Source organism: Nothoprocta perdicaria, unplaced genomic scaffold (genome assembly GCF_003342845.1).
Source record: "Nothoprocta perdicaria isolate Ctin4 unplaced genomic scaffold, notPer1 scaffold_232, whole genome shotgun sequence".
Taxonomy (NCBI): domain Eukaryota; kingdom Metazoa; phylum Chordata; class Aves; order Tinamiformes; family Tinamidae; genus Nothoprocta; species Nothoprocta perdicaria.
Window position 1 is genome coordinate 109973 of NW_020455458.1, and position 72089 is coordinate 182061.

A 72089-nucleotide genomic window follows, 5' to 3' on the forward strand; every position below is an offset into this window, starting at 1 on the left:
TCAAGAACTGTAACCTTATTCATGATTTATGTTCTGTGAATGATTTTAACTACTCACTATGAGTAGTTTAACTACTCACTATGAGTTATGGTTTAATGACTCACTAGGATATGGTGGAGCACAGAAGAAATTCTTTTTCCAGATCTCTTGACTTTTCTCTAAACTAGAATTACCATAAAATATAAAGACTTGCATATAGCAGGAACTGAAGTAGTTAGGGAGCTTTATTCCAGCTTTTGGGTGTGTTTTGTTATGGGCAGCATTGGCAAAATTCCCATTTGACATGTGCTTTTCATGGTTGAACGTTGCTTTTCTTTTGCCAGACATAGATCATTCAGGCTGAAATTTTTCTTCTGCCTAAATCTGAATTAGTTTTTGAACCTTCATCAGCTATGATGCAGCCATGTCCAGAAGTAATTTTGTCTATGAATGACCTGACACAAAACAAGAATGTTGTGGTCTTAAAACCACAGAAAATATGAGCAAATCAAAGATTATCATCTAGTTCCTTCTGCTCCAAGGGAGGGTTAACTCTGCCAAAACAAAACAAAACAACAAAAAAAAGCCTGTTTATTTTACAAAAGGAATTTTTCATTTTTGTATCATTTTTTTGGAGTTAGAAAGTCCTCTGCAAACTTAATATTCTTTATGAGTTTTGTGTAACAAGGAAGACAAAACTGTTAAGCCTTTTTTTTTTTTCCCCTTGGAAGTCAGTCATAGTTTCCTGCGGACTCTAGGACAAATGTATTTTGCAACAAACATTTCAATTGCTGTAGTTCTGTGTGGAAGTTAGATTCACTGAACAATGAATTTGGTAAATAATACTTAAAGTTTTCTTTCAGTGCAAGTAGTATACCTGTTAATACTGTTGCAGCTTTGAGAGTTTTTTATTTCCTGGTTTACTTGTTTCTTATAGCTTAAAATTTTATGTTGAGTGATACTCTTTTATCTGTAACCAACTAAAATGAAACATGAAAGGCTTCTAAAAACATTATTGAGTTAATAGTGTGTTGAGCCATCTATTACTTCAGAGTTTTTCTTTTTCTTAGTGCCATCTGCCGGAGTCTAGCAAATAGCAACTGTGGAGTAAAAAGAAAATCGCCACTTCAAAACTTGCATCTCGTTTCCCGAAGTATACATCATCCCTACTATCCAAGCTCAAAATTTCCAAGACCTCCACTAAGGATACCTGTTCAGCTGTTCTCTTCACTTAATCGTCTTCCCATAAGGAAAACAAAACTTTTGTATGTGAAGTATGGATTCCAGTCGCACAGGAACTTTTGGCTAGCGAGACTAGCTTCGAGGCTTCTCAAACTCCGCTATATTGTGTTAGGATCTGCTGTAGGTGGTGGTTATACAGCTAAGAAGGTATTTATCTGTGGAGACTATGTGCATTTTGGCTTTGTTATGCATTTCAAAACCGTATTCTTGGCAGGTCATTGCTTGGTTAACTAATGAAAGTAAGAGTTTGAGGTGAATGAAAAGGAAAAACACATTGTTCAGAGAACTAGAATAGATTTTAGAGGACCTAAGTAGTATGGGTCATATCTGATGGTGGGATAATATGTTTTATGTTACTGAATGTATTATTTTCAGTAGATGTTCTATATGTTTATACGCTTCCTTTTCATATTAGACATACGATCAGTGGAAGGACATGATGCCTGATCTCGATGAATATAAGTGGATTGTTCCTGACTTCATCTGGGAGCTTGATGAACATATTGACCTCGGTATCACAAAAGCTAAAATGTTACTCTGAACCTACAGACTAGCACATAGGACGTAGGATCTTGATGCTTCTCATTTTCGTAGCCTGGTTTGAGTGCACTAGAGTTATTAAAGGGTTTGTTCTGTTTTGAGAAGGTATTTGTACCAACGTGTCCGCAGAAAAAGAATCCTTATTTAGTGTTGACATTGTGTAATTTATCCTGTAGTTTGAGAATGCATTCGATCCATTGCATGTATGGAGTGAGTATAGTCAATCTCTCCAGCCATTAGCATTCTAACATTATTCAGAAGAGAATTTCAACATGAATGAGAGACTTAGTTTTGGGTGTGTTTTGGTAGAAATATGTACAAATTCTTTCTGTCTGTATGGATGACTCTCATAAGGAAAAAAAAGTAAAAAATAAGTATAGTTAACAGATCTAACTGGAAATGCTAAAGAAGCCACTTATCTACAAAACTATCTTGAAAACAAAGAATAAAGAAAGAGAACCTTGAATCTMTTTTTCCTGAATGTTATGGTTATGGCAGTTTCCTAGCATATGTTCTCTGCTGAAAGATAGAAATGTAAAGAAACAAACATGGAGTCACTTATTATRTATGCAGGGTATTAAGCAGGTGTGAATTCTTTAAAGTGTTTATGAAGGCTTCTGCTATGAGTGTTGTATAGATAAATGAAGAGATTGAGTAACTGAGAATTTTTTTCTTGTTTATATTGTTAGTACTGTTGCTGAGTATTACATTTTTGTAGTGCTATGAAACTAATATGATTTTCTACATGGTTACAAAATGGACTTACATATGAAATTGGAAAAGTAAGCTTTCCCTGAAGCTGGTGTGGAGTGACCATAGTTATGGTGTCCTGTAACTTAGAAACACCATTTCCTAAGTGGATGGAAGTATAACAAATCAGAAATGGTCAAAAGCTGTAACTAAGTTATCAGCAAGTTCAAAGTCTAAAAAAGCAGTTTGTTTTTCAGTCCTGATAGCCTTTCCCAACAGTAGCTGATGGGGAAGGAATAGGAGGAGGTGTAGGCAGAAAAACTTTTTATTTCATGATAATAAAATCGGGAAAAGCCRTATACACCTACTAAGTTTGACTGCTTAAGCTATTCTTGTGAACAAAAAATGTATATGTATTTATTAGTTCTTATCCTGTTTTTCTAGATAAATTTATCAAAGCCCTTCCTGATGCAGATGACCTTGCCAAACTTATGCCTGATTTTGAGAAGATTGGAGAAAGCTTCACGTCACTGAAGGGATTTTTTTCTCCTGGTGAGAACAATTTTTCAGCTTAGTTTTAATTTTGAAAAGATATCTTATTACAAGATAAAGTCACAGATGTGTCTGTAGACCTGAAAGAAAAAAAGATCCTGAAATGCATGCCTTTCATTGAATATCTCATCTGAAAATGTTTTGGACCCAGGTAAGTGTAATRTATTTTTAAAACCAAGAATTCTAGCAGCCAGTTCTGAAATACAAAATATGTAACTGAATGGAAAACCAGAATTCTTGTTCAACTGTAGGCAAGTAGATTGAAAGCTGAATTGTTTCAGAGAGCTGGTAGTGTCCAGCTGGAGTTTGGAGAAGGTGAGGTTAGTACTCAACAATAAAGTACTGTAGTTATTGTTGGATTGTTAAAGAACTGTGTTAATGTTGGAAGCATGCAAATTAAATGATTTGTAACTACAGTAATGTATTCTTGTGGATTGAGTGGTATTTTCCATTTGGAYGCTACTGCAGAAGGACCTACTAGAAATTTTAGCTTAGGTAGGGAATACATTTCTGGTGAAGAAGACTAAAGAAGTATAGGAGTTAAATATCATCCAGAAAAAAAATAATGTGGRATGTATTCCCAGTTTAGTGTGTCCATATACAGTAGGCTTAGTAGGGTGTTGTGTTAATCAAATTTCAGGAGATTTTTTGCAATACATCCCTGGTTAGACTTCTTTTTGAAAACTAGAAATTATAGTCTTGATCTTCATATTACTTGTCCTTTAGTGCTGCTCAATTTCACCTGAATGTTCTTGTCATAGTGATTCTTCCTAGTATATGTAAATATTTGCAAAAACACATAAATTTGTATTCATGAAAGACTGCATATATAAATTTTCATGGTTGTTGCTCTAGGTGTTTTGTTGTGGAACTAATTCTTTTTCACCTTATTCAAAAATCAGAAAACACCTAAATAGGGATCAGTTTAAATAGTGACCAGTAGATGGCAATTGCCTTTATTTTGGCTGCTTAAAATTAGTATATTRTTGATCCCCCAATATTATTGATAACTTTATTACTATATTATTGACTGGGATCGAGAGATGTTTCCTGTTTGTTAGCGGACTCACATGGGCATAATTGCCGTTCTGATTATCTGGTACTCCAAATGAGACAAAGATTCCTTATCTTTGTTTTGCCTTTTGGTTTGTATTTATAATTTTTATTTCCCCTCTTTTGCTGATTTTTCACAGGTTACAATTTGGTTAGTGAAGTCATAGGAGCTTCTGATCTGCTTCTGTTGTTAGGTGTGTAAAAAGCCCTTTTTACTGCCCTTAACACTGCTATGCTAAGAGGGAGTGAGCAAACTTACAGCAATTCCATGTTGAATTACAAATGCCATCCAGTTGTTCTAAAAATGCAGATAGCCCACTGTGAAAATGAATAGTTGATGTTTCTCTGCCAGTCCTTAGCAGATGCCTTTTATTTCAGACTTTTTTCAGAAGCTTGCTTGCAAAAAAATTTTGGGCCTGACAGTAGGATAGAGTATTCTTTTTTCTCCTTGCACAATGGGATTGGTACTATGATCTGATGATGTCTAAAACCGTATATTCACTGGGATGCTTTCAGAACTTGAATAGTCTAGCTGAAGTTGCCTGTTTCCTTATTATTATAACTTAATTGAGTCAAAACCTAGATTGTTTTTTTTTGTTGTTGTTTTTGTTTTCAGATGGGTTTTAAACTGAATTCCTTTTTCTTTACATACAGTAAATCTTTGGGGTTGTTTGCAACTTCAGAGATTGATGTTATAATAATTGGGGGGTGAAACTTTTATTTCGATTAGTTGTATTCTGAGAAAGTTTTGAGTGTATTTTGGATGTTCTAATGAGTTTCTATAATTATGCCCTAGGCTCTTCAGGAGAAACAGCATTCAGAGCTACAGACCAGGGATATGAAAACGACAAACAGTATAAGAAGGTAAATTACTCCTTTTTGAAGATGGAAATGTCTTTACATCACAAAGTTTTGTCTGTGATTAGTTACCAAGTACTTTGGTAACTAGTAACTAGTTGTAGATCTATTTAAAGCAGCTTGAATAGAATTTATTACTGAAAATGGCTTGAGACTACATTACTGGTTTTGATAAATAAGCGGTGTAATGACTATAGGCATGTTTTGAGATACAAGGCAGTCATTAAATCTTTCAAAATTACATTGTCAGGAACTTGGATTATGATGAACCTGTCGTTTTAGGTATCTTTCTAGTTATGTTCCTCGTGGAACCTGAGCTTATAAAATGTTGATTTAGGCTTTTATATTTGTTTTGAAGCTCTTCCTACTGCAACCTCCTTTGGCATTTTCAGGCTTGTGATTCTTGCATCTGGATCTCTGCCTTAATAAAAAGCTTGTGTTTCATAAGGAATCTATCCTTTTAATTTCTGCATTTAGAAATTTTATAAAACTTTTTTWAAAAAATCATTTTCTGGAAACGTTATTACTATATTTTTATAACTGATTCTTAAAATTTTCATTTTGTTAAAATTTTTGACAAAATTTCATTTTGTCAAAAGTTAATTTTTTTGCTTTTATGAATAGCAGATCTTATTAAATTGCTAATCAACAAATTTAGCTTAGAAGACTTTTCATTTTGCCTGTGTACGCTTACAATTTTTCTAAAACAATTGGAAAAGCAGCAATATATTTTTGGGGAATTTATGTTTTATTTTTGCAACTGAAAAGTTCCTAGTTTTTGGTGAACTGTAAATGGGGCTTTTACATGAAAGACTTTCTACATGTTCAGGCATTTGTTCTGTGTTAATTCTGCATGTGTGAATATAGTTTCATATAGTGAAATCTCTACAAAGACTGCTTTTTATAGTCTATTTTTCTCTTTGGAACAGTGGCATATTTCTGTTTTAGAAATAAATATAGTTATTTGCAACCCCTAAAGCTGTGTCAGTAAACTGTTCATGGTTTGTTGTTTCTTGATGGCTGGCTTAGCATAGATARTTTAAAAAATACTGACTTTTGAAGAATGGTGATCATAATTTATTCAGTAGCTTTGGTAGCTAAATTAGTTGAGTTTTGTTCTGAGTACCCATAATGTCACAAATACTTACTATTCTGCTTTTTGAAATACAGTGACCACTGCATTTTAATTTTGCTGACAGAAGTTGGGTGAAAAAAGAAAATATCAGCTTATAATAAACCAATATGATCTATGAAATTTGGTCTGGGTTATTTTATTTTTCCAATTATATTCAGCATGTTAGGCTTGTAAAGGGGTGTTTTGCTAGTCTGAATGTTCTGTTTTTGTGGTCATATTTCAAACACAGCACTTTGTATATAGCTGTCACAGAACAATCAGTTTATTGGCAAGCAAATTATTTTCTAGGCAATTAGATACCTTTCTTCATAGAATGCTTATCAGTTCCAAACAATTCTAGTTTAAGAATTGTGTTTTTTGTGTATGTATAAAATGCTATAGTTGCAGTTTTCAGAGAAAGGGAAAATGGTTATAAAGCCAATAGTAAGCTATTTTGTATTTGCACAATAGGAGTGTTTCAAACTGTTACTGAAATAGCAGTGTTTGCTTCTTAGAAAATAACATAATTTTTCTAATTGAAGATTATCTTCAAGAAAAACTCCCTAGAGAGTTTCAGCTCCCTCTTAAGTCAAGCAAATTTGGAAGTTTAGCCTAGTTTATGAAGTCATTTATAAGTCATTTTAACTGTCATGAAGTGAGTGAAAGTGAAAAATATGACTTAATTATTGATTTGGGACCCAGTAGATAAACAGTTCAGTGTTTGTTAGTCAAAGCTGACAGCACAAACCTTTCCCTAACTTGGATACTGTGATAAAATATCATGATTTGGAGAACCTGATTCACTGCTGAGGATCTGGCAATACTTCATGGAGCAGCAGAGGGTCTTATACTTCTGTGAGGATTAGCAGCAGTTCCTCGAAAGCTAAGTGGTGGAAAAGAAGAAAGGAGCCTTGATAAGGAATATCATGTATCATTTGACTCAGATGACTCCTCTGCTCTTTATTATAGCATTTTAGATAGATATGAAAATAATGCTGTATTAAGACTCTCAGTTCTATGAAGTAGTCTGCCTAGCATCTGTGTTAGCTTTCAGAAAATTCACGACCTATTTGTGCCCTGAATTCTTGTAACTTTCATTTTTATATTGATGAATTGCTGATGATTAAGTTCTTATGGGCAAACTCCTTACTAATTATTTCCCTGCAACTTGGTTGGTTAGTGTCTGAATGGGCAGGAAAAGAAAAGAAACTGTGCAGTCTTTGTTATTCCTTTTAGCCTCAGCCCTAAGTTAGTAATCAGCGCTAAGTCCTTCTCAAGCAGCTTCAGTTCCAGACTGTGGAGTTCTATTTAAAACAGGTATTTTGTCATTCAGATAACGTAAAAGGTCTGCCTGCATTTGATCATACTCATACAAAAAGAAAAGTTAGTTTGAGAGTAGTAATTGAATACTTTACAAGTTGTTCTAAAGTAATGTGCATTGAAAGGAAAAATAAAACCTGCATGTTGAAGTAATTTGTTAAAAAAACAAACAAACAAAAAAAAAAACCCTGAGCTAATTACATAAATGGCTCTCAATCTATTAAGGAAAAAGTTCTACTCCAAGTTAGGACATCTCAGGTATTGACAATAATACTGCTATGTAAGGACGTTACTGGCATCACTTGTATTTGCCTGCTTTTTGATACAATTCTAATGTGTTTTCTAGTCCAGCAGTATAGATATTAGTTAATGCTTAAAGTGCTTCAATAAAATAGAAATGTGAGTATTTTTCTATTCTTGAAGTACTGTACGCATATCATTTTTAAAACAAATATTTACATTTGGTCATTTGATTGTCTCTCCTTCTATCCATTTTCTCCTGTGGTGTTTATCCTTATGTGTACATGCCTGTGTCTGTGTTTTGTATAACAGACATATTCACATCTACAGTCAAATTGTATTTCAGACACAAGTTCTGTTTCAGAATTTTAATTCCTGTGATGCTTGTTTGAAACTTTTTATTGAATGCTTTCTTGGAGGAAAAAATAGTATTATACTRTATAACTGACTTTATGTAAATAGCGTATTCCTACATCTATCTACATTCTCTAGAATAAATTATAGAGAAATCTCCAGTGGAAGTTGACAGAGCATCTCTGAACCAGTGTGGACTTTTTGAAAGGCAACTTACTGTTGTGAGATTATTTGAAAGGAAGGAAAAAATAAGAAAACTAAGCTTCCGAGAAATGCTGAATGAGTGAAGAAATAAGTATTAAGATTCAGGGTTTTTGAGATAATCAGGWAGAACTATGATAACAATTGAAACTGGTCTTTAAATAAAAGGGAGATTGTCTCCTTCAAACTTAGTTTGAAGGTTATGTAGCAGAATAAATAACAATTGATAAACGGTCTCTGTTGCTGACAGCAAGAACAGAATAAGAACTTGCATGCTCCCGGTACAGTTGAGCATATTAACTGTTGTGCACAACTTTCTGTAGCGTATAAAAACATTATTGCTGCTTGTATTGGCATGGTTACATTTTGAAAAGCAGGTGATACTCAATAGGATGCTGAAACGTTTTAGAATATCTTAAAGCCAAGATATCTGAACTTCTTTAGGATTTAAGTGCCAATTTAAAGTTGAATTTTGATTCGTAAGTTAGCTAAATGTTTGTTGTCCCTGGATTTGCAATATGCATGGTTTTGCTAGCTACGTGCAGTCCCAGCTAGCTAGCCAAGAGATCTTGCAAAGGAATTTTCCGTTTTGTTTGAACTGACCCATTCATTCCTGTTTTTCGTCTGTCTTTGTCATGCCCTTTGATTTAACTTTGTGCTCCTTACACCCCAAACTTTTTCCTCTCCTTTTTATTATAAACTCATGGCAGGGCCTGCTTGGCGAACTCATTCTGTTACAACAACAAATCCAGCAACACGAAGAAGAAGCACGCAGAGCTGCTGGCCAATATAACACGGGCTCTTCCCAGCAGAAGCGAAAGGTGATGGCTTAAGGGACACTGTGTACTATATTCACACTAATCAAACACTTCAGCCTCTCGTGCATTTGAGCTAGAAGAATCTAACATTAAATGGTGGGCCAAAAAATAATTGTTGCAGCCAACCTTACTACACGTTTATAGGCCTGCTTCAGTTGAACCTAGTTGCATCTAAAGCATGGTGTTAAAAGCAGGACAAGTTCTTTGTATAACGCTTTTAGACCTTTTATGTTCTCTACCTCTATAAAAAGTATTAATAATTCTTATGTTAAAAAATGGATTTAAGGAAAATATTTGGATAGGCAAAACCAGTCAAATCTGGTTTCTTTATTGGTGTTTGCAGCATTGTGTTGTGAGAATATAGGTTTTCACTGGCAGTATTTCTCTGGAAACATCTTTTTCCTCCTTTATACTGTAAACAATCTGATAATGACCCTGGCTTCTTACAAGCAATATTGCACAGGCATTTAAATATTGCAGTTAACATACTCTACAATATATCGAGATGTTTTAATCTACTTTCTGCTGTGAAGCACAGTTTGTCTTGATATATTTGACTGTTGCACATAATTTTACTTAATTTAAGCTCTATCTTTTTTATCCAGAATGTAGCATCTTAGATGAATTGCATCTGCTCCCAAAATTGGGAAACTTCTGGTAGTCTAATTTGTTGCAACCTGTAATTCTTAACCATGTTTCTTTGTTGGCTATTTCTGTACTTGTTACAGAGGAAATCTATACTTGCAGAGGAAATCTGATTCCTCACATTTTGGAATAGCTTTGGATTCCTACACTGGATGCAGAACATAATCTTTTGTGCATCTGAACGTAGCTGCCCCAGTAAGAGAGATTCATAGTATATGTGAATCAAACTTTTAGAGATAGCGTTACATTCCCATATTTTTTAGCAGAATGTCTGAAGGAAATCATTCCTTGAAACTTAATAGTATTTAAAATTCAAGCCTTTTACTCTCTTGCTGTGATTTAGAATTACAGCTTTTGGTTACTCTAATGTTCTTCCTTTAACAGTGATAATAAACAAGATAATGAAAGGATAATGAAATTCCTTATCTTTTACCTTCCATATTTAGTGAATATCCTTGCTAGATTTAAAATAATATTGATGCTTTCTGATCTTGGAGATATATCTAAATGCTGTATAACAAAATGTAGTGGAAATGCAAACTTCTGAGATTCATTTTTATCTCAAAGTATTGTATAATTCTTATATTCATTCCCTTTCAGTTAAGCATTTTTCTAGAAAAGGATACATGTCTTTAGCGGTCTAAAAGTGTTCCCTCTTTGTTTACTTTTCTTTTTCCGATGAGGATAACTCCTTCAGGAATTTGCAGTTTTTTATGCTGCATACTGAGTAAGCTGGAGTTTGCTATTGTAGAATTCATGAAGGAAAGAAAAGGCGAGGTTGATATTACATTTGTTTCTGTTGGAAATTCTACCTSGTTAGCACTTTCTTTGGACTAATTTCACGGCTTGGGAATTGTAGAATAGGTTTAAGGCTGTCCCTGTAAATGCTCCCCTGTCCTGCARTGTCAGGTCTCTGTATTTTCCATGTTGAAAACCTAACTGACCTTGCATATAGAAATTCTAATTAAACTATGAAGTGTGCTGTTTGGTAAGCGAGTCTAGTGACAAAGAATGTCTTGTGTGTCACACTAATCTTTTTGCTTGAAACAAATTGAAAGATGTGATAAACCGTTTTCTTTAACACCTTAACATGAGGTTTGAACTTCAAGATTCCAATCATTGATCCAAACTGTCATGGAAATAAATCATTTTATGTCCTTCTGCTGAATTCATTTATGCCTCCACAATTAACTTTGTTTATTTTGTAGTTTGACTTGCCTACCTACTAAGGAACATGATCATTTCAATACCATTCCTTAAAGTCCCAGTGCCTGATTTATTTACACATTTTCCATTTTAACTTATTTCTTCAGTATTAAATCTGTTTCAGTTGTAAAACGAATAATATTGAGAGACCAGCAACTCATCTTGCTTATAATCATGTGACAATATTAAAGGCAAATTTTTTTTTTTCCTGTTGTACTTTTTAAAATAAATTTATGGTGGCACTGGGTGAAGGAATACACTGGACATATAAAGCATGCTGAATTGGATCAAGCAAATAAATTGATAAGTGTATACATACATATATTTAATAGCTGATATGTTTTCTAGTGAATAGAAATCATAATTTATGCACGGAGACTCTATTAGTACCTCATAATTTTATGATAGCAATAGAAAAAATTGTAATAAATGTTCATAATATTCAAGTGCTCAGTGGCATCTAAAAGTTCAAAGCACACCAGAACTAAATGCATATACATTATTCTAGGCATGTTCATTATTTCTGACATAACATTACCTAATTGTCCCTGTTGCAATTGTGTATTGCTAGGTAATTGTTTCCTTCAGGTCAGTATTTTACTTGCCGAGTTTTAACATTAGTGTACAGCATGTAAGTCAAGTGAACATGAGGGCAGTTGGAGCTCATCTGTCTAAACCTACTTCAGAAATGTATCAAAGCTCCAGAAATATTTTCAGGAACTTCAGGAATTTGCCTAAGAGCAAAGAGTGGAAAAATATTACCTGCTTTGAGAATCTGCACTGCATGAATACACTTAATTTTCCTTTCCCTCTATGTAGTTTCTCGTTTCTTCCCAATTCCCACACTTCACCATTTTCTTTACTTTTTTAATTTTCCCCATATGTCTGATATGTTTAAAATATATGTATTCATAAATGAATATTTACATATATCATACTGTTGCTACAGGCATCAAATTGTCCATATGCTAATCTCATCCCGTTTCTAATTCTCTCTTGCTATCAGTGAGATAATTAGCAGAAGTGATAAAGAAGTTAATTTGCAGCACCTCTCCTTTGCTGCTGAATGGGATAATTGGAGATAGATAGGAGTGTGAGGTGGGATTGCCTGCTGCAAATTCAGGTTCTGTTGTATTACAGTTTAGTATCTCAGTAATATCAATTGCTGTGAATGTGACCTTTTTATTAATCTGTAATGTGTGCAATTAAAGTAACTAAACTGACCTGTGACTTCTAAATGATCAATGTTCTGTGCATGGTAAATGATGTGCTCTTTCTGATGGGAAGCTAATTTGAGATGCAATGTTACATGATCTTTAGTTTAAAACTTAAATTTTTAACTGTATCATTCTCTTTAGTAATTGTTTTGATTATCTTTTCTTATAAATTTAATATTTTACCAATCAGTCGTTAGGCTTACGTTACTAATAATTATATAAGAATTTGTATTGCACCATTCATGTTTTTGTGCTTATGTTATTGAAATGGGTTGTTTTGAACATTTCTGTTTTCATTGCATCCTCTCAAAGAACCTGTTTTTTAAATATTTCATTAAGAATGTCTCTGCCCAGTCTTTACGTTTCTGCTTTGAACTTCAATATTTTGTACTATATCTCCTATTTTTTCCAGTTTTCAATGTCATATAAATGATTGTGAAATAACCCTTCAAGACTATCCTAAGTACAATTTATTAAGTTAAACATATCCATTTAGATTACAACTTGAAAAACAAATCTGAAATAAGTTTCCATTTCATCTTCCAGTACTACTGAAGAATCATTTGAAAGTAATTTCTGAAGCAAGAGGTGTTTTGGTGATAGAGATTGTTCTTATTCCAAATATGAACATATAAGAAGCTCACAGTTGCACCTTTGCACTGCATGTGAGCCAGTGGCCMTGAAACGTTGGGCACTAAACAAAATATTGTTTCTCTGAAGACCCACTTTCCCATTATGTCTTGAATGGTTAATCTTTGCATTTGCATGTGCTGGAACTTAAAAATTTCTTCATGTGATCCTTCTATTGCAAATGGATTTTTTTCATCAGCATTAAATCTCAAATGCGAATTGGAGGATTTAGTTACTTTAAGATGCATGTAAAGCCAATACTCTTATGTGGAATTAAGCTTTCGGTCTGGGATTTGGTTTCTTGCAGTGGATAAACTAAGGCATGTGGTGGGAATCACGATTCTTGTTTCTTTGTAGGTTTCTGACAAAGAAAAGATCGACCAACTTCAAGAAGAACTTTTGCGCACTCAGGTAATTCGTCTGGATTAATGAGTATCTTAATGATAGAGGCTTGTGTACATCAAGCTGAAGTTTAGTAGGAAAAAAAAATCCTAAAGTGCAAGATATTTGAGGAAAATTAAGAATTTCTTAATTTTGTATCCCTGAATTTGAACATTGTGGTTTTATTAAAGCTTTTGATGTTGAAGTGTAGTATTGCTGAATAAAATATTTCTAGTGGTCTTGATGGCTTATTTTAAAAAATCTTCAGTGATTATGCAGGTTTCTGTAGTTTTGAAAGACTTACCTGAAGAGCAGTGTATTTTCATTGGTAAAACTTTGTTTGCGTGAATGTGTTATTTCCATRTAAAAACAACATACGACTGTTTTGAAGCTCAAATACCAACGAATGCTGGAGCGACTGGAGAAGGAGAACAAAGAATTAAGAAAATTGGTACTGCAAAGAGATGACAAGGGAATTCATCAGAGGAAGTTAAAGGTAATTTTATTTTGCACRTCARCCTAGAAATGTAGTTAATGCTGCAGATTTCATCGTGCTATTTTAAATTTTATTTGGTAATTCATATTTGAACTTTTAACATTGGGTTTAGTATATCSATGTGTTAAATGTCACTTGACTAAAAAATACTAAATCTTTTTGCTTTTGTAAGTTATTTTTTTCAACTTGTGTGATTCTGAAATTTCAGCTGAAGAACACAGAGATTACTAATTCTAACTAAACATATTGTTTCAGTAGGTAAAAAATGTGGATTGGACTTGATGCCACTTCACTGCATTTGATAATAAATATGCTTCCGGCTCTTTATATATACATAGTCCAGTGCCTCCACAAATTGTAGTGGATCTTATTAAAATTGGTGGGAATGTAATTATGAGATTAGGAAAGAGTCTTTTTATGGCCCAGTATAAACCCATAGAGTTTTATAAATCAATGGAGTGTTCATTTTTTGCTTTTCCTTTTTTTTTTAAGAAATCCTTGATTGATATGTATTCTGAAGTGCTTGACATCTTGTCTGATTATGATGCCAGCTATAACACTCAAGATCATCTACCTCGAGTAAGTAAGAATTCAACATATTTGCACTTTTTACTAAAAGTACCAGTGCTTTTGGGGGAGGATACCTTTTGAAAGCAAGTTACTGGTACTGATTTGTGCCTTTGAAATTTTAATAAATGGAACTTGATCATGTTTTTTCTAACTCCAGTAAAATATGTCTTAAAGACACATTTTAAATGTTGCAGCACTAACCTATGTAGGTGCACTGAGTCTGTGCCAAATCACAGATAAAACTTGCCCCAGCATTGCTGCTGTGCTCAGTCTTGGCTTTTAAATCGGAGGAAATAGCACCCAGGCACCTCAGCTTTTTTAGCATGTTAAAATGAGTGATTTTCAGAATATGGACCTGTGAGCTGAGGAGGTAACCTCCCGAAATGTCCCACAATAATGAAAGTTTTTGCATGAAAGTTTTTTTTAAAAGTTCTCCATCAAGGATACCGTATTTAAAGCATTGTGTTTATTATCAAACATAATGCAGCTTATGTTATTATGGATTGTGTTTTTCTAGTCTCTTTTCTCTAAGCTTCTAAAATGTTTTACCTGAAGATAATGCTTGTTTAAACTGTTACTGTAGGTGGTAGTTGTTGGAGATCAAAGTGCAGGAAAAACTAGTGTCTTAGAAATGATCGCCCAAGCTCGCATATTCCCTCGAGGGTCTGGGGAGATGATGACACGTTCCCCTGTTAAGGTAAGAAATATATCCTAATCTCTGTATCAGAGTTCACCATATAGTACTTTCTCTAATGGCACACTTTAATGAAGTCTCTTTGAAAATTTGTTTGTAAAATGACCTCTAATCAAGTGAGTTCTTGCTGTCAATGTCAGAAGTTCTGCAAGCTTCTGTGAGATCCATATATACTGTCAGAGTAGTAGTAGTTTGTTTTGTATGTGGTTTTGTGTGTGTAGCTTAGATATAAATTGCCCTGTGCTAAATAAACATTACATGCAGTTGTAGATTTGTAGTGAGACATAAACATGCCATGGACTTCTGRTGTTTCTGTGTGTTGGATTTATCATGTTTTCTCAATGACTTTCACCATTTAGGTAACCCTTAGTGAAGGTCCCCATCATGTGGCTTTATTCAAAGACAGCTCTCGGGAGTTCGATCTGACCAAGGAAGAAGATGTAAGTATAATGATGTGGCTTAAAATTATTGCATTATTGACTGTCTGAAAAATTAAAAGCCTTTGTAGACTGGTATACCCTGTTTTATTAGAGTAAAACATTGAATGGGGCACTCTTAAATAGTGTTTTATCTCTTGGTATTGTTTTGGGCTGGTATTGAAATATGTAGAATAGAGGAAGAACTCTAGTACCAGGCTGTTTTTGAAGTGTGCAAGGGTGGGCAGGTAACCTGTTGTGTTTAGTGCCCCRTTTACCAAACTAGTTATTCAATATATGTTTGTTTTCCTGGTGTATTTGAGATCTAGTCAGCAGTTACAAGAGAATATCTTGCATAATTTCTGGGTCATGTTTTCTGTTATGTTGGTGTTTACAATTATGAAGCGTTTACACTTGACACTTTGCCTTTGTCAAAACAGCTTGCAGCTTTGAGGAATGAAATAGAAATCAGAATGAGAAATAGTGTGAAAGAAGGATGCACTGTTAGCACTGAGGTAAGTCTTGACAAATATGCAGATATTTGGCACTGTATATGCAGGTCTTTTGTAAGTGTTCCTTCAAACATGAGACTGGCCAATCCAGGTTATATATATCTGTGGTTTTTGTTGTATACAGAGTGTATGTGGAACATTAAAATCAATTTTGTCACAAATGCATGACTATAATGTTTGACTTTCTCAAATTACAGACTATTGCTGGTTTAAAGCTTATGCRCATGTAAATTTTATTGTGTTTTGATCTATCTATAACTTTTTCACATGTATAGTTATAGGAAAGTCTGTGTGTATATATAAAACATATATTACACTATAATATTTTTTATATAGTGCACGAAGGTAAAAGTGAATATGTATGTGTATGTATAAATATTTCAATTTTATTTTACAGACCATCTCCTTAAGTGTCAAAGGTCCTGGTTTGCAGAGAATGGTGTTGGTTGATTTACCCGGTGTCATTAGTGTAAGTACACTGTAAAATAAATCTGTCTCAGATCTGTGAGTGTTAACCTTTTTTTTGACACCTTTGTACTTTTTTTTTTTTTTTTGAAGACTGTGACATCGGGTATGGCTCCAGATACGAAAGAAACTATCTTTAGTATCAGCAAGGCCTATATGCAGAATCCTAATGCCATCATCCTCTGTATTCAAGGTAATTGAAGTCTACGTGGTAATTCAAGTAGCAGGTCTATTAATTTTTTTTAGTTCTGTATTGTGTACTAATTGTGTAATTTCTGTTTATAAGTTAAGGCACTTGTAGCATCAGCAGCAAYAAGAAACTTCAGTAATATATTTAGCAGTTAGATAGAAAATGACAATGGTAAAGTTCAAGATTTCTCAAAAAATGTTTTAGAAGATAACAGACGATAGTTCAATGTTTTGAACAAACTTGTGACRTAGTGTAAACTTTTATTTTTGCTGGAAACTTATCCCACTGCAATCAACCAAAATTGTAATATGCTGGGAAGAAAAAAAATCTATTTCTGTGTACCAAAAACTGAATATAAGCATAATCTTACTGTTTGTTTGGGGGCTTTTTTGTGTTGTTTTGTTTTAATTGCAAGAAGAAACTTTTCCTACCTAGTGTATCTGCATGRTTCAGAATGATAGATTTTGTAGTCCCTAAAACATAGCCATGTATTTGTGTGGTGTGTGTTTTTTTTTTTAACAGATGGATCAGTGGATGCAGAACGCAGTATTGTCACTGACTTGGTCAGTCAAATGGATCCCCAAGGAAAAAGGACAATTTTTGTTTTGACTAAAGTTGATCTTGCTGAGAAAAATGTGACTAGCCCGAGCAGGGTGAGTTGAAAATGGCCACACACACACAAACTGAGATGCAGTCAAAAGTACTGAGCTACCCTAGCTGTTTTGCCTCTTTCTGAATTTTTAGTTCTATATACAAACTGCTTCTTACAGTAATCTATGTGCATATATGATTAGAGTACCTTTAGACTTCAAGAATGAATGTGTGTACAAAGTCACCATTTTTTTTTATCCTTTGTTTTCATAGATCCAGCAAATAATTGAAGGCAAACTCTTCCCAATGAAAGCTTTGGGTTATTTTGCAGTTGTTACAGGAAAAGGTAAAGAGTTATGCCTCTGCTTATTTTCTCCTCCAAAATGTAACATAATTGTCTAAATGGAACTGTTGCAGCACTCTTTTCTTTCTCCAGGAAACAGCAGTGAAAGTATTGACTCTATTAAAGAGTATGAAGAGGAATTTTTTCAAAATTCAAAGCTCTTAAAGTACGTTGCTATTTATTCTTTTTCCAAAATGATCCCATGTTGGTAAATGCTAGTCAGTTTACTTAGCTTTTTTTTTTTTTTTTTTAAACTTTTTTTAACAAGCATTGCAATATGAGGATGCTGTTTAAGATCTCTTCCACTTGCATTTTAAATATCTTACTGTGGTGAACAAGTTAGCCTGGTTTCCTAGTGCATGCTGTAAGGCAATGTAGAGACAGTCAGCTTCAAGCAGCTGTTCATTCTACTGCAGGTCTGAGCTTCTCTGTCCTTTCTTTGGCTCTAGAAGATCTGAATTATGTACCTATATCTAAGGCTTCTGCGACATGAATCCAGCCACTCAGTACATTTCAAGGATCAGTCCTCTTGGATTTTTAGTTTTAAGTGCAAGTTGATGTGTTATTTTCCTGCACAAGAAGTGAAGCTTTATTCTTGTGAAGAGAAAATGGGGACAGGGAAGGATGGGTGTAAACAGGAACATTTTCTATAGCTGTCTGTCTTTCTAGGACGTCTATGCTGAAGGCACACCAGGTAACAACAAAAAACTTAAGTCTTGCTGTGTCAGATTGCTTCTGGAAAATGGTGAGAGAGTCGGTGGAGCAGCAAGCAGATGCTTTTAAAGGTAAATTCCTTTTTGCACAGTGTTTCACAAGACCAAGTGAAAGAGCGACATTCACTTTTAATTTTTAGCTATAAAAGAGAATTAGTAAATTTTTATGTGATAATAATAAATCGGGATATGCTTTAAATATTTGTATGTTGTTTTTAGTGTATRGATTGACAGAAAATAACTTATTGCTTGCAGGTCTTTACCTTTTATAAATATTGTCCTGACTGAAATATTTAGTAGATCTGATTTGRATCTAACTTTATTAATCCACGGGAATATGAAAATTATATATTCTTATAGTTTAAATTTTTAAGATAGCCATGCAGTTTCTCAAATTTTAAGGCCACATTGTTTATTCTTCTTTTGCAGCCACACGTTTTAATCTGGAGACTGAATGGAAGAACAACTACCCTCGATTGCGAGAGCTTGACAGGGTAGGTTACACTTCTGGTTCAAATTGTTTGTTGTAAAGTATTGAAGGCTATCAATTAGAATTCATGCTATTTAATTGAATTGAAGGTTCCTTAAAGTTATGGTAAAGGTTTAACTGAGGGTTCTTTAAAATTATGGTAAAGTAGCAACATTTAAAAGTGTGAGGACAGTGTAAATTATTATAGGGGGAGGAAACATTGAGTTCTTCTTGYTATGAAATACTGTGCTCAAGCTGTGGTTAATTAAACCCTAAACAAAAATAAATGTATAGTAAAAGGATGAGTGAGTTTGGTTTAATTTAYCCACCAGAACCGATGCATTTCTTTTTGATTGTGATGATTAAAACCGGCAAAGATAAGTTACGTTCCCTGTTCTCTCAGGCAGAGAATTRCAAAACAATTATGATCCCATTCTCTAATTCTTTTATAGAGTCCCCTGAATAAGCACATGCCCTGCCTGGCCAGCGGCAGGCAACAGCTGGGTGGGAAGCTGCTTGGTTAACCAGGGTAGCTTGTGGCAAGCACACATATTGTCCAGAACATGACCAGAAGGTATCACCTTGGGCTTTAGGCCATAAGAAAAGGTTTTAGTTACTCTTCCTATGAAAATATTGTCAAACTGTGCTTAAAATTTTTTCATCTTTTCCCTTTTGCATAGAATGAGTTGTTTGAAAAAGCCAAGAATGAGATCCTTGATGAAGTCATAAGTCTGACTCAGGTCACACCAAAGCACTGGTACAGTAACTGTTTTTCAGTTAACAATACATTGTTCTCMAAACAGTTCCTTTGTATGTTGAAGAATTTTGTTTGTTAAAAYTCTTTATAAAGCAATTTTTACTGATAGCCATCCTAGTTTATACTTGTGTTTTTATCTTTTTATTTAAAAGCCTCAATTGTTTTTAATTTTGTATAATTACATTTACTAGCTTAAATATGTCAGAAATTTCTTCCAACAGTAAAGAAACTAAAGGGTTTGACCCTCAGTTATAGTGGCTTGTCAGGTAGAAAGGTTCAAAAATTTTAAASCTCAAATAAGGAGRATGCCTAAACAGGAAAGAAAAAAATGACTTAATCCCTATTTAGAGTAGGGACATTATCAAGGATGAGGCTTGTGTCCTGAATTTTAGCCCATTTGGAAGCAATAGGTTTTCCTGTACAACCAAAAAAAGGCAGTTCTGCTCTTTGCCCTTACTATTTTTGGGCTCTCAACTCCCACCCTTCCACCATCTGACATCTGTGTGAGCCATTGGCAACATGACTTAGCCTACTGAGCCAGCATAAAATAACTAAGGGGAAAAAAAACGTTGTGAGGAAGCAGGTAGTAACGTGACTGTGTGGGCAATGGCTGCAGGCTACAGTGGCTCAGCTCATATGTGTAAGTGCATCTGCAGAATTTCTGCAGTCAGTTTATAATCATTTAAAAAGATTGAACTAATGTTGCCATTATTATGTTTTAAAATGAACCATAAACAGGGAAAGGTTGGAATTCTGCTGCATTGGTGGTGGTGTGGGTTTTTTTCTGGTTTGTTTTGTGTTTTTTTTTTTTTTTTTTTTTTTTTTTTTAAAGCCTGGAAGCAACCACTGAGAATCCCAAGTGGGAAATCGTAGCACATTCCAATAAACAAATCAGAAGGCTCCAGAAGCAAAACTCGCATGTTTTGTTTTGGGAGTGTGGCCTTTTATTTGAATCATCTTCAATGCTAGGCAGCTGCTGCTTTGTTGCTCCACCACTTTCCTTGCCCGTGCACACACAGCTCAGCATGGTTCTGCTGCTGGAATTAAAGGGTGTCAGGACTGTTGTCCCCAAGCAGCACAGAGGTGAACTTAAAAAGCTGGCTTTGCTGCTGCTGAACACAATGTGTAGCTACATCCTTAGTTGCAACTACATATTATTTGAACCTGTGTGCTSATGTTCATTTCCTGTATTCTGTGTGTCTATTCTCTCTGTTTTCAATAATTTTCATACCTATCTGTTAAACGCTTTGTTTTGGAAGCCGTCTTACATATTTCTATCTTTCTATCTTAGGGAAGAAATTCTTCAGAAAACACTATGGGAAAGAGTATCTACTCATGTGATTGAGAATATCTACCTTCCAGCAGCACAGACTATGAATTCGGGGACATTTAACACCACTGTGGACATCAAGCTGAAGCAGTGGACTGACAAGCAACTGCCTAATAAAGCAGTGGAGGTTAGAACTTAAGAAATTTTAGCTCTCTAAAGATGTTTCCTGTTTACCATATTTTAAAAAACAAACAACCAAAAAAAACCCTTCCTGTTAAGAATCTGATAAATGCGGAAATTGCTCCAGGGATATGAAAGGATAACTTGAAGAACGCTTGAATAAGTAAAGAATGCATCAGAAGTTACTTTGCTGTCTTAGTGAATATTTCCTTATTAAAATCAAAACATAAGAAGTGAATTCCTTTGAAAGAATTTTAAAAGAAAAACCTTCAAGCTACATGTTTTTATATTTAAGATGTGTGCAAATTTACTAGAATTCCAATTGCCAGCACTTAATGCAGTAGGTTATTCAGCATTAACTTTGTTACTAATAGATAAGGCAGCAGAGGAAAAATCAGTGACTTTTGCTTGTGCATCATCTTCAGAATGCATTTAATTTTTCCTATTTGCCAGTACTGTAGCAAATCTTTTATCTACTGATACATGGCATCATGCTGCACTGCAGTCCTAACTGTCTCCTGAACTTCTAGGTGGCATGGGAGACTTTGCAAGAAGAATTTTCCCGGTTCATGACAGAACAAAAAGGAAAAGAGCACGATGATATTTTTGATAAACTGAAACAAGCTGTCAAAGAAGAAAGCATTAAACGTCATAGATGGAATGAAAGAGCAGAAGACAGCCTGGTATAATGGAGTCTTTTGTTATTTTTATTTATTTATTTATCTATATGGTGCTGTTGATCATCTTAAGTTTAAACATTTTTTAATTTGCACATTAAGGAAGCATATTTTTCTACTTACAAGGCAGTTTTTCTGTTTTCATTTTTTAATTACTTTAGTTAGTGGAACAGCTAATAAACTTCCAATAAAATTGTGTTTACTTAGTTCAGGAAAGTGAAGTTGTGTTTTATCTATGGGCTGCCAAATGGACAGCATTTTGAGAGTTGTTTAGTATCAGCTCATTCATTCTGCATGGTAAGATAATTAACCTAGAGAAGAGAGGAGTGAGAGGATATCTGATCGACACGTCTAAGTACTTGAGGGGAGAGTGTAGGGAGGATGGGGCCAAACTCTTTGCAGTGGTGGCCAAGGACAAGTTGAAACAGAGGAAGTTCCATCTCCGTGTGAGGARGAACTTCTTTCCTGTGAGGGTGGCAGAGCCCTGGAACAGGCTGCTGCCCAGGGAGGTTGTGGAGTCTCCTTCTCTGCAGATCTTAAAACCCACCTAGATACCACCCTAGATGATCTCTGGAGGTCCCTTCCAACCTTAACCATTCTGTGATTCTGTAATAAGTATAGCCACATCAGATAGCAACATCTTCATCATCTTTATAGGTTTTGCACTCTGAGGAGTTTTCACTTTTTTGTTACTTACACTAGGCTGGAGAAGAGACTTAAGTTAACAGCACAAGAAGATATTTTTGGTGCCCTTGAACACACTTCTTAATTAAATCCAGTGTCCCCACTAAATACTATTTCTATAAATATCAAAAAGTGAAGAAAATGTCAGATTTTCCTTTTTTTTTTTTTTTTTTCTTAATGAATAATTATGGCTAAAGAGTTGTCCTCTATTGCAGCGAGTGATCCAGCACAATGCCTTAGAAGATCGGTCCATATCTGATAAGCAGCAGTGGGATGCAGCTATCCATTTTATGGAAGAGACCCTCCAAAGTCGTCTCAAAGACAGTAAGTTATATGATGTAGTCTACTTGTGTGTTATCTGTACCAATTTCCAGATCTGGTCAACTTCATGGCASTGTGAGGGTTTTTATCAGCACAACGGAGATAGTGGAGGCAATTGAAGTTAGCGTTGTTACTGATGGATGGGTTTGGTCAAAAACAAYTAGAGTAGCCTGGTGTTCTACCTCTTGAAATAAGGCAATTGGAAGATAAATGGAAGAGATCTGTRGAACTGAAAGATACTTTCACATCTGGTGTATATCAAATGCATTCAGGAGCACAGCTAGTCCATTATGGTTTTGAGGTGTAAAAATTCTGATTCGGTTGCAAGACAGTGCAACTCTGTCTCCAGTGGAGGGATGGCAGATATATATTTTTCTTGGCATACGTACCAGCTGTCATTTTTTTTAAAGCAAATGTCTTGCTGCAATTTAGTAAGACATTTGACTTGAGCCTATAGGACGTGTCATGTTCTTGGGCATATAATGTCTATTCATGCTCTTGTACCTGATTTTAATACTATATACATTTCACTACTTGCATGTATTTTGAGTGGTAGTTAACATTCTGTTTTCTTTTTCCAGCTGAGTCTGTTATTGAAGATATGGTGGGTCCGGACTGGAAGAAAAGGTGGCTATACTGGATAGGCCGCACAAAAGAGCAGGTAAAATAAATAAATAAAAAGATAGTTCAGTCTGTTTTGGAAAGCTGATTATTGTTCAGTAAAATTTCAGGAGGAAAAAAAAAASCTCATACTTCCTCCCGCTTGCATGAGTTTGAAAAGTTTTAAATCTGTTAAGTGTTCTTTTTTCACTGTTTTACTGTTAAGTTTTAAATTGCATGTATTTTTAATATAAATATATATGAGCTTGCAAATATGTTTCTGTTCTTTTCCTGAGTTACATCTTTACTCTCATCAAGCTCAATGCATTAAAGTTCTAATGGGGAGAAATTGAGAAAAATGGGTTACTTTGCATATTTCCAAGCATTTCCTCTGAAGCAGAAATCTTGTGCAGTTTCCTATCCATGCTTCATTGAATTTCATTAATGTGAGGCTATTGTTGCTAGCAACTTAGTCACCATTGTAAATTCTACTTGACCATTTCCATCAACCTGTATTCTCACTTYGTTCAGCTTTTAAAATTATCTCCTTTTAAATGTAAATAGCTACTTCCTTTTACTGTCCAGTGATGGGCTTTCTATGTTACTTTCTCTAGATATTTCTAAAACTGAATAATACTTCTAAGAAGTAAGCAGGGTTTAAAAGAATATTTTAAAAAAAAAGTTGTTTCAGAGGAAATACTTGGTCACTTGTGTGCAGCCAGGCATAGCAGAAAGACAGTCAATTGAACCTGTCTTGAATTTAATGAGCAATAACATGGAACTAGAGACCAAACTGACTTCCCGCCTGGTGGAGATGACATTTTCATCAGTGTCACTGTGATACTGAGTGTGTGTTTACCCTTTGTTATATTTTCAGAAAACATAAAGCCTTTCATTTTTTCTGCTGTTTGTATCAAAAGAAAATGACAAAAGTAATTTGCATGAAATTAGTTAGGTCTACTGCAGGAGGGGGGATGCATTTCCAAGCTAAATAGAGCTTTTCAGAGCTGCAAAATCACATCACTTAAGAAAATGAACCATGCCAGCTGATGCTTATGGAGTGAAAGTAAGACCTAAAACCTATGTTTGTTTTTCCTTCCCTTCTTCTTCTACATTTCTGTCCGCAAGAACAGGAAAAAAAAATATGAATAAGTGACACGTAGTTAGCCTTTTAAAATACTGTATTTGAGTTGTCTATGAATAAAATACACTTTTAGTTCAGATTCGATTAATAGCTATTCGTTTCTAAGGGTTTTTCTGTTCTAACTCATTATTTAGAGTCAGTAGTAAGTCTGTCTCATGCCATTGCTGTGAGTAACTTGATGAACAATTCTGCACATTTTTATTCCAGCATATTCGTAACGAAACAAAAAATGAACTTGAGAAATTAATCAAATGCAGCGAAGATCATGCAGCTTATCTGGCGAATGATGAAGTGACGACTGTCAGAAAGAATCTTGAAGCAAGAGGAGTAACAGTGGACCCATGTCTGGTAAGACACATTGTCATAAAACATATGGAAGCTTTCTGTGAACATTTGCATCCTCTTTCTAGAGCATTAAAAAGACTATAGCTAAATACTGAGTTTGTAATCCACATGTTTCCAARTGAATTAAGTTGCTGCTTGCACGCAATTCGCACTCTTCTGTTGGCTGCCAGACAAGTCAGAACAAACCTCTGGAATCTGGCACTTTAGACTGAAGTCAAAATCTGCTCAGCAGATTTTCTCGCCTACAGTGGCAAGACTGCCTTTAAAGTCATTATGTATGTGCTATACAGTGGAAGCAAAGCCCTTGTGAGCATAAATATCTGTCATAAAACATGCTCTGCATTACTAAGCTCTTCTCTGTAGTTGTATGTTCAGTTTGAAGATCATAGCTTCATCTAAAAGAGGGAAATTTTGTAACAGTAGTTGTGAAAAGGCAGTTTACCCCAAGGCATGGTAATGTAGGCTTAAAATGTTCTGGAAAATGATTAATTTTTTGTACCTGTAATTGGACCCTTCATCTAATTAAATGCAAGGCTCTGAATGAGCAAAAAAAAGAACAATTGTTTAGCTAGAAACAAAAAAAAATGGCACTCAGCTTTTTTGAAGAGCCATACATGCATTTAGTTTGAAGAACTGAAACATAAGCCAAAGCAAGGAAAGTTAGAATGTTTATGTAGTTCACTGAAAACCATTAAATATTTCTGTATGCTTTAATCTGGTTTAGTTAGTTAGTAAATTAATGTGTTCTACTCAAATGTATTCCCAGTGTTGAAGTAAAGGACTTTTAAATTGACAGAATCATCTGTAATGTTTGTCAAATTGAGTTCAAATATTGATCATATCCTAATTTATGATCAGTGCCTGAGAAATATTTACGTACTACATTATAGAGCTTACAGAATTCTGAAACTTTATTTTTAAATCAAATGTGATTGTTAAAGTATGCATAGCAGTGAGTTTTTATGTTAACGTAAGCACTGTTTTTGTAGATTAAAGACACTTGGCATCAAATATATAGGAGATATTTCCTGAAGACTGCTTTGAGCCATTGCAATCTATGTCGAAGAGGCTTCTATTACTATCAAAGGCACTTTGTGGACTCAGAGGTAACTTGAGCAACTATGTTTTTGTCTAAATATTTATACATGTTAGTTGAAAACTTCCTCTCCTGCAATTATTTTAAATTAGTCTAACTTTCTTTTATAACCTTTGTCTTGACATAGCTGATGATCTTCAGCATGACTTATGACATAGGTTTGTAACTGATAAAATTCTGTCATGGTGGTAATTGCATAAAGTGACCACTAGATATCAGTCATGAACTAAGCATCTGCTACTTATCTGTACCTTTTCAGTACACATTCATAAAAAACATACTGGACACCTATTGACTGATGTATAAAATTGAGAGAAACTGTAAAAGTGTGTTGGTTTTTTTGTTTGTTTTTGTTTTGTATGATACATTTTTTTTGAGTTAAGACTCGGAACAACAATTGATTCATGAAAAAAAATAAACCACAGAGCTTACAATTGCATCTTTCTGGTTAAATTTCTTGATAGTTTTGTAAAGCCAAGTTTGTAAAAACAAATGTCAGTGTWATCAAAATCACACAAAGGAGATTTTTTTTTTATCACACTTTCATTAAATCAAAGAGAAATTTCTGAAAAGGTGAAAGTCTTCATTTTCCTTGGCATATTACTTTGTTTTTAAATGAGAAACAATGATCACCATGGAGCCAGAAGTCTTTACTAGTATAGAAATGTCTTTGCCTGCAGTCAGGATTCCAAGGGCAAAGAAAAGAATGGGAAAGAATGAGATCATAGCATGGGAAGAGCTGCCACTCTGTGGTATCCAACCTCTTGTTTCCTGCTGTTGTCTTTTTTTAAGTAGTCTCGCTGTGAAGACAGTGCTCATTCCTGCCATCCTCACAAATATAGAAACTTTCTCTTCTGTTGTTAATTAATACAGCCCTTAGTCCAACACTGTCTTCAGAAGCATCTGCCAGACCAGTAGTCACAATGTGGACTTCACCTTTGTGAAGTCTTTTCAAGGTGCTTGTTAGGGACAAGTGTGTTGTGAGCCTTAGGCTGTATGTAGCACCTTGCTTACAGTATGAGCCAATTGCTTTTTAGTTGTGTAGTAAAAGTAATATAATACAAACATTGATTCAGCTCCTTGAAAATTATGGATGTAGAGAAAATACAATGTAATKAAATGTGACTTAGTTCCTGACAAAATTTTGGTATGTTTTGTTGTTAGTTACAAGAGTTATTCTTTGGGTTTGTTGTGCAAGATCAGGATGTGTATACGTAAATTTGTAGTTGTCAATAAAAGAGTATTTCAAGGGGTTCTTGTAAGAGCATGCAATGTTCACTGGACATCAGAGGTCTGATGCTAAAACTCTCCTTCTTTCAGCTTGAATGTAATGATATTGTCCTCTTCTGGCGAATACAGCGAATGCTGGCCATTACAGCAAATACTCTGAGGCAGCAGCTTACTAACACTGAAGGTAAAACTGTTGTGGTGAGCCAGTTGTGGTGTTTGAAGCAACATCAAAAAAAAWTCCAGTATTACTGTGTTGTTATATATAACTTCTTCCAAAACAGTGTTTAAAAAAAAAAAAAAAAAGTTGAGTTTAGATACATTTCTGTCTTCTGAGGAGCGGAAAAATAAAGCCATCACCATCAAATAATAAAATTATTTGGAGAGAAAATGTACATTTAAATTTGAACATATCCCTCCTAAAGAATTTGTCTTCTTGACATGAACAAGAGCTTTATGTGTTCAGAATTATTTTGTTTTTCATTTTTTTCTCCAACTGGATTAATTTGATAACATATATTGTATTACCCACAAACCTTTCCCGAGTTTTGTCTTTAGATCATTTTAATAAATCATTATAGGTGCAAAGTCTTACTGATCCTTTTTTTTTCTTTCTTTCTTCAGTAAGACGCTTAGAGAAGAATGTAAAGGAAGTACTGGAAGACTTTGCTGAAGACAATGAAAAAAAGGTTAAGCTACTAACTGGCAAAAGGGTCCAGCTGGCAGAGGATCTCAGTGAGTACCTGCTCCATTAGTGTTTTAGAACTAATTTSAGATGAAATATGTAAATTCTGACCACTATTCTCATCAGCAGAAAAGCAAAGTTGAGCGCATTTAGTGATWTGTATGTCTCTTGGCCTATTTGAGTGTCACAAATAGAAGTTTTTTTAAATGCAGTGAAATCTCATTGATTTTAGTGCTGGACAAGGGTGGTACAATGTGTAAAACAGCATATCATAAACTAGATGTAAATTCACTGATTAAAAATGTATTACCTCAGTATACTGAAAAATGTAGCCAAAGAGAGTATGGGGTTTTRGGGGTTTTTGTTTGTTCCTCTAGCACAATCCATACCCAAGAGAACTGTCTCTGAGTGATTCAGACTTGATAGTATGAGGCGGTTTTGATCTCACCTTTTTTCTTTCATTGGATAAATTAGTTTTCCCACAGTGCTGACTTTTAACGCGGAATAGCTGGAAATCTCCTTGATTTACCATCCAAGAGATTTTAATCCTTGGGTACAAAGACAAACTTTTTCATTTTATGAATATAACTTATAAGAGTAATCTGCTTATATATAATCATAAGTATCTGTGCATCAGTATTTGTGCTTCATGTGTCTAGCATGCATGTCATAAATCACAGTGTAGTTAGAACACCATCACTGCACTATATTTCTTCAGATCCAGGTCATAAATGACAGGCACATTCTTCTAACAAAATAATCATTATTCAGTGCAAAGCAATATATGCCGAGCTATTCTGTTTAATGTACCTGTGGGARGATTTTAAAACTGTTACTGCTTAGTTCTACAATCAAATCAGCAACATTTTTTTCTTTCTGCATATTTTTATTGCTAGGTGGTTTTAATTTTATGGGGAGGTGTCAAGAAAAAAAAGGGTTTCGTTGCCTTTCCTTCAGTGGAAAGAATGCTCATCTTTATAACAGCATTTTATGCTCCTGAGACAGATCTGTTTTGTTAGCAAAGAGCCACCAGGAAATGCAGTTCTCTACACACTTCCTCTTACAGCATGCAATACAGATCAGGAATCTGCTCAAGAAAATCCTTGCTGCCACAACACATGTTCATAAAGTGTTTGTATTTTAATTAGGAATGTAATGGAAGGGACCTCCTGAGTCATGAAGTTTAGTCTCCCTCTGTTGCAGGCAGCTGCTGTGCTTATATAATCTTATTCATTCATTCTTGAATTCCATCTTTATATCAGTTAACTTGCTGTTGCTCCTCACTATTCATACATATTCATAGAAGAATATTATTCCTCTGATGGTTGCAAACTCAATTTCCAGCCAAAATTTGGAGCCAAGAAGCTTCCTGATTTGAAACTTTGTTTATAAGTATGATTTTTTTAAAATATCTGAGGTTGGGGCACTTCTGTCTTCAATACTGGTAGCATGGCATCACTGTCTCTTATGTTGCAACAGTTTTTTAATGCTGAAGCACTGACTGTGTTTTATTGTTTGTTCAGGAAACTGTTTGATGACAAACTTGTGTTTCCAGCATAGGTGACCTACCTCATGGTGAAAGCCCATGTAAATCTCAGGACTTGGAATACGGATATTCCTGCTCAATAACTCCTCAAAAAGGGGTAGAAGGTGAATAGGCAAACTGGGGGAAAAGTGACTTTAAAAACTTTTTCAGTGCTGCATATCTCTAAGAYTGGCTGTAATGAAGTAGTCCTGTGGTCTATGGATCCAAGTATCCCATTCSTGGCAATGAGCAGGTGTGGATACTTAGGAAACAGTGTAGGAACAGGTTAAGCATGCAGTAATAGTTCCCTGGTATGCTCTCCCAGCATCTAGCAGCCTGTTGTTCCGGGAGCTTTCTAATTGTGAGGTAATATCTTTGTGATTAATAACCCTTCATGGATTTTTTTCTTCTTCCTATGAATTTCTCTAATTGCTTTTTCAAGTCATGTAAACTCTGGCATCTGCAACATCCTGTGGCAATTAGTTCCAGAGTTTAACTACACATTGTGTGAGAAAGTACTTCCTTTTGTTTGTTTTTGAGCCACCTGCCAGTTTCATTGGAGAAAATAAGGTTCTCCTTAGTTCCTGCACTGTGGAAAACATTGAATAATCTTTCTCCATTCATTTCTTGTGCCACTCAGGATTTTATAGATGTTTATGCTGCCCACACTCGCTCTTCTCTTTCCCAAGTTGAACAGTTCTAATCTGTGTATTTGTTCCTTGCACAGACATTATTTCCTAGTTAGTCAGCCTTGCCACTCTTGTCCTCTTGTTAATTCCCCTGAATTCTTGTTGAGAGGAGGAGCAAACCTGCGTGTAGGATTCAAGATGTATCTGCATTTTGGATTTATACAGTGGCATTGTGATGTTTTGGGTTGTTTAATCCAGCCTTCTACAAATATTTACTTGCAATTCATTCCCTTTTTTGATTGCTACTTAACAGTAGATGATTGCACAGGAGTGTTAAAAGTTCCAGTTTCTTCTGTGAGAGTAATACCTAGTGAAAAACCCCTCAGCGTAGTAATCCTCTATACTGTATTTTTAAACTGTAGAGGCAACTCAGAATTTTATTGTTTTGCTCCGGATTTTATTGTTTGCTCCGTGGAAATGAGGAAACTGCCATCTATCACTTGTCTAAATGAGCACTTCAGAAATCTGTAGCAAATGGCAGGACCCAGTTTTGATGCATCTCTTTATGGTCGTCTTCGTAACTCTGCTGTGACTTACAATATTAAGAGGTTCTTCCAATGTCCAATTCAATATTGGACAATATTGAAGGGTTTTTTTCCCTTTGAAAAAACAATGTGAATAGGTGAAATGACTTCAAGATAAAGAATTTCTTCTGCTTGCTATTTTAATATAAATGATGGTAGTAATTTTAATTTTAGTAAATTTTAGTATAACTACCCAAAAATCCTAGAATATAGGTAAGTTTTAACTTTCTGTTGACTTTCTAACATTTTTAAGTTTTTATTTTTGAGTSCCCTGGAGAAAACCTTCCCAGAACTGTGTAGCTGTTTCCAGGATTGCACTCTGCCAGACTTATCCCTCTAATATTAAAGGCCAGAGCAAACTTCCTTAGCAGTGTGAGCTGTTTTGCTGGAGTCAGGCTGCTCTGCAGCCTTCCAGCACAAGGTGGCAATGACTGGCCTTGGTGGGAGGGTGAGGACGAGGCTGCCAGCTGAGCCCGGGCCAAGCCGCTTGTTTGCGGTTATCCTGTCTAACCTTTTAATGCATGAGCATGAAAGGTAGCAAGCATTTGTTTCTTCAATGGCAGGGATTTTTTTTCCACTATGAAGGAGGTGCACTTGCCCAGCCATGCCATTCTTTTCTACTCCCACTTTTCTTATTTTGCAGTTCCATCATCTTTATGATGCTTGTGGTGGTCAGAGGTTTGGGGGGTTTATTTTGTTTGTATGTTTTTCTCGGTTACTGGGTTCTCTGGTTAACTATATGGCAAGGTTTATTTTTACAAACTGTTTTGCTAAATAACTATTGCAGACTGAATACTTTAGCCATTTGGGAAAGGAAATGGGAACTTTGCGTCCTATCTAAAACATAAAGTATGTGTGTGCTTATATGTGTATCTTATATGTCTCCGTGTGTGTGTATATGGATGTGTATGCATGTCTGTGTATTTGTATTGCAGTGCTGTTTTTAAATAGTAGGTGTCTATTTAGCAAATTTGATTTAAATGCAAGTGAGCCTCCGTTTGCTTCTGTTAGGAATTTGTGCAAAGGTGAGAAGAATGTCTCTGGGCAGTTCTTGACAGAAGATAACAACTTTTTCAGTGATTACATTTTTTGTTGTTGCTATGCACTACAGAATAAAAATGCTGCATAAGAATAATCTTATATTGTGGTCATTACACTAGTGCAATTAAATTTCAGTGTCTTGAGATGAATCAACACTATTTTGATTTTGAGCTATATATCCTATGTAATCAACAATATTGATTATGTCTGCTTTTTAAAATCATACTTGCTTGGCTTTCTCCGGCCTTTGCTGTGGTGTTTTTTTTTTTTTTTTTTTTTNTTTTTTTTTTTTTTTTTTTTTTTTTGTGAACTTTATCTTCTAAAGGTCACAGGGTTTTACAAGGGAAAAGTCCCACTGAAGGAGGAAGTTTCTTCTCTCAAATATGCAGATCTGGAAACTAGCTGGCAGATGAAACAGATGAAAAGTCAAGTGGTAAAGGCCCTTATATTGGTGTTTAAAAGGTTTATTTAGAGCCACCATAGAGTTTACTGTTTATAAGACATGAAATATGTATAATTTTGAGTTACCCTCTGGGCTGTATACGAGAGAGAACTATTCTGCACAAGGAGTTCTCCCCAAGACAGCCGTGGAAACRAAGAATACATCCTAGAGAACCGCAAAGGAACTGTGGTTGTTATGGGTTAACACTTCTTCCATGATGCCTTCCATGATTGTTCTTTTAGAAACTGCTTAAAAATCACTTCAGAACAGTGAGATATTCACAAAAATGGCAGCAGCCTCATTTTGCTCGTTTTTTAAGCGATGGTCCTAGCGGAGTTCTGGGAGGAACACAGCAGCTCTAGTTTGATCTCAAGCTGACAAAAGCTTCCACTAAAAGATGCTATGGCCTTCTGTCCAGACAAAGTMAAGTAGCTTTTTCCCCTCTGAGTATCATTCAGCAGATGTGGAAACTCTGAGCAAGCGTGTGCAGGTTGGCTGCTGTGCTCACAGTCCCCCACCGGCAGCTTCCACCAGAGAGCTAATACAGCCAGTGTCTTCTCCTGGTCCTTAGTTAAAGTAGGTGCATCTATGTCCAGATTTCACTCTGCCAGTGTTCCTTGGGCTGTCTGTGTTTAAGGAGCTTTTGCTGGTGGCAGTACAACTCCTTCACTCCCTTTCAACTCCATAAAGATCTTAGTGTACCTTGGGATTGGAAGTTGGGGACTACATTGTTGGAATAGGTGCATTCATGTTGTCCATTACCCCTGTCTCCCCGATATGTTCAAATCAACAACATAAATTCCATCCAGTTATTTTTAGAAGGTTTGCTAACTCACCATTAATCTGTTAGAATACAAATTGATTTTTTTTTTTGACATGGTTTTCTTGGTTTTAATTTCATACAGCCAGTTTATGAAGTGATCTGAATGAGCCTGCTTTGACCTGGGAAAAGCTAGCAGAATTTTTAAGCTCTTTGTTCTTTGAGTTTCGGGGCAGCTGCATGAAGCCAACGAAGCAAATCCAAAAGAATGTGTAGGACTGTTTGTGTCAAAGTGCAGATAAGGTAGTTCCTGCTTTATATCAGGGCAGAAAGTGCTTTAAAAAGCTYCAACTTCTCAGAAAGGGAAGTAATCCTTGAGGGAGCATACACCAGTTGTAAACCTCCTGTGATGGAGTGGTGGTTTACTTAGCTTAAGAATTCCAGATGACCAAAATCTGTCAGCTGTGGTTTTCTTCAAGTTATTGATGAAGAGTTAGCCACTGATGTCCAGTCTCTGAAATGGATCCTTACAAAGTTTAGCACATTTGTCATTGACTAAGCTGAGTCTATCACTTGAAGTTGACATTGAAAATTAATGATAAAATAGTACATGAGTCATGACATATTTAGTGCCTCTTAATCTTACCTGAGACCAAAGCCTCGATACTTGAAGTCCATCCTGGTGTTGTCTGCCCAATTTATTTTTTCTTAAAATTCACCAAGTGATGGAGGTATCAGAACATCTAATGGAGTGATATGGTCTTTGCAGCACTAGTTGTTTATTAGGGTAGCTATTAAACACTTTTAGCATGCACTTATAGTAGATGCTATTGCTGTTTGTGTAAATGCAAACTTCTGAACTATGTGGTTTTGTTTTGGATTAGTATAGAACTACCATACTGTGGATACTGTGCATGTACTACTCAATGTCCAGAAGCTGATGGAAAAACGTCAGCGAAGTTGTACARTTTTAATACTGTAGTGAATTTCTCTTTGCTACTGATGAGGAAATCCATATTAAAGAAAGTAATAGAACAGCCTGTTTTTCTTCAGAGTGTGATGACGTTCTGGCTATCAATAGTGAAGTTTATTCTTAACAAATTTATCTTATCATAATTTCATTATCTAGCATTTAAAGTGAGCTTCACATGTATATTCTACTTGACAATAAATCATTGTGCTATTTACTCAGTGCAGTTTATTTTGGGTGGAGACCAACGTTTATCAGTTATTTATAATGTTAAAGTTTCCTTTAGGTTTTATAGCCTCAAGGATACAGTAGCGTTTACACAARTAAGTTACATTTGTGGCTATGTTCAACCTTTGTGTGTCAGGTAGAAAAGTTAAGCCATTTACACCCCCAGATGAATCACTGAGTAATGTTTCTGCTGCCTTTATTTTCCATTTCTTAATATGTTGCACCCAAGTTACTCAGTATCATCTTGCTTTCATTTATTCTAGCTTAACAAAAGCTGAAACAAAACCTTCATATGTCCATAAGTCTGTTTCAAGATGTTTCTGTTTTATGAGGTTTCCGTGTCATTCTGCCATTGAGCACCTTCTAGCTGTCCAGGAAGCAGCATAGCTAAATTCTGCTGAAGGGTTGAGCTATTTGAGTATTTTTAATTAAAAATCTATTGTAGAGACAGAGGAGTGGAAGGGACCAAAGTCATACTTGCTGTTGCAGACCTCATGACTTTTGTAAGTTTAGGTGTTAATCTATATAAAGCTGCACTTGTCATTAAAGTTAGCTTAATGTACAGTATGGAAATGTGTACTAGTCTGTGAGCTCTCATCCTCCTTCGGTAATATTTAGGTTCTTTTCTGTAGGCAAGCGGGATTGGTATGTGAGAGCCCATAGAAACGTATGTTGTATAAGGTCAGTAGTCTTTGTAGTTGTCATCTTGGCTTGATCCACGTTCCTCAGGTCTGCTCCTGAGCCCCTGCCCTGTCGCAGACAGACAGATCCAGCCGAAAGAGCCCTGGGGATGCCCTCCAAGCAGTACAGGCAGCTTCTGTTCCAGGGCCGAGGCAGGAAAATGTGTTGCTGAAGCTGTTCCATTAGCTACAAAGGTCTCACTTGTGGATCTGGGGCCACTGTAGGTCAAGACGTTGATTGATTAATAACCTACAGTTTCATCAGCACAATGCACAATTCCTGTTTTCCGTGCTCAGAGACATTGCTAGTAATGCTAAAATAACGTGCCAATACTCAATACCTTGTAAAAATAGCTTTGGTGCTTTCAGATAAGCTGCTTTCTAGTGTTGGTTGATTCTCTTAAGTCCAAAATAAAGGTGATATTWTTTTATACTGGCACTTGATAAGTTTGTTCAGGTATGTTATACACAGAGGATATGATGTGAATAGCTAACAACTTCRGTGATGGCAGGTATGATTCTTCTGTGTAAGGGCAACTTAACATTTTGTGTATGTTCTACAGCAAGCTAAATACAGTCAAATAGTGATCTTTTCCTAATTTAAAGAGCTTATCTACAAGAAGGGAAAGAAAACATATATATGTGTGCTATATATATATATATATATATATATATATATACACATATATATGCTTTGCATGCTTGGATACGGGGTAAGTTCCTGTTCCTGCTTTTTTCCTATTCATGCCTTGTTAAAGAAGATAATTAACCAAGTCACCGGGAAGCTCTTGCAGATGAACTGTGATCTGTGAAATTAAAATGTTGAACGACCCCTGGAGTTTTTAGTGGTGATTTTACAGGGTTAAGTCTAGTGCTATCTCTTGTTCTAGGGTCTATAATAATTATTTCTGAGAGGACACTGAAATACTATTTTCATCCATGTAAAAAATGATACTTGCATAATGAAAGCAAGTCCTGTCCTCCTCATAATCTTTCTGTGACTGATAACTGGAATGCACTCATTCTAGATGTTAGTTAGATTAAAATGCAGGATTTTGAGGTACCTGGAAGAGTTTGACATAGTTTGTCTTATTTTATATGTCTGAAAGGAGAAGCCCCATTTTGAGAAGTGTTTAAAACTTTTTTATTGTAACTTTCACATCACAGTGAGTGTATTTTGAGGTTGGAATTTACAGAAAGAATTCAATTAATCTGGCTTTGAATTGACATCTACTGGAGGTTGCAAAGATACAAGAAACATTTTCTAACAGGAAAGGAGAGCTTTGCTATCATGTAGCACCAGTTATCATCTTCAGTCTGTCTGCTCTAGTGACTGAAGAGCTTGCTAGCCTGTTTCTGCAAGCTTGCATTCTACAAAGCTGTATATTTTTAATGATTCACAGATTTACTACGTGGACCATTATAAATTCCATTTAAACCTTGCAGAGTTCTGCCGTGCTTTTATTACACTAATGAGCTAATTGTTTAAGAATCATTGGCATGATTCATCCTCCTGCACTGCCTCTTTTTAAAGAACTTTTAGCTGCTGAAGCGCTTGTGACAAACCAATATTTATAGCAGTTTGACAGCAGGATGAGGAACAGCATTTGTCTTTGTAACAGCTTAAAGAAAGGCCCTTTCCAGCACCCAGCCATGCAGTTACAATCTTGACCTCTTTCTTATGCTGGGAACATACATACAGCAGACAAGCAGCACCTCCCATGTGTTTTCTTGACCCCTTGACTGTCCATTCACTTCCCATCTGTTTTGCAGCCTTAAAGGAACTGAGGGGGCCCTCTACTTATAAATCTGTCTTTGCAGCTGATAGATGATGTTCTGTCTCTTTAAGGGCAGCCTGGGTGGTTTTGCCTTTTTTTCTCTTTTTTTTTTTTTCCTCTTAAAAGTCTAGCTTTCCTGTTGGCCTCATCTAGAGGAAAATATGGTATGTGAACAAGAGGAAACCGGCAAAAAAATGTGATGGGTAGTTTCAAAGGATTTTCTAAAATGCAGTGGGACGTGACCCTGCAACCATCAGTAAATTATAGCAGCTGTTAGACTGTGCGGTGGTGTGAGGCARGACAAGGCTTGTTGATGCAGATCTTGTAAGTGTGGGTGGAAAGTCTGTTTTCGGGAGAGTTATCAGAGTGTCTCTTAGCGTGCAGCCTCACACCGAAAATACAGGAGTGTGGAGAAGCAGTCTGGACTCCAAAGAAACTTTATTCCCTTCTTCACCTGACTGYGCATAGGGGCTTGCTTAGGAGTATGGGGTTTACCTACTGGGCAGCCCTATGCTAAAATCTAGCTTTCAGCTTAAAAATGGAAATAAAAGGCTGAATATAACCAGGAGCACACTTACAGAATCTGATAATGTTGAAATCTGACTATGGACTGGATTTCCCTTTTCCCAAGAGGGAAGATGATGCATTCGCAGCAATAGATTTAGCATTTCTCCCTCTATGGTTAATTAAGCACAGCACAGAARTAGCACAGCAAGCAATGAGAATGTTTATGGGCAAGGAAGTGATTAAAAAGGAAGATTAAAAAGAAATTACTAAGGAAAATGCAAATGCAACCAAAAGATTAGAAATATGAAAAATATGTAAGCACTGTGTGAAGGGAGAAATGCCTTTAATATAGAAAATGAAGGTTATTAATGAAATACTARAATATTTTATCTTTTTGTGTAATATACTACTTCAAATTACAAAATCAGGATAGATCCTTTACCTGAAGAGTTTGTTTTCTTTTGATGCTGCCATTAAAATTTGCTGTCATATTGGCAAACTTTAAAGGGCCAAGGAAGGCTTTTCGAGTTGTGAAAAATACTGTTTTCCCTCTCTTGTGGCATGAGCCTCTTTAGAATTTTGTCCTAAAACTGTTGTTTATTTACCTGCAGGTATATATGATTGGAATGTCTCAAAATTAATCTATCTTAAGCATGTTGAAGACCAGTTTTCTGAAGAGGGAAAGCATCTTTTATTAAACCAATGAATGCATTTGGMATCATTCAGAAAACATTTTCTTGATGCTTAGGACATAGTGTAAAGTTTAAATACCATTGAAATAATTCTGTGGCATACCTTTGCTGTGTAATTCTGCTTATGTTACTTTAATAATATTTGCGTTTAGCTGAGAAGTTTCACTTTGTAAGCAACTTATTTTTAGTTGAGTCTTGCCCTAGCATCGATTCCTTTATTTTGGAACTGTGTTAATTTGCAGACTGTCTCAGTTACCCACCTCCTGGCTTGCAGTCGGTAAGCAAGCAATGCTTGTGAGGCTAAATATTTGAGGGGGTCCCTTCTGACCAGCTTGTGTTRTTAGGAAAGCAAACTTTATCTGTGGCTGTGTCTTCTTGTGTTCATGGTGTATTCAAATCCTAATTACAGATCAATTAGTCTGATTTTGAGCTTTTTAGATTTAGTGTCACTGGATTAATGAAAAGAAAATGTGTGGTCAGCAATATCATTTCATAGGGAGATAAGCAGAGGCGAAGTGTGAATAAGGATCTCAAGACATTTGAATAAAGAATTTCCTCATTCTGTCAGTAAAGTTTTATGGGATACGGATTATGAGAATATTCATCGTTAGATCAAGAAGCATAAGTTGATGTGTGGAAGAGCTTATCTTTTAGGTAAACATGGGATAAATGGAAATTAGAATAGCCATTCATTGCCCCTAGGCCTGTGCATTTCACTACTTTAGAGACAGAGACAAGGGTTTTGTTACAGTTGTCATTCACTTGTTTCATTTGATTTTTTTTTGATCACTGCTTAACAGGTGCTAGAAGAATTGTATGCTCATAACTTTGAGTCTCCATCAAAACTATGAAAGATCATGTTGTCTTTCTCTCATCTGCTGCAAATGATAGTGTAAATATAAGCCTCTGAAATACAATAAAATTATGATTACAATGTGTATAACTATAGTAGTTTAGTGTGTAAAACTATGCTAAAACTATAGTAGTTCAAAAGACTTCTGTGATACTGGAATATCATGCAAACAGTGCTGGGTAGTTACAGAAATCCTTTGGAGCAAGGTTGGCGCTCAGGACCTGAGCGGTGCTTCTACTTAGAGAAACACAGTGTAAAAGAAAGAAGCAAGAACAACATGTCACCCTCATCTGTCCCTTAATGTGATAAGGGTTCTGAATTGAAACCCAAAAGGCATTTGGGGTTTGGATGTTGACACCCTTGTGAACTAATGTATGGTTTGTTTTGAGGAGGGTTTACGTGATGAACACTTGCATCCAGGTCCCCCCCGAACTTCCCAGAGTTATGATTATCCAGTTTGTGTATTTCACACCAGAGGGAGGTCTAAAATCTTCCCCAAACTGAAAGCAAGTAACATCTGGGTCTTAGTTTGCAATAATTATTGTTGGTGCAGATGAAATGTCAGCTGGTATTGAGGGATTTGCTGGCAGTAGTTGCAGACCTTGCCCTTCACAAAAGAAAAATCCTTTCCAAGCATTTACGTTTACTGGCATATCAAGCTATGTTGTATAAATACATAACTCTGCCATTTCCCTATTTTAAAAGTAAACTTAAATGTTTCTGTTGCTTTGTGCTAGAGAATGGGCACCTGGGAGAATGTTACATGGCTGATTCTTACTCCTGCCATAGACTTTACTGCTTTTAGGAATACCAAGTGTAGCAGGAATAATTACAGCTCTTTGGCAGACTTTGTAATTGCTTTCTTTAAGAATAGCTGGCAAGCTTTGTTTTGTTTTATTTCTTTATTTTTTCAAAGTATTAAATTACCTCAAGACCTCATAATTATTGCAGTTAAGCAATCACTTAAATTCTGTCCAAGTGTAAAAACTAATAAAATGCTCATAATATGGAGGCAGTTTTTAGTATGTCTGTTCTYTGAGCAAACGCAGCTAATTTGGTGCGTTCGAGTGGGGTAAATACTTGCTATCCTACTATTTTAATATGTCCTAATCAGAAAATTAGAATAGGTTTTATTGGCACAAAACTTTTCAAGGTGAAATAATTATTAGGGATTTTTGCTGATGCTACTGTTTTTTTCTTCATTAGCTGAGGTTGAGAAGGCAAAAATATTTGCATTTAATACTGCTAAAACTGCCTGTTTTCAATGAGTTTAATGTCTTGATCAATATGAAAGGCTTATTTAGARTGTGAGAGTAAAAAAAGAAAATCTACACCAAAAATAGATTTGTGAGAACGCTACATGGTAAGTCCTTTTGGTGCATGAGATTTATTCTGCCAATTGGTACTCATCTGGGGAGTGAGRTTCAGGATTAATATTTTGCAAAAATACACCAAATCCGAAACAAAGGACATTCTTTCAAGATCTGCTGTCATAAATACACCCAGATGATCAGTATTACTGCTTTAAGTATCTGCCTAGAAAAAAAAAAAAGGAAGAGTACTCATGTGCAAGTGTGCAATGCAAGGAAAACRTACTGATGTGCAAATAATGCCTACTCTTGTTTGATTTACAAACATTGTAATGAAGCAGTTTATGAACTCCGCTAGTAAGAAGTGATTGTGGGAACTCTTTGCAGTGGCAGAATTCAAAGTTTCTCTCTGCTGAATCCAGCCACCCCCATCAAAGTTAATATCAGCTGCTGCACCATTGCTTCCGYAATCTTTCCTGTTTGGAAATACATTTTTCCATATGCACACAGTACTTCGAAAAACTACTGAAGGTAGCTGAAACTAGAGAAGGTTTTGGGGTGTTGTCTTWAGGACCCACTGCTTCACTGCACGTCTGTGTTTATAGATAAATCAGCACTGTCTCTTTTTGGAGAAGAGGGTGCTGCAGTTTTGAGAGTGTAAGTGACTTGTTCTTTGTCCCTTAATTACATGCTAAAAGACAGAGAAGAAGTTTGGAGTTTCTTTGTTTCCATGCAGACTATTCCATGTTTTATTTTGCATGTTAGGTAACTTTCTCCCTTTCCATTTAAACCATACTACAGAGGTTTTTTAGGATTTATTATTATTATTATTATTATTATTATTACTTTAAAATACATTTAATAACAAAATGGCAATACCCCAAGTATTTATTAGATCTTTTTTCCTCTTAGCTCCATGTTCTTGGAGCATTCCCTTTGTAGGTCATATTTGGTTCTTTTTCCCCTAATACTTACCAGCCCTGTGTAAGGCTGTTATATTTCTCTTTTTGTTTGGTAGTTAGCTTGGTCAAAACAAGTTTTTGCCTCATGAAATCTCAAAAGAGAATATAAGGTTTTAACCTGATCCTGTTTTTCACTTGAAATGCAGGGGAGGAGAGTGGGGGAGTTTGTTTGTACTCATCTAACTTTCTTTAGTTCTTTTCTGAAGCTTTTTTTCCCCCTTTGCATTTTTAAGTGTGTGTTTTTAATGACTAAGCACACACAGAAGGAACTTCAAACAAGGATGTGGTGAGAGAGAAGCAGGAAATCTTGCGGGCTTTGGATTTCCACTAGGTTCTAAATCTTGCTTCCTAAGCAATTCAATAAATCCAGCAGGTTGTATGCTGGCAAGTGCTGCGTGGAACTGAGAAAGAGGGGAAGAATGCCTAAAACCTTGTATTTTCCAATCAGTATTGGCTTATTCTTAGAAACTGTGTGTAGTTTTGTTCAAGCCATGACTTTTGTAGAAAAATCAGCTCCCAGCTCTGGTGTTTGGCTAAAATATAATTCTGATCACATCCATCTGATTACTATGGAAATGTGATGAATTAACATTAATGAAGCATTAAATAATTTGAATATTATGCATGCTGTTTTAACAGGTGAGTTGAATGCTGACATTGGCTTCCCTACCAGTCTACCTGCTGAATGGGGCACTGGCTTTGAAGTCTTTTTAGAATTAGTGGTATTTGTAATACTGAGGAGAATAAGGGTAWTTGATATAAAGAGAAAGGGATTAGTACACTCTGCTTAATAGATAACAGCTCCCTACGTGTAATGGCTGTATAGTAATGTTAATGTCCACGAATTAATGGAAATTTTACTTTTTCTAAATAATTTTTTTTCTAGTATSAGATTGTTTTGGTAAATTTTAAATTTATTAAATTAGCATAGTAAAAATAAAGTCTATTTGTAGGACTTCTTTAAAGGGGAAATGGTTTAAYTTCTGCTGCTGCAGAAATTTTAGTTATTAAAGAATTGAAATGTATTGCAYAGTATTGATGGTAGCTTTCATTTTGTTCATGCTTGCAGGTTGGTGGGTTTTTTGTTTGTTTTTCTCCCTGATTATAGCCTTAATAAATTAGCTAGACATTTGATTGGTGATCTTTATAATTCCCCCAGAAAAAGTTCGGGAAATCCAGGAAAAACTTGAAGCCTTCATTGAAGCCCTCCATCAAGAAAAGTAGATTGTCAAACAGGTAACTGGTTTTATGTCATAAGAGGATTGTTGCAGTTTTTCTCCTGTATAAAATAATTATACTTTTCCCTATACTTACGGGCAGATGTTATTGTGCCGCTTTGTGAAAGGTTTTTTTAGTTTACTTCAAGGCCTGGCTACTGCTTCTTCTAATTTGTACTTTTAGCTTTTATGCTGCAAGCTGATATGAAGCTTGGTAGAAATATAATTATTGATTAGTTATTGGCGTATCGTGAGGCACTTCAGGCTATTTGATTACTCTCAGTTCATTTGTTTTCTTAAAAGAAAGAGGCCAAAACTAGTTGGGAATTTTATAGTAGTATGTTTCTTGTATATAAAGCATTTTGAAATCTTTTCTTAAAAGGCACTGTGCATTACTGACATAAAAAGTATTATTTGAATCACTTCCAAATTGATTTTTGTGTTATTGATTCTTAAAACATAAAAAAAATCTAACTTGTTAGTGCTATTTGCATACATTCTAAAGTCCATCTCCTTTCTGTTTCAGCAGCAATCTTTCACAAGAATGCAGCCTTTTCCAGGATATCTTGCACGAGAAAACCAAATGAAATGGCTTTTCTGTACCACTCTTACCTGTCTTTTGCAGAGCATCCTGTTATGTTCAAGGAGAAAGGAAATAATTTCTGAGAGGATTAAGAAATTTGAGTAAAACCCACCCACTCTTCTACTTCTTGAAGCTAGATGTACATGACAGAAGAATCTGACTTGTGTCTTGCTGAAATGTGGGAGATTGCTGAAGCTGTACAGTTAGTCTTGGGGTTCTCTTTTTTCTTTTCATGAGAGAAAGAAAGACTTTTCTTCATGGCACCTGTTATGTATGGTGAGGCTGGATCAGATTCATAAAGTGGTTTTATCAGCAGTCAGTTTCTGCTCGCAGATGATCCTGTTAATTTGACCTAGCTTTTTTATTTGTATATACATTAAAATGCCCTTCTAAATAATACCATTTGTATTTGTTATGCTGTGTGTTGAAGCATTCTCTGATCACTCTGGTACAGATTTATAAGCACGATATTGAAGAGTGATCTTGAGAGGAAGTTGTGGATTTTGTTAAATTCTTAAATTCTTGACAGACGTCAGCCGAGGAATTCTTCAAGAGCTTTCAAGTGAAAGTACAGACTGCTTTTCAATGACACCTTAAAAGGTCTGGCTCAGGAAATAATGTCAACAGCCGCTCCTTTTACTGATTCTTTCCTAATATATATTGTTATTCTGAATCATAACCTATTACATTTCAATTTGAGCATTGCACAGACTGATTTCCTTGTCAACTCTTCCCTTCTCTTTAGTTGCAATGTGAAGTGATTGAGCGTGTGTGGATTTTAGAAAGATATTCTGTACGATTCCAACTTGTCCAATCCCCAAAGCTTAAAGAAAAAGGCAAAGCTATATTCATTTTCTAATAGCTTTCATAAGACCAAAATTACTGTTTTAGAAATGTTATGCACCAGGTGCCTCCATAGCCACATGATCACTGTTTAGGATGGGAAAAATAGTTTCCTTTTACTGTCTTTTAGTTAGTGTTGCCATAGAAATGTTGTTTCTGACAAATTTTAAGCGTGATTTAGGCACTCTGTCATAGCTGCCTCGTGATTTACCACCTCCATATTTTTATATCTACACTTTGCAACCAATTGTGATAAAACAAACTTCTATTTATCAAATGATCTGGATACACTGCTGAATACTTCTATGAAGATAGTAAACAAGTTTGTTTTGCAGTTGTCTGATCATGTAGATGGAAAAAAAAGACATAGGTTTCTTATCCTCTTTGGAGAAATGATTTTGAATTGCAATTAAAAGAGAGAGGTCTGAACATGTACTCGCACTTAGTGTTTCTGTTTACTCCATTGAAAATTTGGTAGTGTTTCCCAAACGTTCAGTTAAAAATATTTAGTCCAGTAAATCAAAAGTTAACACAGAGCTACTCATAAAATGGTATTGAAAGCTTAAATACTTCAAGGTGATCTAAATGCATGTTTGACATTTTTTTCTATTTAAAACCACTTTCTGAAAATGAGTGTTTGAGGATGGAAAAATGAGAATATGGGTTCTGTTGTCATTGTTATCTGAATGTGCAAATTTGAGGGCAGATTGAATAGGTTGTATAGCAAGTGAAATATATCTGTACTTGTGTTAAATGCCTCTTTGTTAAAAAAAAAAAAAAAAAAAGGAAAAAAGAAAAAAAATCCTCTTGCATCTATGTGAAGAGATCACTGTTGGAAACTTCCAAGTAATGTAAATGTTGCAAAATTTCACATCCAGTGGTCCAGCATTCATCTTTTTAGTGTGATGTCCTTGTGGTTTTAGTTCTGACTTCTCTAAGCTGCTCATCGAAGACTTAGCATGTTGTATTCCATGAAAATTAGGTATTTATTGAATACAAATGTAACTGAAGGAAAAATAAAATMAGAGTTTTGAACATGGTGCTGTTGCACCTAATTTAACAGTCACTTTGGCCTTCTTTTTCTCTTTTATTAAACAGTAAAAAGGGTATACTGTTAATGATTTTAAAATGTGTAAAGTGCTGTCAGCATCAACTTAGTAGTAATTGTGCGAAGTGTTATTTTACTATATAAATAGCCTTATGATTTTTATAATACAAGAGCTAGATAAGATGTTTTTTATAGGATTCCCTCCTTTTTAGGATAGAAGGAAGAAAAGTAATGGTAAATTGTGCTTAACTCTTTCTTAAGGTAAGCAAAGATAAGAATATTTTTGGTAATTGCTATTACCTGGTCACTTTAAAAATCACTCCATGTAAAGATTGTTTTGGAGGATATTTAGTTGTAATTATGTTATATAGTAAGGATGTGATGATGATGATGTACATGCTTTTTATGTAGTGAACACAATTTTTTGAACTGTCTGTGGTTCATGTGTTATGGAAAAGTGTATTTCCCAACTTTCTATTTGCAGAGTCACTGTAGTTAGGCAAAACAGGTTTGAAATTACTAAAATTAATATATCAGATTATTTTTAACTRAAACTTCAAAAATCGTCCTTACATATTTTACAAGTGTAGAATATCTTTCTGTGTAATAAGATTATGCATAAACTAATGATTTCTGAGTAATGAAGACTAATCTGTAATTCCTTTTGAGGCTTTTTAAGGCTTTTTGAGGTTAGAGAAGGGATGGAGGAATGCAAATATAATTATTATCTGAATTAATATTTCCAATGCATTTTGTTTGCTGTCATGTAAGAAAGATATTTCTTTTTTTTCCATAAACTGATCAGTTAATGAAATAAGAATTAAGTATTAACAATAAAGGGCTTTTCTGACAGTTTTTCATGAAAATGGCACAGTTGGGGCTTTTACAAATGTCAACAGAGTTGATCTTTCTTAGTGATTTTTAGTAATGTCATCCTAAATTACAAGAGTATGAGACTCAGAAATGCACTAAAAGTGTCAAGTTAGTTTAGAGGACAAAAACGCCAAAGAAATTCCCTAGCCCTTCCTAATACACTGGTATGCTCTCTTTCATTATCCGGTATATTTTGAGCTGTTGGTGACTGAGTACGTTTTGAATGTAAACTGAGCACTGATAATGTGTTTCTAGAGCAAAGGTTTGGAGAGTTGACTTTTTGAATACATCTCAAAAGCAATTTAGGGTGGTGTTAAAAAGGTACAAGAGATTTCATCAGTTTATGYCAAAAATGTTGAAATATGTGATCCACAGATTTGACCCAAGAGCCTTTGAGGAAATCAAAATGTGGTTCTAGGTAAGATTTGGTCCTTAGTGAGATTTGGAAGGTGTGAGATTCCCTAGAAGGGTATCTTACACAATTTCTTTTAAAGCTTATTAACTGTAAGTGCTCCATCTTCTTTAACATTTTAGAGATTGTTTTTTTCAAGAATGAGTTGGGCATCACTGAACGAGACTGGAAATGCCATAAGCTGTGCCCTTGGTTTAATCTTCATGTTGGTGTTTCGTATAGGAGCATCTCTTCCAGATTGCTGCAGTTAGATAGCAAAAGTCTCTTTAGATTCAGAAATTATTTCACAGTAAAAGTTCTAAGCAGGGATTACTTTCACCTCTATTTAAATATTGTTCTCTTTTCATTAACTTCCCTAAAATGTTAAGGTGTCGGCATGCTTGGTATATTTAAGAACTTTTATAGCAGTATTTTGACTCATCCTCACAAGCCAATTGCTTATGGCGTTTGATGTTTAGAAATGGAACATTCATTGCAACCCTACGTACAATAAGTCTGTTCTGGTTCATGTGAAAATCAACATCCTTTTTTTGTGTGGCAGCCTGGCAGGATGCTACAATACTATTAGCATTTGCAAAGGTTTTGCTATGTCTAATAGAGCAACTCCCAGATCACAGGCTGCTCAGTTTGTGTTTCTCTATTATGTGAAAGACACAAAGAAGCTGAAGGCTGGCAAGGGCCTGTCAAATCTTGTAATGTAGCAAGCGACCCCAGAGCTTCATTCTGCTTTATATCATCTCTTGTTCCCCGTCCCACCCCTTGCCTTGAATGGGCTCTGAGGTAGGTAAATGAATTCAGTGGTCCGGTAGGCGGATGATTCCTCTCTGACCTCATTCCTGTACTGTTTGTTTCCAGGCTTGTTGGAGGGAACGGGACAACTATGAACCTTTTGTTTCAAATAATTTCTTGCAGGTTGGGGAGTTAATGCAGACCTTGTCTGAATTCASCCGAGCAGAAAGTGGTGTGGGTGCACGTCCCGACACGCTCGGTCCCTTGGAATTGCCAGATGAAGGGAGAGAGCAGCGGGTTGACTCCTGTCACATTCAGCTTGACTTGAACACCTGGACACCTGCTTTTGAGCAAGCATGTGTTTGTCCTCTCTCATGCCATGAAACATCTGTCTTGAGAGCACACAAGGAGCAAACCAAAGCAACCTCTGAGCAGCCCTGTGTTTCTCTTTCTAATTGGGAAGAAGTCACAGAGGCCAAAGCAAAAGCTGATTACAGTTGGAGTTGGCAGCAACTATCTGCAAAGGAGCCTCTCCAATCCTTTTCTGCAGTTGGTTAAACACTTAGGGGTTGACCTTGGATCATGTATTTGATTATAAGGAAAGTAGTGGTTCCTTGCATACCAAAGGTGAGTTTTAGGAGCAGTAATTTCTTTCAACCAGACTTGCTGGAGATGCTTTTGCAGGAGTAGAGAAACATGACCCAAGGGCAAAATGTGAGGTGGGAATGTCACCTTAGCTCTCCTGCATAGCCATCCTAAGTCTGCCCTCTGCACAGAAATGCTGTGATGTTTTCAGGGTTATTCTATAYTGAGGGTTATTACTATTCTATAGTAATGCATTCCTAAGGTGTCAAATGTTTTTTTAATAAATAAATGGTATTCCCTCAAAGTCCTTAATGTACATGTAAATCTGTAGTATCTGAAATGTGGAATTATAGTTAAACTAGGAAAAAATCTASCTTAATTGAGATTTAGTATTCATGAAAGTATCTGAAATGTTATGTAAAACTTGGATTGCAACATCAGCCAGTATCTTTGAGAGGAAAATGGCAGATGTGCCAAAAACCCCCATCTACTTAGAAATTCARTGGGATGCCTGTGATATGACCTCATCACTGTGTTTCATGTATCTTTTTACAGAGTTTTCCACAAGGCAAAGCGGACATTGCTGCAAATCTGCAAGAACTTCAGCTAGTATGTACTCACAGTTAGTAGGAAAGATACAGACATTAAAAGTAAAAACTGAAATGAAAGGATAAGGGCCCCAGGTAAGTGTGTTCTTAAACATACACACACACACGTATATGTGTGTGTATATATATATGTAAATGGTGCAGCGTAGCTTGAAGGTACAGACTGAAGGTATATTTATCATTTTGATTCTTATGGGTGTTGACAAATGTTCTGCAGGTGTTCATAAAACTTCCTGGTAATGCCATGATATGAAACAAATAGGATTAAGCTTGAAAATCAAACTTCAACAGACTGCAAAGATTCAGGGCATCCTCAAGACAAGCTCTTTGCTCACACTTCATTTGTAGTTCTTCTGTGGTGCCTTTAAGTATCTCATGTGGAAGATGAGCTCATCTAGTCATTGCAAGCCTCAAACGCACCTCAGCTGGAAGGCATTTGTTTGTGCACATTATTGTAGTTCAGGACAAATTCTGGAATAAGTATTTCATGCAAGCAGAAAAGCCACCCTTGCCTAAATTTCTTGCTAAGTGACTCATGGAACTCTGATAATGGATTTTTCTTTTTTTTTTTTAAATTTATTAAATGTGTGCTTCATAACTTTAAGATCAGTTGTCACTGATCACTGGATGCTATTGTCCAAAAGAAAATAAGAGCTTTCTGTTTAAAAGGGGCGTTTTGCTTCTTGTCAGTTGATGCAGTCTCATCATTTCAGCTGGGGAAAATAATGCATCWTTGCTTTTCAGTAAAAGAAAATTTTCTATTTTCAAATACCCCCAAATCATCTGGGTATCTGAGAACTGGTATTGGATAAGTTTAATGGTAATAGAGTTGAGCATAGATTATCTATAAAGTACTATCTCTATATCTCTTTGTTGCCTGTTTTTACATGCCCCGTTGGCTTTTCCTGACAGAACAAACTTCTTCCCCCATCCTCCTCTGTCCTATTGGCATGTAAATCGCGCCCACGCTGGGTGACATTCTCCGTCCTAAAGGTCAGATTAGATGTTCTTAATAGTGCCGTCTGGCTTGAAAAATTTATATATTATATATTATATTCATGTGACTTTTCACATCCTTTTTCACTTTCATTTCTGGTGTTTTGATTTTAGTACAAGGATGTAGAACATAACTGATAAATGTGTCTGTATTTCAGCATCTATACTAGGCATACATACATGTGCAATGAAAAGACATGTTGACTACCTCAGAAATAYTGAATTGCACATTTTTCTACACATAGCCCAGAACAAAATGTATTTAAGCATCTAATCTAGTCTGAAGGACAAATACTATTAGAAGTCAGTATCAGAGAAGTTAATAGTTAGTGGCCAGGGAAGAATCTTTGGGGATGAGTTGGTGTCAAGAGGCTATTTYCACATGAGAACAAGGGAATAGCATTTCCTGGACTTTAGAATATCTCCTGAATCCTCAGTGAAATCAAATTTTATATTGAAAAGGCTTGTAGCATGTTGGGACAAGAGACAGGGATTATAAGAATATTCATGACTCCCGAGTATCAGCAGGTGAGATCTAATGCGCACATTTGCTCTTCACCCTATTTTGCAGATCATCCTTTCAGTAAACAGTACATAAAGACTGGGTTCCCAAGCAACTGAAGTGAGTTCCTGATCTTTTTTTTCTCCCCCCCCCCCCACGCTTTTTTTTATTCCATTCTTAAAAAAAAAAAAAAAGTTTGCAGTGTTTCTGCCACTTGTCTTGAGCAGAAGCACGGACTCCCCTTTTCATTTCTAAGGGGCTACTGTGTGGCCAAACAAGAAGTCTTGTGACATTATTTAAGAAAACAGAATGGTATCTTAGCATCCGAGGTCTCTTTCAAAACCTAAAGAAAAGCCTTTCTTAGAGCTTGTATAAGCTGGAGAGGAATCTGTGACATATGTGCATTGTCTTAAGAAAGCACGGGATGAGGCCAACGTGGAGGTACTCTGCCCTTAAGTGTACCAGGGATTTGTGCTGCTTGTTTCTGGGTGTGTTTGCTAGTTAGTAAGCACAGTACCTAGATTCCATGCAGTTAGGAATGGAAGCAGTCACAGTATGTGATGCAGGACCCCATGTTCCAGAAGAAYGAGTAGTAGAAGGATGTCTTCATGAAAATTAATTTCCTTTGGCAGGGAAGTATTCTTCTAGCATCTTCAGGTGAAACATAAAGGCTCTGTTAGATACAGTTTCAGCAGTTAGGCCTGTGGAAAACCCTGTTGTGTGATCTGGCACATTCTACCAGCTTTTCATTCTCCTATATGCTSATTGTGGCCATGAATAATCAAGTGATTTAACAGTGTTTGACTTCACAGTGAACCCACGGCATGGACCAGCAACCTGTTCAGTCTAGGAACTGTGCCACTCACCCTGGACAGGCCACAGCTGGAGGACTAACTCTTCTTGTCCACCTGCCTTTAGCATGAAAGAGGGATTTTTCCCGGGATCATTTGCCTTCCCAAAAGGGTTAGACAACTGCAGCCTTTCTGGCTGCACTGAGACATAGCTGTCTGAACAGAAATATAGTTTGGTACAAATGTGCTACTCTGTCAACATTTGTTGTAGCCTTAAATTTGCAGAGCATCAGTCAATGAAGGTTCAGTGATCGTTCTGCATGAATACGAAGGCAACACTTTTCATGAGGTTTTCGTCCTTTCCAGGATGCTTACAGCATTTTAAATCCCTCTTCAGATTTCAGTCTGCAGAATTTGTAGTGCCTGGGTCTGWCAAAGCTGGTGTTACACTTCATTTGAAAGTGTCTCAACATAATGACACTTGTTTGTTCTAGCCTGGTGTGTTCAACAGTTTTCAGCAGTTTTCTTGTTAAACTGCATGTAACTCAATAACACTTCCTTCTACAATTGGAATTCAGTCCCCACCTGTCAAAACTGGACTGCCCTCTACTCAATTTAGTTTTTCTAGTAACYGATGCATCTAAGTCAACAAACTGACAGGCATTGCTCATTTTAGTGCTTAGCAAATATTGAACTAAGGTCTTCAGCACTGCAACCCTGTTGACAATTGCAGGATAATGGCGTTGTCCTCTTTTGTTGCCGTGAAGTGCATCTCTGCGTCTGGTCCTGGCATAACACGCTCTGTAAACAACGAGAGATGTTGTGATCTGGAGTTGCAAGTGTTTGCTTTGCCAATATAAACTTACTGCCTGCTCTCTGAAACCAAACATCCTTTTTCTGCTATGGTTACTCCAAGCTCATATTGAAACAAGCCCCTCTCTTCCTGCAAACACTGGAGGGTGTTGGCTGAGCTGCTGCTGGAGTTGTTTTCTGTTCTGGAAAGCTAGCTTTTGTGCTCCTTTMTTGCAGCTTTACAGCAAGGAGTCCAGACCAGACTTCAAAAGCAAAGGATGTGAAGAATGGTACTTGGCAGGAAAAAAACCCACTGAATTAGTACAACTAATGCTAGTCTTTCTATTAGGGATCCCTGCTGAAGGAATTAACTCTTGTTTTTCTTTTTCTCTTTCATGATAGTGTGCTAGAAGAGACAAAATGGTTATGAGCCCAGGATGGGGCAACAAAGGGTTCTACYCCAAACATGTTACATGAATGCAGTATCAATCCTTGCCTCTTACCTGTCCTCACTTCAAAGTCAAGCTTCACTCCTAACTTCTGTGAAGGTTCAGGATCATTTTAGTCCCAGCCTCCATAGTTTCCTTTCATGGTCCTTTCTCTTCTGCTTCACTGTCATCTGGCTCACTTGTGTACCATCAATTTGAGAATAGTCACTCTACATCAAATTAGACTAGTTTAGTTGTGTGCAATTCAATGGAAACCTGTCTCAGAGTATTATCATTAACAAGAGTTTCTTTTTCCATGATACCTTTGGTCTTTCTTCACTAATGCTTCTCTATTTCATGTCAAGGTTTTGCATGTGGATTAAAGCAGATCTGACTTCATTTTGCTGCACATCTCTGCTTTTACCTACATTTCCTATTTTGTACACAGACTACATGGAATCTTTATTTAGGCTGTAGTTTGCAAGATAAAATGGTAGGAAAGTTGGATGGTAGTGAACTTGTTTGAAAAGTATCCTGCTGCAATTAGGATACTACATGGGAAACATTAACTCAAAGCTGAATCTGGAGAGAAGAAAGGGAGTCTTTGTGGGCTGTTGGACCCTGTTTCTCTAGGTTGATTTGTTTAGATACATGAACGCATAGATGCATTCAGAAATACRGCTTCTTATAGCCCTACTGGCAGTAGAGCCTGTGCTGCTTACTCCCTTCTTACACAGAACTATTGATATTTCCTTTTCCTTTGTGTCTTAAAAACACATCGGCCTTGCCTGTGGTGTTAATGCAGTCATGGCCTAAAAATAAGCCTGTAAGGTCAGAGAATAAGGAAGAGGTCAATGTTCAGTTAGCAGACAGGTGCTGAGAAGGGACAGGGCCTCTGATCTACTCACTGCATTTTGCTATTTAGCAGACTTGTTTTTGGTAATATATCGCTATAGGATGGGGGGATTTAATTGTATTCCCAGCAAAAGGGAGAGAGGAAGCTCCATGCTCTGCAAAAATACACTGTAATTCTTCCTATGTTAGTATAGAGGGGCTCGTTCATCATGAAGCTGGAAGCTTTTGTGGCTGATGTYAAGTGACTGCTTTTGGGGATGATTCACCTATTGTTTATGAGCTTCCTTTGACCAGAAAGCAGCTGCTGAAGCCTCTGTATCCCCTAACGAAACTGTCCTGAGCAATCCGGGGAGAACAAGGCCTTCCCTGTGCTGGCCTTGACTGAAATCCCAGACAGGAGGAAGAAGGCAGACCYGTTTCTTGCTTTTGCAAGAGCAAACTTTTTTTTCTTTTTTTGCAACAATAGTTGGTAAGTGAACAAAGGAAGCTCACATTCATCAGCTTTATTAGAGAGAAAAGCCTGTCCGTCTTGTAAAGCTGCAGTATTTTCACGTCTACCTGTAGGCAGATGAACTGGTTGCTGTTCTTTCCAAGCCTGCCAAAGCTGTGTGCAGCAAAGCCCATTGCTGGCTTTCTCACAAGTTCAAAACTGATACTATTTTTTTTTTGCTTTTTTATAAACTAGGCCCTGATGACTTTTGCTTTTTCATAATATATCTTCCCACATACCTTTTTGTACATTAGAGAAAAGGACTTGCAACCAGCTTCCAGATCCCAACTATTGGCTTCAAATTGAGTGCTCAAAATGATCCCAAACTGGATCTTGACCTAGCAAAAAGCAAGTTTTGAGTTGTTSAAGTATTGAGAAACTTTCTCTCCTTAAAAGTCTAAAGTCCAGGTTCATAAGTACAGAAAACCTATAGATTCTCAAAATTTTCAGTATGTCTTCATGAATAAGAGTAAAATCATCTGGAAGCGGCTAATTTACACAACAAATTATCATGACCAGTTATGATCTGGACTTTGGGCACCTGATAATCAGGGTATTTAATGGAGGAAAACTCTTCAGTCTTTACTCTTAAGTAGCCCCAACAATTACTTCAAAGAAAGAAAAAGCAAATATTAAGCCTAATGCAGAGGAACAGTGTAGTGTAAGCATTCAGCTTGAAAGCATTGACTAGGCTGACTGTTACATGCACAGTTTATTTTAGAATGAGAAATGGTTAAAAATCCCTCAGCAAAACATCTTCTCTGGAAAAAGTTCATTCATGAACCTTCTAAAGGTAGAGTTAGGAGGATTTTTCCAGGATTTCTTAGTTTTCTTTGCCCTGATAACTCTATGGTAAGTGAAAATTGTCATCTGCTTTAAGGGAACAATTTCTGAACAAGTGCTTCTGTGTGACCTGAACTAAGTATTGCCTTGGTTTACCAACACCTGACCCTAGACTTCTTCAGAAACACTGCTCAAGTACAGCCGAGCAAAACCACAACTCCTTTCCAACAGGCAGAGAAAAAGGGTTTTCCATAGAGTGGAAGAGCTGTATTAGGCAGACAGACCTGCAGAGAAAGGAGAATAGGGCATGGTATGCCACACTGAACACTTACACAGGGCTATTTGGGGCCCCAACAAAGCCCTGGAGGAAACTATTGAGTTTTAATTGTACAAATCCACGTGGCTGATGAAAAATACAAGGATGGCTTTTCTTATTAGAATTCTCAACTCATTGCTTTGGTATTGCCTTTTCTCTGGAAAGGCCTCACTACTGAGGTATGCTGTGGTTAAAGTCCTCATTCTCTTAGCCCTTTTGGAAATAGCTTTCCTGTACATAAACTGTAATTTAGAGTAAAGAGACAAAAGGATTTCCTTGGAATTGCATCATATTGCATGACAGAGGACTGAGGAAATGTGCTAAGTATATCCAGGCTTAGGTCAGCTTTCTTTTAGGGAAAACTAGAGCATAAATTCTCAGATCTATATGGAATTCTTTTTTCAGTAATTTTCCCTGTATGTGGATTTTTGTTTTGTTTTGTTTTTCAWTATCTTTCCCTATATTGAGTATTGTACARCCCCCAAAATATCACTCCCCTTAGTATTTTGCTCAGTCATGGTTGCGATTCAACAATGCCTATTTTCTTGTATTTGCAGTAGTGAGGAACACTGGCAGGATTAGTTTAGGAAAGGCTGTCCTAATCTGAAGGCARACCTGTTAGTTCTGAGGTAAGGAGTTTGCTTTGGTCAATAGGAGAGAGATTATGGGGTGTAATGGATATTGATAGTCGTCGTAGTTTGTTCTGTCAACATTAATCTTGGGTTTCAGGATTGCTTGGGTTGTGAGTCCTCTGACTCGAGAGAAGTTTTTCCTTCTGACTTTGGAATTTCAGATCAATGATCCCTTGAAATGAACTGTTTGAGCCAATTCTAGTTTTTGTGCAAGATAAGTATTTCATAAAGAAATCTTTTAGATTTCTTCCTTATTTTCTTATAGTAGGTTCTCCTGGACAATCAGAGAGATGTTAGGGAACAAATAAAGATCCACGACCTGCCTGTAAGCATTTGTCGTGAATATTTGAATTCCTACTGCTTGGTAGATACATAGAGGGAAATGCCATAATGGGCTTCTGTGACCATCTGCTCTGTCTTCTATCATGTAAGCAGTTAATTTCATTGAAAAGTTTCTGTACTAACTTTTGATTGAAGGAGACCTGCAAGAAACAGGTATCTGGGGCTGGTGTAACAATCTTGAATGATGGATCTTGTTGCCAGTTAAGATTTCTGGGTTTTTGCCCTCATTGATACCCTACTTTGACTAAGTTTGTGCTACATCTTCTAGGCCTTGAATCTCATTCTATTGTTTATCTATTGAATTAGGAGCTGTCAATAAATAAATAGAGGTTGCTCAGAGCTAGTAATTCTCTGAAGTCCCATCCCAGTTATTTGAGAGTGAATGGCAGGTGCACCCCTTTCATCTTTGGCTTTTTCAACCCAACTTGTAAGGCCAGGCAGCACTTTAGATCACTCTGTTTTCTCTCTGGCACTAGAACAGTTAAGTAAGAAAGTTTATGTCTGGAAACAGTTGAGGTTTGAAAGTTGAAAATATAAAGTCCAGGCATGGAGAGCTTTTAAAAGAGCAGGAATTTCATGGAAATAAAACTAGTCTACTCCATTAAGTTCCCTCATGGACTTTTATGAGGACAATTATTATAACATTGAAAATTATATTCGTGAAATATGTGTTAATGGGAGCTGTGCTGGCTGCTGCCCGAACAACCACAGCCTTTACAGCTCATTTGGAGACAGAAATATTCGATAAAGTAGCCTACAGGGTGCAAAGGTTCACATGGTGTAGGCTTAGACAAACTTAACATATGCCCTCTGTAGCCCTGGTATTGTCCAAAACCTAATGCCTGTAATAAAAGAGAGAAAAATTGGACCCCAAGTGGCAAGAATTGTAAGCCCCGGGAATTCTCCTAATCAGAGATACTCAGCTATTTCTAGTTTGTAATGTTTAGTCAAATAGCAACAATGATTTTTCTTCTTTTTTCTAACTCAGCTGCACGATAGGTTGGGAGGGGGTCTTGATGGCCTGTGACCTTGCCTTTATCTGTCGGTCTGTCGCTGCTGGTCTTCAAAGTGCAGCTTAAAGGATCTGAGACTTCTGTGTGGCCTTGATGTGATCTGCTTTTCTGGTAAGGTTTTTCATTAACGGGTGCTTTCTTAAGCTGGCTGGTGCTTGCTTGGCTTGCACCGTGGGATGCTGCTGGCTCTGGTGCTCTCCCGACTCCCACAGTCAGGTTTAGTAACTCGGTGCAGCCTGTGTCTGCAAGCTTTGTGTGCAGGGTGGATGCTGCTTCCTGCCCCATTGAACGGACTCTTTCTTTTCTCCTCCTGCCTCCAAAATCTCCATCAAAGGCTCTCAAAAGAGCAAATATTTTTGAAGTACAGTCAGCCAACTGATACAGTGACTGAGCAACATGCCTGTCCKGCTGCCCCGTGCTTACCTAGCTTGGTGCTGCTTTTCTCTCCAGCCTGGATTTCTATTGCTGCAATCTCAGCCACACACTTCTTTTTCTCTAAATCTCAAGAGARAGACCGTAGCTAACAAAAGAGCAGTCGTGGTGCATCAGACCACTGGTTAGTCCAGCATGCTGTCCCTAACAGTGGCCAGCAGCACGTGCCTAAAGTGGAGTGACAAACAGGATAAGCATGTATGATATTCCAGTGTAGTGTGCCAGCAGCTTGTGCTTCAGGAACTGCCTGAGCCAGAACTGTTCTCTATATTTTCAATATCCCTTAGTTTTAACCTCCCTGCTGTCATTTGTATTTAAGGGCCAAAAATCCATTCCAGGGACATGTGGTTTCCCTGCATGATGCCTGCATTTGGGTGGTTTTGGTGGACACTTGGAAGCAAGTGTTGGTGAGACTGAGGTACCTCTCTCCCCAAAAGACAGTTATTTGGTTACAAATTTTCTGGAATGAACTCGCCCATGGTCATTGCCACCAGCCCCTGCATGAGGATAACCAACTATTGCCTACAGCACTTGTGTTAAGGAATTGGGTAGCCCTGGGCAAAAGAATTGAAAGGGCTGACTATGAARAGCGTGTCAGAACTGTGTCTGGAGGATGTGGCCCTTTCACTGAATTGGCAGATAGGGCTGACTGGTTCTTCCCAATTAGAAGATAAAAGCCCAGGCCCTGTAGTATGTTTTTGCAAAGAGCACCAACTTTCTCCCTGTGATCTTGCTGCTGCACCATAGGAGTCAGGTCAGTCCTATGCATTTAGTCCATCATTAAACATGTGGAGCAGCACAAATTTATTAACTTGTGTCCCTGCACAGCAGGTTCCCAAGGAACATACTGGCAGCTTCTTTGCTTAGTCTGTGYTTAGTCTCAGCCTGTTGGGGATCCCATGGAGCACTGGAGAAGTCCAGATGGGTTATTGCTGTGCACTGGAATGAGGAGAGCTGGCACCAATGGGGTAGCTGGCATATGTGAAAGAGTAGGCTGACACCCCCTGTTATTGCATAGCTGGCCACCTTCTCACATCAGCTATTGTTTTTTCCAATTCCAGCAGACTCTAAATCCAAGGGAAAGGGAAGGGGGCACCTCCAAAATGTTTGGTTTGCTGTAGTGTCGTTTGTGTAAGGAGCAGGCCGGAGCAATTACCAGCATGCAACAAGATGCCTACTATGTACATTGGAGTGTTTTTCTTTACTATGTGTCAATACAAACCTAGAGCCATTTTTCAGAGTTTGCCAATGGCTATAATTGAAAAGGCATGAATTGCCCTCAAGAGATTCCCCACTGCTCTGCATTATTATCTGCTGGATGGCAGCTCTATAGGCCATGTATCATTTTTTTCAAATAACCAGTTAATTACTAAATAAAACAACCCAGCTTTCAAGCTGATTAGCCTAGATTAATGACCAGCAGCATGTTTCACTCTCCTCAACAATTTATCATGGAAAAGAACTATGTCTTTAATGATTTAGGTACCTGGTCTATTGAGGCTTGCGCCAATCTGTACAGCCTCCAATTTGATTTAATTGCTCTTCTTAGTTTGTGACCTGGAAAAAAACAAGTGACAGCTCCCATTAGTGAAGCCCAGCTTGCAACTCGCTTGCAGTGTTACAAAGGCTCACTGGGTGTCTTTCTCTGCTGACTTCATTAAGAAGATATATAGAGGTCAAGTGTCACTTTGGCATAGAACGAGTACCATGCCGTTTATCAGCTAAAACAGGTTGAAGCAACCTGTGTATTTTATTTTAGTGTATATTCTTCCTTTTTTTTTTTCCTCTTGCAGTTTTTTAAACATGCTTTAGAAGTTTCTTGTTTTGTTTAGGCTAAGTTTGAGCTTACTGACTGGTCTTGAAGACATTAATTGCAATTCATTTATTGTTACTTTGGCATGAAAACTTTGGGCCTTGCACTCCTCTACAGTTATTCAGGGAAAGATCTTTTGTTATAAGGGCCTATTCAGGACCCTTGAGTTTGCCTCCTAATTAATATTAGACTTCCCTGCAGTTGTGCTCTGGAGCACAAATACTCACTTCCAAAGGATGTTGCTGCAAGGGCACACTGAATGTGTCTTTAAGTGCACCCTGAATTACTGACTTATTATTGGGTAAATCCCTGAAGTCTTCACTTACGCCAAACTCCCTCTTAAGACAACAGGTCTACAGGAGTTGTCTCATCATTAACTGAACAACAGTTGCCTGGCACTCTGTGAACTAAGTCATGGTCACTGCCCCCAGAGTTTACCATCTACTTCAGAGACAAAGACTAAGCAAGGCTGAGAAGATAATAAGGCAGTGTGAGCTGGAGCTGGGCTCCTGAACCCAACATTGTTCTTGGTTCTCGTGGTGTTTATGAAGGGAGAGGGGCAATGCTGGAACAGTACTGGTCACTGTATTCTTGTTAAAGGCCAATTTTGGTGTGAGCTGTTGCTAACTGGTTCCCTCGCTGTGCTTTGCAACAGAGAGATGAAGATARATGTCTATCCTGTGTGCTGTGTTCCTTGGGAGATCTTGGACCATCCTTGCATGGGAGGTGCTAGGCTGATGCGAAAGGTTGCTTTGCAGTCTTCTCTGCTGGGCTTTTACATCTGAGGGGAAAGTGCTGTTAAGCTGATTGCTGATAGTCCTCTGTAGCCCAAGTTTGATCGCAGAATGATGGTAAGTCTATAGATTTTAGTGTGATGGAGTGATGCAGGCCCATGGACTCATTTCTCTAGTACATACCTGAAATTTGGGCAAATCTTGGCTGTTTTTTTTTTTTTTCTGCTAATGGTTATTATTGCAGGTAGCAAGCTAACTGTTCCTGTGGTGTGGCCATGTAACCCAGCAGAGAAAACCATATATCCCTGCCCATAGAGAGCCCTTRCCCCCAGGCAGTCACTGTTCCCCAGGGCTGTGCAGCAGCACCGGGAGCAGAACCATGGCAGTTGTAGTGTTTGTGACTGCACCTCTGTCTTCATCTGCCTGGAAAAGCCATGAAACTTCATCCGCCTGACCCCTTCCCTCCCCCTGTCCCTGCTGCCAGTGTGAGTGGCTTGGCTGGTGTGCGGATCCAGCTGTGAGGGAATGGGGACAGGTGTAAAGGCTTTTCCTAATCCCCTGGCCATGCACCTGGGTTCCTGTGGTACCCTTTGAACCTGTGCCTCAGATCTTCATTTCAATAGGTCAGACTTGCTTATCCCCCTCTCCTGTGCAAGCTGGTGTCTACACATCCTTTCTGGGCTTTCCTAAAGCAGCCTAAAATCTGCTAATCTGCCCTTTTTGCCTCATATCTTCTGGCTGCAGTCCTGAGCCTTGGTGCCCACTGATTTGGTTTTCTGTCATGGGTGTGAGCACAGCTACTGCTGGCTCGCAGAGGGCATGTGTGGCAGAGCCAGCATCTAGCATGTGCAGGGCTGGGGTGACAGCTGGCACAGGGTGCCCTTGGGCAGCAAGCCAGCCAGAGTCACCTTTGTGGCCTGCCAGCASGAATCAGTGCTTAGAAGTACAGACCCCTTCAGGGGGAAAGAGAAGGGAAGATTTCTGCCATTTCAAACCMTCTCCTGTTACTAGTGGGAACAAGTCATGACCATGGGACCAAGACAAGAGGCATTGATTCATTGAGCCTTTCTTTGTAATGCTGTAGATATTCATTACCTTTCCCAATCATGCTTTCCGCTGTTCCCAGCGGGGCCACTTAATGACATGAAGAGCTTAATGTGGAGACGCTGTGGTCKCAGCTGAGGGAAAGGGTCTGGCTTACTGCTGCCAAGGGTCATGCTGTTTATCACATGCAGCATCAGTCTCTTAAATACTTCTTACCATTGGGACTGAGAGAATCCCTGTGCAGAGCAGGTTACTCGGGAAATCTGGCATAGACACAGAGACCCAAAAGGGAGCAGGTCTTAGACTGTGCTGATCTTTAAGAGCATTTAGTAGATGTCTAGAGGTTGTTGTTCAATGTTCTTAACTCTGATTGCTCACTGGCCATGGATATGAGGTCTCTTGAGAGATGTAGCAGAGTTTTCTCCTGGAGTTTCCACCTTCCTCTTACGTTTCCTCTACTCGGAAGGAATTCCTAGAGCTCTAGAGCTCTGGTGCCAGGCACCACACCAGGGAACTGGAGGAGAATAGGGCCCTGTAAGGAAAGAAGAGCATGCAGAGGAAACAATTTGGTGTTGCTGTGAGAATGGGAATTCCAGGATCCCAATCCTGGGAAAGCAGGCAGGCACGTGGTCACAGGCAGGAGGGGACAGCAACTGACCTGCTGGCAGTCCCTAAATGGCAGGTGAAGGAAGGCAGATACTGGTAGCTGAGTGGGACTGGTGTGGGGAGTGTTAGGTATGCCTTGGACTCCACCTGCAGAAGTTTTGGAGACTTAGATCCTGCTATTTCACTGTGTATGCCACATGCCCCTGAACGAGGACTTTGTGCACGACTGCCCTGCAACCATGTCACTTCGAAAGCTCTTTTTTTTTTTTTTTTTTTTTTTTTGTGGAGGGATATGAGGAAAGAAAGACTGTTTTTTCAGCAACAGAGTTGTTTTCTTGACCTCTGCTGAAAAAGCAGCTTTTTATGGCACAAGTAAGGTGAGCAAAGGGATGATCATGATCCATACCCCCTCATATAGAGTATCAAATGAAATTTCTGAATAGAAGGCTCAAAACAAGCAAGAGGCACCTTTACATGGTCACTCTAGTAAGCCTTCCTAGGGCTTAAACACACACACTCGATAAGCATTAGTATTTCCAGTGTATTTCAGATGGACAGGTTTGTTTTCCAGCTGTAGCTGAACAGGTAGAGGAGCTTTTCCAATAACARCCTAGAACTTTAGTGGGAAAAAATCACTGTGTGAAGCTGGAGCTCAGAGCTTTTTGTCCCAGTGTCTACCCCAACAGCCTTACAGTAGAGATTGCTGAGTCTTCTGTCATTCAGAGTGTCCTCACCAGGATGTTGATGTGCAGGTGGCCAAACCACAGCCGGGATAGCCGGAGTGTGCTGATCCATCTGGCATATTAAACATAGCTACAAGCCCAGCTTTCATTCTAGTGTGAATTGATGCTCGGCATTCAGTGCGCAGCAGATGTTAATGGAAGGTCATCTGAGGCTTCTCTGCAGGATAATTATGGCACTATTTCAAGCATTCTCCTTTGCTTTTAATGCAGATCAGTGCTGTAAATTGTCAAGAATCATGAAGTGAAAGTGTGAGGCTGCTGGACTGCCTGCCTTCCAGAACTGCTTCTCACACTAGATTTATAAATTCAGCACCTGACGCCTAGACCTCCAGGTGCATTTACAGACCTGAAAGCATTACGAGTAGCTAAAGTCTGGGTCATGCCATCAGCATAAAAAGCATCATTCTCTCTGTTTGACTTCTCTGTTGTCCAGTCTCAGCATATAGAGCATCACCCAGCCAAAAACTGACCCATAACTTGCGGGAGTCTTGGAAYGAGTGTGCCCTGTGGGGAGTAAGATGTTCTGTTACAGCAGTCCCTACTGAAGAGCTGCAGGGGGAAGAGGGACTGCAGGTGTGATGATGTGCACAGGCTCTCCTGGTCCCTTTGTGCACCATGAGGACTGGCAGCTCAATCTGCAGAAATACAGAGGAAGAGTAGGGAAAATGCAGAGGCCCTGTTGTGTTTAACAAGTCAGCCAGGCCCGATTCTTACAATGARATTATAAACAGGGATCCTAGGCTCTTGCACTGTGTGCCTCTAAGTGAAAACAGTTCCTAAAGCTACAGCTACTATRTCCTCTTTCTCCCTCCCTCTCTCTGTTGCCGAGATGGCCTACCAGTCCATCCTGTGCTCCAGAAACGCAGAGCCAGAACAGGGATGAATCCACGTGCAGTAGCAAAGGTCTACACTTCCAGCTGGTGGCATTCCCTCTCAAAAATAGCATATTTTCTTTGGCTGCTATTGGGAGACTATTCCAGCTTCTATTTCCAACAGAGTGCCTAGGAATCTGCAGAAATTCCTGCTGTTGCTATCTAAATGTGTTATGAGTTTTGTCTTCCTCATGCCCTTGTAACCATCCAGTTCGCTGGTCTTCTGTCTTAGCAGTGCCTTCTCGCTTGACAATGCCTCCAAATTTGTGTCCAAAATGTCCTAAACTCAAGCTATACCACTCAAGTCAAACAAACAACACAGGSTGTTAATTTCATGGATTTTTTTTCTGCTTTATCCTTAAACTTTGGTGCCTGAGGACAGAAACATCATGAGGGGGCAGATAGATAGACTTGCTGCTGGATTTGCTGGGCATGCACCCAGCCTTAACAGCATCCCAATGTGAAACCTGCAGGGACTGATTTCCCCAAATGACTTTGACTCCCATGCTTGTTCCTGTTAGTCATCCACACTCTGCTCTCCAGCCCACATCCCTGTATTCAGAAACTGAGGCTTTGTGCTCGTATGGTTTGGGAACATACCTACATTCTCAATAGTTTCTACCTCCCACATGGCAGATCAGTGTCTTGATTTTTGAGTTAAGGGGTTTTTTTTGCTATTTGCCTTAATTTGATCTGCAATGTCTATCTCTCATTTCAATAAGTCCCACTTTCTTCCTGCAGTTCCTGCTCTGACAGCTTTCTTTGCTATTTTCTCCCRTCTTTTCCCCATATTTTAAAGACATTTTGTTTAAATTTATTAATTTTTTTTAGAGGAAAGGAATGATTATTGATTTAGTGAAAGCAGGAACCTTTCCTTAAGCTTTCCCTCCCACTGTTGGATGCAGCATCCAGATCTCTTTAGTGCAGGGCCTTTTTCTGCAAGCTTAATGGCATCAGACAAATTCTGCTAGCCTGCAAGCTTCCCCCCGTGGGTTAGTAATTTACTTCGTTGACAAGCATGTGTTTTGTAGCATTGCGTGTCTCAGCTCTGCTAGACCTTTTYAGCAGTGCACATCCTCCCATGGCCTTCCCACCACGCAGGTGGCACAGTGGCTTTTGCTTAAATGTTTTTACCCTGAGGGAACGGACATAAGTTAAACAGGAGCTGTTTTCAAAGTCAGAGGTAGCCCTGAACTTTGGATGGCTCTCCCCCCCCCCCAAAAAAATGGATTTCCTTTGCTGGGGCAACCGTCACTTTTCTGCAGCCACGTTGCCGTGGCAACGGTGTCCCATCCCGCTCTGTTAATATTGCCCTTTTTGGGCGGGCCTGAATAGGCGCTGAGGTAGGTAGATGTATGCGGTGACACTGAGCGGATGAGTCTATTCTGGCAAATCCCTGCACCGTTTGTTTGCGGGCTTGTCTGAGGGCTGGGACACGGCCTTGGGCTTTTTGTTGCGCGCGCTGCCCTCGCGGGGACGGAGTTAATGGAAGCCTTGTTCGGAGGCACCGGGGCAGAAATCGCTTCGCTGGAGGAGACAAAAGGCGAGCGGGCCACCTCAGCGGTGGCTTTGGGAAGGCCGTCTCGGGGGTGGATCTCAAAGGAAATGGGAGATAACGCGCAGCCCGGAGCCCCATCGAGTGCTTTCAAGCACCACCTAGCTCCACACATCTGCCTCCTCCAGCATCTGTACCCGGGTGCTGGGGAGGTGGGGTTGGGGTTGGGTATTTTATGCTAGCCAAGAATGTAATGGGCAGGATGGAGAGGGTTCCAGGTCCCAGCCTGGCCTTGGGGTCCTCCTGGGGAGGAATGGCTGTGATGGGATTCGTGGCAGGAAGCATCAGGAAAAGGCACAAGGTGCCAGTGCCCAAACCTGGGGCTGTCTCAGGACTGGTCTCACCTGCATCCCTGGTGACCTTCAACCATGACTGTGCTGGCAGGTAGGGCCTTAGAAAGTATCTTGGCTGGCAGCTGTCCAAAACTGGCCTCCTCCATCTCCGTGTAGTTGTATCAGAGGATCTGGGTGTTCACAGAGGATGATTGCTCTTTCTGGGTGTGTTTTCTGGGTATTTTGTTGTTCTCAGGAAAAATTCAGCTCTCAGAGTTGCTTGTCTATAAGAGATCATCAACTACATTTTATGCAAACACATTCATGATGGCCGAGAAGCATCTCGGACCATGAAGCGTCTGAAGGTTACCACTCATGGTACCCTGTGATGATGCTGCACACAAGCCAAAATCCCTTGCAAGCTCTTTCTAGCCAGACTTTAAAGTTTCAAGGCCCACCTTCTGCTTCTTGTATTGCTTGGGGCTGGGTGTGCAGCAGCAGTAAGGTGTGTTAGGGCCACTGAGTGATCCCCAAAGGTAGAGGTGGGTTGGTGTGACGGTCCTGCTCAGTGCCTGCTGCTCTGCTCTCCAGGTGCAGCCACTTTCCAGTGAAAGGGAAATGCATGCAGCATAAATATGTCAAAGTCCGTGGGGTCTTTAGAAATGAGCAATGCTTTATCATAATAAAATATGGCCTGTCAATTCTACGAATTTATAAAGGAGGAAATAATTTCTAATGAATAAATTATTCTATTTAATCAGTTTCTGCTCTACAGGTCCTTTGAGTTTCTGCTCAGATGTCCTGTGTCAGTTGGGAGGTTATTTGCTAGTCTGCTTGAGAGGGATAGCAGTTTCTGGTGAGTGGAATAACATTTTTTGTAAGTTTTGTTAATTAGCAATGTTGCCAGTCACATCATAATTCTTCTGACTAYGAGTGTGTGCTTCTGGGAGTACAAATAATGAGACCAATCCAATTGGACGTTGGTATTATTAATGTAACATATCTGAGTATTACACAGATTTTAGGTATTGATGCAGAGATTAATCAAATGGCAGCCCCTGGGCTGTGATCAGTGGGAAAGGTTCCAGGCAGATGTGATTTTTTTTCTTTTTTCTTTTTTTTTCCTGGCATATGATTTTTTTTCCTCTTTTTTATTTTATTTTTATTTTTTATTATGCTTTTTTCCTCTTTTTTTCCTCTTTATTTATGCTGTCATCCATGCAAAGCTGCATTTTCAGCACTGTATTTTTGGAGGGAGAGGAACCAGTTCTGCAGAGACCTGAACATGTAAGTATGAACTACATAAGTAGTTTTGTTCACATCAGGAAGTGAGATTTAACTCAGAAGAACAATTAGGATGCTCAGGTGTTGGTTATAGTTTATGAAATGCTCCAAGGCGCTCGAGGAAGAACAGCTATGGAGATGAAAATACTGCTCTTGTTAGGATCATCTTGTGGGGGAAGTAAGACCCCRTTGATATGCATTGGGTAAGAGTAAACCATAAAGCAGGAAAGAGGGCTTTATATATTACATATAAGTATATATTACTTTGCAGTGGCTGCTGAAAGAGTGGGGAACAAATCCATCTTGATTGGCAGCTAATCTCTCTTTGGATTATGTGTTTCATCAACTGGCTGCCACTTTGGCAAACACTTGTGTCTGCAGCATGTCGTGTATTCACACGAGTTGTACCCTCGAATTTAGTGAGACTTCTCACGTGCAGACACTTCTGCAGAATGGAGACCCTAATCTGAGGAATATTGTCAAGGTTACAGAGGAGAGTTTTACATGTCTACCTCAGTGGGCAAGCAGAGTTCCTCCTACCCAGAGCTCTGCTTAGAGTTGAGAAGCCTGTTGATTTATTTATTCCTTTTGTTTATGTGAAAGGGTTTATTCTCTCTAAATACACATGCATAACTTCCATTTGCTCTCCTGGGACTGCTGGCACACAGGGGGCTGCAGGGCCCTGTTTTTGCAGTGCAGGTTGTATGGTTCTTTTGTAATGCAAAACTAGCAGAAGTGGAGTTAAATCTCCCAACCCGGACCATTTACAACCATATAGCTAAGAAAGAAACAATAGCACATAGCAACGTTGTCAACCCCTGTAAATAATCTCCTAAGATTTACAGCAGTCCTAGGAAGTAAGTATGGCTGAACGACTTGAGAATACTGTGCTTTATGGATGACCATTCTACAGCCTGGAAATAAAAAAGGGAGAGAGAAGGGGAAAAAAAAAAAAAAAAAAAAAGAAGAAGAAAAAACCCTTCTGATATAATACTGCCATTTAAGAGAAATCAGAACTGAAAAGCAGCTGTCAAACTTTAATTTCCTAGCTAATGAATGACCACAAATCCATTCTTTAATGATTCTTGACCCTAGAAACAAAATGTATTAGCACTCTCAGATTTTGCACAGTAGTGCTAAATGGGGCATGTAATGTACTAATTTAGTGCCTCTTTAGCATAATCGCAACCTACATGCCCGGCTACATTTCCTTGGCAGGCAGCTTGCGTAAGACCTGCAAAGAACTTACATAGGACATTTCACACTATTATTCATTTATCTGCTGCCTGAGAATCAATATATGTGATTTTTTTCCTCTGATRTGCCTTCTCCACAGAAAAGCATAAAATCATCCATTGATCTTTCTGRTGTGATTAAAATATCACGAATTTTGTGCTCTCCCCTGCCTGCCATGGGGAGATATCTGTTTTGAAAGTATGTTTAACCTGTGAATCTAAAACCCTCTAAAAAGGTTGTGTCRGTATATAAATCTGACTTTAAAGAAGAAAGACAGGCTCAAGTAGAATAAATTGCACTGGTCAAAGGCTATATTTAGCATATTACTTTGAAAGAAGCAGGCATGGAAAATATTACTGGCAAAGTGAAATTTTATTTTGGAAAACATAATTTTCTTGRACATTGTCCTAAAAAAAAAATGTTTCTGGATGGTCAGGTCTGATTGTCCCACTCAGACTGAAAGCAGTCCGAGAAACTAAAGCACTCTGCTTGCTGCCTGCTGGCCTCATTTGGTCAACTTTCTAGGCTCAGAAAAGCACAGTAAAGTTGTATTGTAACATCTACAAGCCAGTAGCATTTTCTTTAAGCATCTTTTGAAGTTCCAGCAACCCTGGGGCAAGCCTCATTCAAAAACTTCATTCGTTTTTTTTATAATATTTTTGTTTTCTGTCCATTTTAATTGTAAATTGCACTTATGTCATGATGGAACAGTTTTTGGACTAACTGTTCTTGCCAGAGTTTTGCCTTCCTCTGACACCTCCTCTTTGCTTTAAAACTTGCTCGAGACAGAGGAGAGTAAATTAGTGCAGGGGATGAGCCCTCTGGGGGGGATATTTCCAATATATTTTCAGGAGAGGGGGATCCAGGTGGAGCGACACAGGAATCCTGAAGATGCTATTGCGATGACACAAGACCTTGCAGCAGTGTGCCAGGTCCTACCTGTCCGGGTGCAGATGATGCCCAGTGTGACAAGATCAGGCTCCCTGCTTGCTCAGAGCAATTAYACTTTATGTCATTTGCTGTAATAGCACATGCTGGGTCTGGTTGAGTTTGGAGCCATTGTAAGGAGCTCTGCATATGTGTGGCCTACAGTGGGCAGAACGTTGCCCATGCCACACTCCTACATGGGGCTTGTCAAGAAACCAACCCTTCCTAGACCTTGTTGTGCCTTTACATGCATGGGACTCTTTACATGCATGGGACTCTATCTGACCTGGCAGCTCTCAGCTTTGCAGGGGGTGAAGAGATGTGGAGCCTGCAAACATGCTCTGGAAACAGACAGTCTTTGCGGTGACTAGACAAGGTGCGAAGCTCCACACCTCTTTCTGCTCCCTGTGTGTCTTGGCACTGCTGGAGGTGTTCAGCCAATTAGTGTGACCAATCCCTTCCTAACTGTTTTTATTTCCATGTGTAGGCTGCACTTGAGAGAGACAAGCCTGGAGAAATGCCAGTGTCTTTCCAGAAATTCAGGAAAAGAAAGTGGGATTATGAAAACAGACAGTGCTGACATAGGAGTTTCTAAGGTAGGTTCCATGGGCTAGCTGTGCTCACCTCCTCTGTGAGCAGTGGGACCCACAGAGAGGAGAACAGGATGATACTTAACAGTCAGAGCCTTTGAGACCAAAGAGACTGAATTTACAAGCAAGTATAAGGACAGAGCTGTAGTATTTGGGCCAAGATCTCTCTGGAAACCTTAATGCTCCACCCTCATCTTGCAGCCTGGTGGATGTGAGCAGTAACTGTGCTATCACCAGAGGTCCAGTTGACCTGAACCTGGTTCACAGAGTTGAGGACSATCCGCACTCCCTCTGCTCCAGCATCTGAGCCTCTGCCTGCCCTGGGGTCTTTGCAAGGCCTAGGGATGTGTCAAGTCCTGTTGAGAACAACCTTTCTCCTTAGGAGCAAAACTCAATCCTGTTGCCCTCTCAGATAGGACTCCAGGTTATAGGGAGGGCTGTTGATGCTCGAGGATATTTGCTTGATGTTCATTCCCAGGGCGTTGTGAATTGCTGCAGCTTTCTACAGCTTCCTTAACCTCTAGTTTCCATAGCTAGGATGAGGTCTTTGGAGGCAAGAGTGTCTTTTTGATTTGAAGAGAGCATTGCAGAGTGGTTTTAGAGGAGAGATTTTCTCTGTGATATGGAAATGATACCTGATTACAGTTTATTGAACTGCAGAAAAAAAATAGGGCACATAACTGCTATATTTGTAACTCCTGTGCTGCAGTATTAGCAAAAAGGGTAACAAGCAAGCAAGGCTTACYGTTGTTGTAGCTGTTTTTAGCAAGTAACGTAGAAAAGAAATGCATTTTGTGCAGAGATAATTCACCAAGAGTTAAAATTTATTCCAGGTTGACCAAGTAGCAATTTTTCTTTCATCTCCAAAAACCCACTAATGTTAAGACTTAATTACATGAACATTTATAGACCTTAAAGAGGTTCTTTTTGTTAGGTGCTAACTCCACTGCTATTATTAAAATAATAATTAACCATAATAAATTCAGAGCAGTCACTTTCCATAGTAGTGCTTTGCAGTGTCTGCACAACTTAGAGCTGCCTATTACTGCAGGGGCAAAAACCAGCCCAGTTCCTATAGATGTCTGTTCTGCTTTGAACAGAATTAAACCTATCTGCTCCAGTAAAGACCATGATCTAATACATGAATTTTTAAGGTGATAGCTGTACTACCATAATACCTGCTTGCCTTGTAATGCTTGCCCCAGCAGACTGTGTGTGCGTGACCAGCTCTGGAGTGATGATGAAGAAGCACAATGGCAGCAATGGCACAGTGTGAGAAATGAGGAATGCCCCTGAAATCCTGGCAGCCACCCTGTCGAGGTRGGTTTTGTCCCTTTTGCTGCTGCCCAAGCTTGCCAGGTTGGGAGAGCGGCATCGAGCAGCCCCGGTGCCTGAGCTTTGGGTCCCTGGTAGCGGTGCTCACGGGGCTGCAGGGCCCCGGCCCAGTCCTGGGCCACAACGCCTTGACACGCCAGGCGCTGCTGCAGGAATGTGCAGCTGTTTCTGCCTGTGAGAAGTTCTTTGTGAGTGGCAGCTCTTTACTGACCTGGGGGCAGTGGGGCCTGAACCCTTCGCTGAGCGCGCGYTACCAGTGCTGCTGTGTGGATCAAGGCTTTGGGCTCAGGCATATGGCAATGCTACGTTTTTATAGAAAAAATAGGCTGTTATGCACATGTAGGATTTACCTGGGAAGCCTGGGCATTGCGTTTCAGTTGTGTCCTTGTTGCTAATTAGGAAGGTAAGAACAGTATCTTTGGATCTGAGATCCTGTGGCTGGTGCAGCAGTTCCCTTCAGAGGCGAAGGAGCCAAGTGGGGAGCAGCCATTCCTGCCCTGTGTGGATGCCAATGACACCTGAACTGTGGTGAATTAAGCTGCTCTGGAAGACAACTTGGGGGTGCACACAAGGACTGGCCCAGCCAGCATGTGCAGCTGAAAACCTACTCAGTGCAAAACGAAAGCTGTTCAGCTCTTATCACAATCCATGTGGGGAGTTGCATGGGAGCTGCCAGGCTCAACTCTGTCCCAACACTTGCAGCCAAAGAGGTGCCCTGAATGCCACCCTGGGTGGCATGTTCCACTCCTGCTGTCAGTGACTCCTATATTTTTTTGTGACAACAGAGGGCACCAGCGACCCTTCATAATGCTGGACTCTGCCCTGCTTGGGCTCCCTGGGGCCCTGCAGAGTTGCTCCATGCCTCTTCTGACRTGAAGGAGAAAACAGCCTTCAAACAAAACACATGCATGTAGTGGGGTTTGCAGTAGACAGTAGGTCTGTGTGGGTGTCTGTGATGAAGCCTAAGTCAGCCTTTGCAAAGGAGCAGTCGTTTGGATACAGCTGTATGTTGGGCACTGCACATGCATGGCCAGGARCAGGGAGGATGATTTGCATCCAGCAAGCTACCTGTGAGGCTCTTGGATTCCTCAAAGTGCTTGATTCTGCTCCTAGGGAGKAGGGCAGGGCCAGCTGTACCCGAGCAGAAGGTGGGAATGCAACGTTAATCATCAGTGCAATGGTTCACATCAGAGGCTGGTACTCATTCTCCCCTGGTTTACAGCTGAGTTTGGCCTCACTAACCCTTTATCACATGCAAGACATGCTGACAGCAAAGGCTGTGTAGACTAACCTAAGCTAGTTCCAAGTTAGTTCAAACATTGGTATCAAGGAAGCAAGGAGCTCAGTGCAGGCCTGCTGCCTGAGTCTGGCTATCCTAGTGAATCTGGCAGCCCCCTGAGCTGCTGAGGTTACATGCTTAGCAGCACCTGCATTAATCAATTCAGAGGTAAACTGTCACAAGCTGCCCAGAGGCCGTCTAGGCATTCCCTCCCCTCCTCAAAGCAGTAGGAATCAGGCTGCTTCCAACCTCTTCTGCCAATGACATTGTGCAAATCCTCTCCTGCCTACCCGTGTGTCTTTATCCCCTCTTCAGGTGTGTGCAGCTCAAAACTGCTTGCTAAGGGATGCAGAAAAATTTAAGCTATATTTGTTACTTTACTGAAGCACACCTGTCTGAGCAGGTAGGAAACAAGCATTTCTAGTGCTAGCACACCTATTTTGATCACCAAATCACAGTGCAAAATAATCAGGGAGAGGTGCAACAGAACACAGGAACATGTCTGATGAACAGCCCCTTTAGGAGAACAGTCTGATTCGCTGCTGTTGTGAAATCAGAAGCAGGCCGAGATTTTATTCCTACTTTCTTCCATGCAGCGCTGGGAAGGAGTTCCTTTCTACACTGGTTCATGGCATTTTTTCCTCTTTGTTTCATCTTTAATTTGTGAGGAAGATGAAGGAAGAAGAAAACAATAATGGAGGGGAAAGAGCTTTGAGCAAAGAAGAAATATGTCACATGGTACTAAAAATGTCATCCATCTCAGTGACATTAACAGGACTGCTTTTCAGAGCAAGAGCAGCTCACTCAAYCTAATCCCTTGAGTAAGGGCTGAGCGTCCGAAGAGACACATCCTGGTCAGATCAGGCCACAGAGTTGTAGATATGAACCATAACCAGAGCCTGTAGTGGGGCCCCATGGTCTTCTCTCCTGCAATGTTGATCCATCTTGTTTATTACAGCTGGACCATTTGCAATCAAGAAGGTTTGTTCTCATGAGCAGAGGACATTGGACACTCTGTTCATCTGAAGTCTAGAAACATGAAGGTCCCAATTTTCTTCTGCTGCTAGGGGACATGTGAAAGCTTCAAACATGTGATACAGAGGTAAGTAGAGACATATGTCTTATGCCAGGCCAAGATGTTTTTATAAAACAGCTTCTGGCCACGTCTGGTAAAGCATTTAATAACTTTGCTGCCAGCAGCCAAAAGGCAGTCAAATATTTAAAAGCAGCAATAAAAGTTCCTGTGTGAGTCAGAGTCCTACAGAAATCCTGCTAGTGAATTTCCCCATGGTAGCCTGCAGGACTAGCTGGAAAAAAAACACTGCAAAATTCTGCTGGTATGAAGTATTGTTTAACTATTCTTTGCAAGTGGCATGGAATGTCCCTGCAAAGCCCCTGAAACCAGATCCCAAGCTATGTGCAGCCTGAACAGCAATTCTGGTATTTTTTTCTTAAATTACTGTAGCCACAAATCCAATTTTACTCCTAGGGAATCACAGAGAGGTCAGTTTCCCTGTGACCTTTATGTGGCATCTCACTCGCTTGTGGAAGATACATGGCTGTGTATTTCTTTAACCTGGACTCCAGCAGACTCAAATGTCCATGCCACAGATGGAGTGAAATGCTGCCCTGGCATGTGCATGGCCTGGGCTCAACTCCTTTCTTGCTGAGCTCTCCTCTTGTAGTGCTAATGAAGCACCTCTTCTTTTGCTTTCAAAGTCCTCAGGTGATCCCTTTCCACTTGCAAAGTGCAGGGAGAAGCCTGGGCTTTTCTGGAGACGAATCTCATTAAGATCCAAGGCCAGAGAAATTTCTCTGCTAATTCTTCCTGCCACCAAAGCCTTGTGAGTAAAGAGCACGTCCTGGTTTGGCTACGCCGCAGGCAGCAGTGCTGGCAGTCCCAGCACTAGGCAGTCACAGGTACGTCCAAGTAGCTCATTCTTAGCCCCAGGTTCCTGGTGCTGGTGGATGCAGGTGCTGTCCCCAGCTCCTAACACCTGCCTGGCAGGTCATGTCGTTGAATATCCCCTCCCTTGCTAGTCTAAAGTAGTGCAGGTTGGTGCCTGCTCGTATTTTGCAAACT

General features: G+C 38.4%; 1 protein-coding gene across 5 annotated transcripts; it reads left to right on the plus strand.

The window, feature by feature from the left end:
* Positions 1-1050: 1050 nt before the first annotated feature.
* On the plus strand, positions 1051-43830 carry OPA1 (OPA1, mitochondrial dynamin like GTPase). Of its 5 annotated transcripts, none has more exons than XM_026039559.1 (30): positions 1051-1368; positions 1637-1733; positions 2896-3003; positions 4197-4250; positions 4853-4920; positions 8854-8964; positions 13017-13070; positions 13432-13536; positions 14029-14115; positions 14690-14803; positions 15160-15240; positions 15657-15731; positions 16126-16197; positions 16287-16386; positions 16906-17036; positions 17248-17320; positions 17411-17483; positions 17987-18102; positions 18460-18524; positions 19180-19256; positions 20548-20713; positions 21237-21389; positions 22283-22391; positions 22970-23049; positions 24340-24480; positions 25467-25583; positions 26894-26987; positions 27425-27535; positions 41606-41682; positions 42190-43830. In XM_026039559.1, exons 2-29 carry the CDS (start codon positions 1658-1660, stop codon positions 41668-41670), a joined length of 2676 nt encoding a protein of 891 aa, XP_025895344.1. In that variant the 5' UTR covers positions 1051-1368; positions 1637-1657; the 3' UTR covers positions 41671-41682; positions 42190-43830. The 5 variants fall into 5 exon arrangements, with proteins under 5 accessions (XP_025895344.1, XP_025895347.1, XP_025895345.1 ...); XM_026039558.1 differs by having other exon boundaries at positions 1309-1368; positions 42193-43830; XM_026039562.1 differs by lacking the exon at positions 8854-8964 and having other exon boundaries at positions 1053-1368.
* The last annotated feature ends 28259 nt before the right edge of the window (positions 43831-72089 follow it).

Excerpts from the sequence above, each read along its gene's own strand:
- OPA1 (XM_026039559.1), top strand. The coding sequence starts at position 1,658 with ATGATGCCTGATCTCGATGAATATAAGTGGATTGTTCCTGACTTCATC. Across the intron at positions 13,071-13,431 it reads AAGAACTTTTGCGCACTCAG|CTCAAATACCAACGAATGCT; the intron begins GTAATTCGTCTG and ends ACTGTTTTGAAG. Across the intron at positions 18,103-18,459 it reads GCAAGCAGATGCTTTTAAAG|CCACACGTTTTAATCTGGAG; the intron begins GTAAATTCCTTT and ends CTTCTTTTGCAG.